At 37.4% G+C, this 72,089-nt stretch overlaps 2 protein-coding genes across 5 annotated transcripts; one reads left to right on the top strand and one right to left on the bottom strand.

Moving 5' to 3' along the window:
* The first annotated feature begins 9,512 nt into the window (after window positions 1–9,512).
* LOC131073636 (uncharacterized) lies at window positions 9,513–52,313 on the top strand. Of its 4 annotated transcripts, none has more exons than XM_058010133.2 (3): window positions 9,513–9,875; window positions 51,123–51,347; window positions 51,540–52,313. In XM_058010133.2, exons 1-3 carry the CDS (start codon window positions 9,657–9,659, stop codon window positions 51,945–51,947), a joined length of 852 nt encoding a protein of 283 aa, XP_057866116.2. In that variant the 5' UTR covers window positions 9,513–9,656; the 3' UTR covers window positions 51,948–52,313. The 4 variants fall into 4 exon arrangements, with proteins under 4 accessions (XP_057866116.2, XP_057866119.2, XP_057866118.2 ...); XM_058010136.2 differs by having other exon boundaries at window positions 9,733–9,875; window positions 51,116–51,347; XM_058010135.2 differs by lacking the exon at window positions 9,513–9,875 and adding an exon at window positions 10,123–10,166 and having other exon boundaries at window positions 51,116–51,347.
* Window positions 52,314–56,131: 3,818 nt separating this feature from the next.
* On the bottom strand, window positions 56,132–56,834 carry LOC131860229 (uncharacterized). Its single transcript, XM_059214613.1, has 2 exons — window positions 56,511–56,834; window positions 56,132–56,428 (listed from the first exon to the last, which is right to left on the bottom strand). Exons 1-2 carry the CDS (start codon window positions 56,832–56,834, stop codon window positions 56,132–56,134), a joined length of 621 nt encoding a protein of 206 aa, XP_059070596.1.
* Window positions 56,835–72,089: the final 15,255 nt, after the last annotated feature.

Here is a 72,089-nt window from a genome sequence, read left to right on the forward strand (position 1 = left end):
GCGAGTCGTGAGGCATAGTGTTAGGCTAATGATCCCGGTGCTACACATCAACTCCGGTTCGATTCTCACTAGTTACCATAAACCCTTTGAAGGGTGCATGAGTAGCCGAGTTGGTGTGAAGGCGAGTCGTGAGGCGTAGTGTTAGGCTAATGATCCCGATGCTACGCATCAACTTCGGTTCGATTCTCACTAGTTACCATAAACCCTTTTAAGGGTGCATGAGTAGCCGAGTTGGTGTGAAGGTGAGTCGTGAGGCGTAGTGTTAGGCTAATGATCCCGATGCTACGCATCAACTCCGGTTCGATTCTCACTGGTTACCATAAACCCTTTGAAGGGTGCATGAGTAGCCGAGTTGGTGTGAAAGCGAGTCGTGAGGCGTAGTGTTAGGCTAATGATCCCGGTGCTACGCATCAACTCCGGTTCGATTCTCATTGGTTACCATAAACCCTTTTAAGGGTGCATGAGTAGCCGAGTTGGTGTGAAGGCGAGTCGTGAGGCATAGTGTTAGGCTAATGATCCCGGTGCTACGCATCAACTCCGGTTCGATTCTCATTGGTTACCATAAACCCTTTTAAGGGTGCATGAGTAGCCGAGTTGGTGTGAAGGCAAGTCATGAGGCGTAGTGTTAGGCTAATGATCCCGGTGCTACGCATCAACTCCGGTTCGATTCTCATTGGTTACCATAAACCCTTTTCAACCCGTTGATGGGTCCTGGAGGGTTAGTCCCCTTTCAAAACCAACAAAAGACGAGGTTAAATGGGTATCGCCAACTAAGGAGTGGATTAAAATTAATTTTGACGGGGCCTCTAGGGGAAATCCAGGTATCTCAGGAGTGGGAGTAGTTGCAAGAGATGATAAAGGGCTTATCCTATTCAAGGGGGCTCGACGACTATAGAATGGGACAAATAATGAAGCGAAAGCACAGGCGGCACTAATGGCTACGGAATTGGCCATAAACATGAAAGTGTCAAAATTACATTTGGAAGGGGATTCCCAAGTGGTTATCAACGCAATAGTGAAAGGTAACACCCCTTCATGGAAACTATCTCATTGGGTAGAGATAATACACGAAAAACTCACCTCTTTTGAGGCTTTTTGGGTCTCCCATGTCAGGAGAAGTGCTAACGCAGTGGCGGACCTCCTCTCAAATGTTGGATGTGATATGACATGCCAAGTGGCCAAGTGGTGGAAGGGTAATGGTAGTGTATGGAAGTGGTATTAATGTAGTTCGTGAAGCTCCAAACCAGTAAGCATGCTAGACGACTCGCAAGGACAAGTACTCACTATCACTGGCATTGTAATTAATGTGGCAGTTCAAAAGCACAGAGTTTTGGTTCGAGACAATGGCAGTGGGCAGGAAATCTGTCGTGAAATCTCTTTCCATTTATTTCATAGATCATGCATTTATATCTAGTCGCAAACGACGACGGATTTATAACTAAATTGAAATTTGTGCAATGTATTCGCCAAAAACCAGATTAATGAAGGTTTTTTGTGTCTTTGTAGTTTAGTTTTTCTGGTTTAACAGGTTTCGAGCAGGTTCAATGGAGGCTAATTTCACACTCCGAACAAAGAAGAAATGGGTCCCTTTCCTGGGAACTGTTTCGAACAAACGTTTGCAAGGTCTTTTCAAATACAAGGAAGATAAGTTGTGGAGTGTTGCTCGGTTAATGCTGGGGGAGGAATTGGTGCATATCCATTTCTGGTACAAAACATATATGGAGGTCTACTCTTTGATAATGGCTTGGACTTGCGAATTCAAACCCGAAGTGGAGAATGTCAAGCTAACAATGAAAAAGCTTATTGATGGGGATTACTTAATCAATCTTGATTCCATCCCGGAATGGGTGATCCCCTAGACTAGAATTCGCATCTGGGAAGGAGAAGCAGAGGAGGAGATATTACCATTTGTTAGGGGACCAGAGAGTTGTTTAAAGGAGCAATGCAGGGAACGAGCTCGCATTGGCTGGGAAGCCATGAAGCTCTGTGTCAAGTTGATACGAACATATGAGGTTCTTAAGGCACTTAAGGTGGTGGCACGCATGGAGGTGGGAAGAGAGCTCCAGGACCAATTCAAGGAGGGGAGAGCGGTTTAGTTCCTAGCTAGCTTGGAAGGTGACCCAGACTTTGGGAACTTGGACTGTATTTCGAAGATGAAGTCTGAAGCGGCCAAAGGGAAAGCTTTGGCAGATATCGATGATGAGGAGATGAAGAAGCCGAACCAGAGCGACTCGGATTGAGCGGTCACGGTGCAAAAATCTATGTTTTTTTGCTTTCTGCCTTTGTTGGTTTTTAAAACAAAAAACTTTTAGGGATTACTGTAATATTTCGTGCATGAATGCACAGTACTATGATACTTCTTTTTCTGTTTTAGCTAGAACTCTGCATAGTAGGTTTGAACTGAATTTGGGTTGATGTTGAAATCCATTTGGCCCTTGTAGATTGTAGCTATTTTCTTGAAAATCAATATATCTAAAATTACCGATCAAAAAAAAATATATAAACTATTAAATATATTTTAAAATTATTTATACATTGGGTTGACCCCGCAGTGCAACAATAAGTTGCAACCCACTGTTGATAGTGGGTCTTGTGTTTGAATCCCCGCTTGCTTGCTTGGGTGAGCTTGTGCTGGAGGAGGTCGTCAGTTTGTGCTTCCGGTCTCGTCATGTAGCCTGTGGTTTGTGTTGTCTGCTGGAGGCGTTAATGCCTCTCCTTGTACAATTCTCGTACATTGAAGTGATGGTATGTCCTGTGGTCGACAATCCGACGAGGGTGTTAATGCCACTTTCAATGCTAACTGTGGTGATAAACAAATTCATTGAATGATGTGGTGTGATGAATAACACATGGATCGATAAGATGAGGGAGATATAAGGGGTTATGATGGAGTGATAAGGAGAGACCGTGGAGAGATAAGGAGAGGAGATTAGATAGATAATGACTACTGATGTTAGAACTAATGCTTAGAGGTGTTAATACCTCAGCCCCCCGGTTTGTGGCCTCACCTGGCGATTGGACCAGGCTAAAAATCCATGTCATCGATAAATTTTTTTTTAAAAATTATTTATACATTTATCTTTCTTTTTATCTCCATGTAAGAAAAGGAAAAAAAATGACTTTGTACTGGGCAATTAAAGTAACAGTTGTCGATAAGTAAGGAAATAGTTTGGTAAGCCATCAATTTAACTCAAATAATAATAATAATAAAATTATATTGACCAATTATATTTTATAAAATTTGAATTTATTTTAAAAATAATAATATTATTTAAAATAAATAAATAAATATAAATGTATAATTAGTATGTAATATTATTTTTTATAAGAATTATATGTAAGATAATTATATTAATCATCGTGTTAAATATTTGATATAGTATTTAATTATATCACTATTATATTTTATATAATGTAAATTATTAATTTTTTTAAAAAATAATTTATAATCATAATAATTACTATACATTATATTCTATTATAAAAATTATGAAATATATTAAACATATAATTAATCATTAATAATGATATTTTATATTTAATGTAAAAAAATTTAACAATACTATAATAATGATTACATTCTATGATGGGGAGTGCAATAATCATAATATTATATTAGTTTGCATATTAATTTTATAAATCATTAATATTATAATTATATTATTAAATTATGATATTGTTTTAAACTAATCTATTCAAATCTAGAAGAACTAATTAGAGAGAGGGTTATTCATATAAAAATTAATATAATTACCTATCTCTCCTATTTTTTTCACTATATTGACAGAATGTATGAGCAGACTGATTCAAAAGTTGAAAGTGAATAAAACCATCAAAGGGTTGCAACCCTCTTCTGCTAATGTTTCCTGTACTCACCAATAGTTTGTTGATGATACAATTTTGATGGGATTTTCTTCTGTTGGTGAGGTTGTTGCCTTCAAAGGTGCTCCCAGTTCTTATTCCTTGGCTACTGGACAACAAGTTAATTGGGAGAAATCTGCTATTTACTTCATAAAAACCCCAATATTGAGGCAGCAGAGGATTGTTAACATTATTGGATGTAAGGTGGAGCTGCTCCCCTCTACTTATTTGGGTCTCCCTCTTGGTTTGGTTCCTCCAAACTCTTTCTAGAACTCGTTAATTGACAAACTCAACAAGAAATTGGCAAGTTGGAAAGGATCTATGCTATCTTAGGCTGGTAAGCTTCAGCTTCTTCAAGCTACTCTCCAAAATCTTCTTGTTTACGCTCTTAGCTTGTTTAGTATACCGGTTAAATTTGCTGAAGCTTTAGAAAGAATTCAGAAAAGATTTCTTTGGTCAGGGGAAGAAGATAAGAAAATGATAGCTTTGGTTGCCTGGGATAAAGTTTGTAATCCTAAGTGCAATGGGGGATTAGGTATTAAAGTTCTCAAAACTTTTAACAAAGCCTTGCTTGCTAAACAGATTTGGAGGGCTTTTGGTATTAAGAAAGATTGGAGTAGGGTGTGGTTTGATAAATATATACATAACCAGCCAATTCATTCTTTTCTCTACTCTAAAGATATCCCTGCTGGTTCTTTCATATGGAATAGTATGATCAAATCTATAAAGTTGCTAAAGCTGGAGCAGGATGGGTCCTTGGCAAAGGTGATAAAATCAAGTTCTGGGAGGATGTTTGGATTAAAGATGAACCTCTTTTTAATCAGGATTGCAACCAATTCATTGATGAATGCAAAAAGAGGTATGGTTCTATGGTTTGTAATTATTGGAAGGAGAATAAATGAGTTAGACTTGATGTTATTTATGTTGGATTTTCGTTGCTCTAGCATGATTTGCTGTCCTTTTTTGTTAGTAAAGATTCTGATGATGTGTTCCTATGAAAGAGAAATACTAGGGGTAATTTCACTATTGCCTCTGCTTATAAAAAAACTATTACTCAGGCCTGCAACCCAATATGGACTAAAATCTGGAATAGATTCCTCGTTCCTAAAGTTAACATGTTTTTTTGGCTTGCAACTCACAAAGAGATTCTTACCATTGATAACTTGGCTCGTAGAGGATTCATGTTTCCTAATAGGTGTGAGTTATGTCAGAAAGAGGCAGAATCTGTGGATCATTTGTTTATCCATTGTTCTTTTACCTAGGAAATTTGGAGTAAAGTCTGGATGCAATGGAAAGTTGATTGGGTTATGCACAATAGTCTTAAGGAAGTCATCTTGCAATGGATCTTCCCTACCAAATTTCCTCTCATTAAGACCCTCTGGTCCTTTGTCCTACCTATGAACTGTTGGTACATTTGGAAGGAGAGAAATAATAGAATTTTTAGGGAGGCTAAGTGTTTGTCTCAGGTAGTTTTTGAAAAGATTTGCAGGGCAACTAAAGAAAACATAAATACTATTCATAAAAACAACAAGCAGTCTAGCTATTTTAATATGACTGATAATGAGAAAAGCATCCTCACTGAATGGAATTTGACTCACAAGGTCTGCAAATCTGATATAAAGAGTAGGAGAGATAATGTTGTTTGGAGATTTCCTTTTCGTGATTGGATTAAGGTGAATTTTGATGGTGTAGCTAAAGGCAATCCCGGGAAGGCTGGAGGGGGAGCAGTCATCAGAAATTCTTATGGTTTTTGTGTTGCTGCAATTGCCTCTCCCTTTGGAGTTCAAAACAATCATGTGGCAGAAGCTTAGGCAATGTTAAAATGCCTCCAGCTTGCTCAGAGTTTTAACTTTAAAAAAATATGGCTGGAAGGGGACTCTCTCAATATTATTCAAGCTATCAAAGGTATTAGCTCCCCTTCTTGGAACATTTATAATATCATTGAGAGTGCCAAAAAATTATTAGATGCCTATGCTAGTGTGTTTATTTCCCATACCCTAAGGGAAGGTAACAGGGTAGTTGATTTATTAGCTAATGAGGGGGTTTTTTTAGAGGAGGATACTAAATATATCAGAGAAGTTTCTTGTAAGAAGGGAGTCCGTGAGCAATTATTATTTGATAGAGTCCATGGTTCAAGTTAATTTCATTATTATTTTTCTAGGTTCAAATCTCAAAGACATATATTGGAGTAATGAGAAGTGTTAGTTGATTACCTGTTTAAGGCATTGTGATTATGATAACCGGTGTGACAGGACTAATCATATTAAGTGCTGGTTCATTTTGAATGTCTTAAAAGACTATTTGAATAATAAGGAAATAACCCTGTTTTTCGATTCCAACGTCTTGTTCCAGAGTCTGAGATTGATTCCAGTTATTGTGTTTCTTCAGCATTTGGGTATCTCATCATCTGTTGAGGGTTTTGACCCGAATAGCCATTACATTATGGGGGGTAATCTTAATCGCAATGAGCCTTCCAGCTGTGATAACTAGAAAAGCGAAAGGAAAATATGGCGAAGGTTGCACAGATATGGTTTCATTGATTACATGGAAAAACTGCACGGGAGTAAAAAGTCGGTGTCACATGGTTTCGCCAAGGGCTGGAGCAATAATAAAGTCACTCTGTTCGGACAGACATGGAAGCTGGACGAAGATTTGGTGGCGGAGGTTACAGGATTACAGAAGGAAGGCATCAAATTTTACAGAGATCGCAAGCTCTCGGTGGAAGCTACCAAGAATTTCCCTGTAAGTGATGAAGAAAGGGCTCGACTCACTAAGAAGGACAATGTGTCCTACTACCTCCCTCATCAGGTAAAATCTTTCTGGTAGAAAATGTTAAGAGTTTTAATGGAATACCTAACGGTTGATGGTAGGTTTTCGAACAATTACCATTTTGTCATCCTAAACCATTTTCGCCATGGCTCGAAGATTTCATTGCCCTTCTATTTAGCTTCTTCCCTTAACGATAGCCTGACCAACCATGCCAAAAAACCTAAATCCTATCCCATTGCTCACCAAGGCCTTATATTGTTAATTTATGAGCATTTGAAGGGTAAAGTTAAGGCTAATAGGGAAGATCCTTTGGTGGAAAATTCCCACATTTTTGAGGGTCATGATGGCTCTGATTCTGATGAAGATTCTTCTAATCTTCCTATACATAACAAATTGAGGGTTGGTGATGAAGCTGAAGAGAATGCTGGTTCAGAGGAGGAATAGGGGAAGGAGGTAGATGATGAGGCAGAGAGTAAGGAGAAGAAAGAGGCTGAGGACGAGGAAGAGAAGGTGCAGAGAAAAGAGTATGTTGAATAGCCTGAAGTAAAGACTAACCCTTATGTCTTAGATAGCAGGAATGATGCTCAACACAGTACAAAGGAGGGAAACCCTAGGTCCGTGGGCTCTGCTTCGGTTATGGAGAACACGGATTCCATTTTGAATGTTGCCATAAATAGTACTCTAGAAATGTTCAATTTCCAGAAATAGGTGATTGATAACATCTCCAGTATTAAGAATAAACAGAGAGATTTGAATTATAAAATTGAGAAATTGATTAAGGATACCAACACTAAAGGTAAAGAGGATGTTGCGGAGGATACCAGTGAGGCAGAGGACGAAGAAGAAATTCAGGATTGGCCGGAAAAAGATATGATTAAGGGATATTTGAAGCATCTTGAAGATGTGGTCAGAATCATCAAAGAAAAGGGAGAGGTTGATAATGAAATTATATTATCAACTGGATTACAAAAACTGAGAAGGCCTTGAAAAAATTTATGGAGCATAGTCTTGAGGTTTTGAAGGTGTTGTCTCAAAACATGAACGCTTTGGTTGCTTGTCTGGAGAAGAACAAGCATAACAAAGAGATGGTGATCATTGATGATGTGCTGGCCACCAATTCTGCTCCTCACTCCTCTAGACGCAGAACAAGGCAAACTACTAGTGAATTGGAGATGAAGAGTAAAGACACCCATCAGATGCAAGAAAACAAAGACTTGAAAGAGGCAGCTAATGCTATGATGATGCTAGTTAAGGATGCGAAAGAGTCTATAAAGATTTTCATCTGACATGTAATCTGGTTTTGGGTTGCCAGTCTCTCGTTGGCTTTTTGCTGTTCTTTTCCTTAGCTGTTGTTTTCTCTGCTGTTCTTTTGCAACCTTTCTTTCTATGTCATGTTCTTTCTAGTTTCTTTTATGCTTATCTTCTCGTTATGTAAGTGGGTTTTGGGTCCCTTAAAACCTGATTTTCCTTAATAATTTTTTTTTAATATAATTAAAGTATGATTAATATATAAAATAGATGTACATAACTAAATAACACACACACACACACACACACACACACACACACACACACACACACACATATTTTAAATGTTCACCTTAGTTCACTTTCTAGCACATTCATGATTTATCTTGTCTATATGAAGTTATTAACTCATGATAGAAACTAAGGGACACATCAATGATTATTAAAATAAAGAATTCTAAATAATCGATATGAGAAGATAAAATAGTTTCAATTGATTTCTATCTTTCCCCTTCTCTCTATCTCCTTACCTAACCCTACATTTCTATCTATTCGCCCTTCTATCTTTTCCCCTATATCTCTCTCTATCTCTCCCTCTTTCTATCCCTATCTCTTTATATATCTCACTACTTTTCCTTTGCCTTATCTTTATTTCTCTCCATCCCTTTCTATCTCTATCTCCATATCTTTCTTGCTCTCACACACATTCCATGTTTCTCCCTCCATATCTCTATCTCTATATCTCACTCACTCAATCACTTACACTTTGCATTTTTTCCTCCCTGTCTTTATTTCTATCTTTATCTTTCATTCAAATGCACCCTCCATCTCTACCTCCCCATCTCTCCATCTCCCTCTCTATTTATATATATCCATTTCTATTTCTTTTTCTATCTCTCTCTCTCTCTCCATTTATATCACTCTAACTCATACACATGCACACACACCTTGCTTCTCCCTCCCTATCTCTATCTCTCCATATTTCCCCATCTCTAGCTACCTCTCTCCCTCTCTACACCACTCTCTCAATGACTTACATGTCACCTTTCCCTCTCACTCTTGCCCACTCTATCTCTATCTCTATCTCCCTATCCCTATCCATGTTCCCCCCCCACCCCCCCTCTCTGTCTCTGTCTCTGTCTCTCTCTCCATTCTATTCCTTTCTCTCCCTATTGCAAACATAACATGATCCTATTCGTAATGGAGATTGATTATCTTCTTGAATTAGAGGTTTAATTTTAATTATGTTGGATCCCTTTAAGTGGATGAATAACTTTTTTGAATCTATCACTTCTCCATTGTGACCTTTGTTTCACAAATCACATCATCTATTATACAGTCCACAGTTTGACCTCATGCACTACATGCAAGTATCCCAAAAAATAGAACTATTGTTTTTTTTCAAATTGACCTTCCACACCTTTTCAGCATACCCATTACACACCAAGATGCAATAACTAATTATATACATTTATATTCTTATATAATTAATTATATAATATTAACATATATTAAGTCTTATCTTACTTTCCTATCGACGTACACCTTAAACCCCTACACCGTTAATACAAGTGCTAGTTAGATTATAAAGGTCATTTTTTTCCCTATAGAGCATGGCCCTTGGAAGTGAATCATTCAAATATTTATTTACATGGTACTCCTCCCCCTCTCTCTATATTTTCCGATAAATTGAGAATATTCATTGGAATAAGTTTCAGCATGCGATGTGCACGAAAACAAATTATCAGAACCCCCATCGAAACGAATCGTAGGGCGTCATGGAAAGAGCTTTGTTACCGAAAATTTATCCCGCAATCCTTGATAGTCGCCATTCTCTAGTGTTGGGTTCCCCTTCTTTGCCCATTCATCCCTACCCAATTCATCTTTCTCGAATCTTACATGCTCGTTTAGCAGATTCATGGAAGCATATAAACGCTATTTCCCATTCCAAGACGAAGATTGTGTGCCTGTTTGGGAATAAAGGAGGAAATGATAAGGTGTGTACACAATTTTGTTTATGATTGTTTTTCTGTTGCATTTAATCTGAATCATGTTTAGTTAACATGGGCTTGTAAACTATATTAATCTTCTGTCTTTGATCCGTCGGGACATTTTTGTTGTTGTTGCTAGAAACCTAACTTCATGCATTTCTTTGAGGTTTACATTTAGACAGAACTTGAAACTACATCACATATGACAATGCCAAGGAAGTTATGGATAACCACATAAATTGGGTTCGAACACTAAAAGCATGTCGCTATGGAATTCATGGGGTTTCTGCTTGCTGGGTGTGTCCTTTTTTTTCTTTTAAAGTTTTCTTTCCAATGGCTTATAATTTTATGTTTTATCTTGTAGTATATGTTTTGCGAGTTTAAGAATTCTTGACAAATTTCATTTCACAATATTCTTCTACATTTCAAAGATTTTTTTTTTTTTAAGGTCTTGCTCGTGCCAGGAGCTCTCAAATTGGCCTTTGTAACCACGCGCTAATTTCTTTCTAGTTATTCATTCTTCAATTTTTTCATTCCTTGGTTTTGACCTTCCTTCCAAGCTTGGGGATAAACAACACCGTTGTAATTGTATGCCGGCTGAATAATCCTAGTACCTAGAAGGTACTAGTTTTTTGCATTACACGTACTGAAAGCTTTGGCAATCTGGAGGTAGGCTTTGGAATTCAAGTCTTCGGGTTGATATTTTAGCGTTTTCTTCCTTACTGTACAGATATTGTCGATGGTTTTAGATTCTTTCTGTATGGTTATCTCAACCTTGCAGTTGTTATCTATATGATGCCTGCAATTTTCTAGTGGTTACTATGGTGGATAGTCCTGCAATAGGATTTTGTTCCGCATTAATATTCCTCCTATGGAAGAGTTTGGCCTTTTTATTGAAGCTTTATCTTCCCAGCATTTGCTCAATCCAATATACATAAATCTTAGCTATAATGCTGTAGGAAGATACAGAGGGGGCTAGATTCTAATAATCTTACCACACATGGATTCGTGGAAATCAATACTGTTAATTTCTTAGATTGCAATAGAACAGAGTATGAAACAGTGTGAATGAAAATGTTTCATTTTCAACAACAATTTAGGGGAGTGGATGGAAATGTCATTTTCAACAATATCAATAATGGAGTGTAATGTCCCTGCTAATATAATAGTGTAAATATTCCCTAATCCTCTGTAAATATATAATTTAAGTGGTTTGCTCTGATACCTTTTTAATATTCCGAGCTAAATTTAAGGCAAATATTTTGACAATTTAAAATTTGGGTTAACAGCATTAACAACTCCAAAATATGCTTAAGACTTCATTATAATTCCCTAAAAATAAAATACATCAATGTTTGCACAACAACATTTATGATTTATGGTTAAGAATTGAAACTTCAATATTTTACCATATGACACCCAAATTGATTCTACCAGAAACTAGTTAACCTAGAAAAATTCCTTTACATTTGCAAAAATAAAAATAAATCCTAATCTTAATGGCCGATTCCCAAATAGAAGATAGATTGTAGAATACATATTTTCCCCTAAACTACTAAACCCTGATTTCGAAACACTAATTTGGCATTAACAAAGAATACCCATTTTACATATTGGGTCCAAAGATTGCTAAACACATCGCAGAGCTTTCCCTCTAATTACACATGTCTACAAGTAGTTAAAAAAATATTGTAACAATGACAAATACTATGGCATAAATAGTTTGAACTGACAACACTTGCAATAATTTTGTTCACAAATGCATATGACACTTTAGAACATCTACTGAATAAAGGGTTTGTATAAACATTACATCATATTATCTAGCTGTTACAATAGCTATTATGAATTGGAACATGAAGGCTTACACCCATGCCCGAATCGATGGTGTGTAAACTAAAAGTTTGTGAGATTTGTAATCATGAAGTTTAAATATAAACTCCTGGTGAGCTCATTCTCCAACCATAAGGGTTTCGTCCTTTGCTGCACACAATTTTTAGGGGTTTTTGTCTGCAGATTGTTAATAGACTTGTGAGTTTTCATCCTCAAATCTAGGTGTATGAACAAAAGTCTTCATTGTGATTTCGGGTTAGGGTTTGTTGTGGTTTTCTAGGTCCCCCTTTGTTCCTTTTGGCTCTTTAACACCTAGATTGGGCATCAAACTTTGCAACAATGGTTGCTAAATCAAGATTGATATGCTATAGGGATTGCCCATATCGATTGAGCATCATTTCCCCCTTGATTTGTGCCTAGAATTGTGCTTACATGTGTATAAATGTGTTTGGGAGGCATGGAGGAATGTCCAATGCTAATTGATATTGTCCTCAACCATAATGGTGAGGGTCCCTTAGGGTTTGAAACACTAACTATCTCATTAATGGCAGCCAAAGATTGTGTCTTCGCAATGTTGGAAGTACCCATGGACCCATGTGCCCATTATTAAATGATTTCTTAATGTTCATAGGAAACTTTTTGGAAGATATGCCATACTAAGCATTTAAGGATAGATTGGTCGTGCAAGGAAGTAGGTGGATGAATAGTGCAAATAGATGGGAGTTTTTGAGTTCAGGGTCCTGTTGGTGTCTGTTTTATCATCTACCAAACATTAGAATAAAATACCCCAAGGATACTCTATCCTCTCCAGAAAAACCACCGCTTATGTTTAGATTGCGAGAAGATCATATGGTGATTCCAAGGTCTATATGTGCGAACAAGCGACTTGAGTGGGATAGCTTCTTGGGTAGTGTATGCTGAAAATCTCAAGGGGGACTTACGCTTATCAACTGGTGTCATTCACAATCCAGACCTAGGCGAATTGATCAATGACTGCTCTTTGTTTTTGGATTTTCTGATCTAGGACTTCAAAAAAGATAAAAAAAAAGATAAGGGTTTAGGATTTCTAACTATTGCTAGGCTATTCCTATGAACTCAAGAGACGGTAAAGACTGGGTGAAACTGGTAACTACACTTTGTTTCGCCACATTGGGACAACTACGCAAAGTGGGTGCAATCTTCTAGGGTTGTGCTTAAGATTTTCACACTTATGAATAATACCAACAATTGAACAATATTACTCAAAGTAGAAGTTAAGCATCCACATCAAGAGCTCAGGCTAACTTTACACATTGAATGAAAATCATCCATCCAACAAAAGTATGAGCAAAATTCACCAATCTAAACTTATCCATCCTTCATTCATCTAACAACTTCAAAGCAAATAACTTAAAGCAAATTTTTTCAAGTGTTGAAGGGAATATGCAACCATGCAACCATTTAGCAATAATAAGATTTCAAGACAATACTGATAATGAACTTTTATTACTCAAATAGCTCTAAGCAACAATTTCATAAATCTCTCCACACTGAAATGAAATGAGAGAATGAGTTTATATAGAGTTTTTGAAAACAAATGAATGTTCGAGATCAATCTAAGATCAACGGTCAAGATCAAGACAACCTAACACTAATTAGAGTTTCCCAAAATAAGATCCAAGATCAACTGCAAATGAGACAAGTGGCACAAGATGCTATCTTTTAAGATTGCACCCCCTTCTTCTGATATTCGATGAACTTGGACACAATCTGGTCAACTTCCTCCATTGTGACATGTGGCAACATGTTGATCCTAAATTCTAATCCTTCCAAGTCATCTGCACATAGAGCAAAAGTGATTTCCCAATCTAGTTCTTGTTTATGAAAAGCATCTATGATGGACAGGTGGTTCGATGCCTTAGCCAAATCACTCTTCAAGATTGGTCCTGTGATGGCAAAGAATATGTCTTGTGTTCCGACCTTCAGATTCTCCAATTGAATATCCCTTTCTCGGATAGTTTCTTTCCCAAGTATCTCTGCAACTATAAGGAAATTCTTGTCCTGAATTGCCTTTATCTGTACTTCTATTCTATCGGCATCAACCTTTACTTTTTCTAAGACTTCATTCCGTGCAACCAGCGTCCAGTGCCAACTGTTGAAGTCATAGGCAGCCCTTGCTTCAATTATCTTTCCATTCACCAATTCTTGTGATGGGACTCCTTTCAGCTCTCTAAGGCATGGGATAATTCTATTTTGAATATCTTGGAAGTCAACCCACACTTCTGCTGTGTTCTCAATCCTAGAAAGTAGAGAAGAGGTTTGTTCATATGCTGATGATATTCCTTCTATAAACGTGGCTGCTTTTTTTCTTGTACTTTCCATCCATTCTTTGGTCTCTCTGGCTGTCACTGCTTCTTCCTCAGAACCTTTGACTACCTGTTGTGAATTCAAGAGCGGGATAGCTTCTGAACTTGCTTGATCAAGTGGCTTAGTAGTCAAATGTTAATATATTCTCTTAAGCGCTCAACTTCTCTCTTATATTCTTTCTTCTGATCTGTTTCTTTGTCCAACTTTGCCTTCACGGAAGCAACTGAATTGTCCAGGTCTTCTTTTACTTGAGTCTTCATGCTTGGTCCCAAGTCATAGGTGGTAATCTCATACTCATGGGGACCAATATCTCCTTTTGCCTTGTCTACCTTTGGCACTGCAATCTGTACTGTCTTGCATCCTGTTTCATCTCTTTGGATGGTGGAAAATCTTCTGGTTGGCTTCTTTACTGTAGTTTGCTCTAACCTGGCTAAGAAATCAGCCATGTCATCTTCTTGTTGTTCTTCTACTACTTGTGTGTTTATTTTCAACCTTTCCTTCAACCAATCAAGAACAGTGGGCTGCTCAATGCCTTCCATTTCTTGATTGCCCTTTTCACACATGATATCTTGAAGGGTGGAAATCATTCCCTCTTGAAATTCACCTTCCTCAACATCTATTTCATTGTCCGACTCTAGGATCTTTGTGCCAGTAGGAGACGGTGGTTGTTCATCTTCTTGATGGATCGATTCTACATTCTCCTCATGGATTGGGGAGGGAATTTCCATTTCTGCCGATTGATCAATGGCCAATATATCTATGTTTGCGGATGCGGCAAAACGAGACGGTTCTATCCTTTTCTTCTTCAGAGTTGGTCCTTCATTCACAACTGCCTTCCCCTTCTTTTTAGCACCTTCAATTGATTTGGCACTTTGAGTTGCTTTCTCTTTCGAAGAATATCCTTCTGCTTCACCCATCAGGTCATAAGTTAAGTTTATATTTCCTTGTTTTAATTTGTGACATTGCTGATCAACCCACCATCTGGAATATTTTATAACTGGCCGCATCAAAGTGGTCAAGTTTGCATGCTTTGGCTCTGACCATTTGATAGGAGGCAGAGGTGCATGCTCATCAAAGCCAGGCTGAATATAGTTTGCATCATCTTCTAGCTGATCAGGCACAAAAAAGGCTCAGTCGTTCTGATCAAGCTTACTGGCAATCTGGAACATAGTCTTTTCCTGATGTCAAATTCATCTGCAACATCTGCCCAAAAATCTTCTATGTCTGCTCTATGTCTGAATCTTTTTCCATTCACTAATCCAATATTGCCGAGAAGATCGAAATTAGCTCTGGATCGGTAGAAGGTAAAGGGATACCATTGCATTTCTAGCCTGGCACTTTCTGCTGCTTGTGCGGTCGGACAAGATTCCTCCATATTTCCAACAAAGAATGGAAAGGTGATTGCTGCCTTTTGCCTTAATCTTTTGAAGCTTTGATATGTTTCAAGTTGTCTAAGAACTTCAAGCAAGACCATCCTGTTGGTTGGATAGATTGGAAGTCGGTAAGGATGATTGTCAAAACCTTGGACTCTTTTGTAGGTGAATCTTGGAAATTGGATGAACCAGAATCCATACTTGCTGATCAAACTTTTGGTTTCAGGAGATAACCTTTGATGAGTTCCTCCTTGTAATATTCTTGTGATGTACATTAGGAATGCATCATGCGCCCAATAGCTCTTCTCCTTAAGCTGTAGTTGCGGGTAACAATCATAAGATTTAAATTCACCTTCACCATTACCAACCTCGCCTCTACAGATCAGTCCGGAATATTTGTAAGTACTAGCCAATAGGTAGATAATGTAGGAGCTCATGTAGAATGACTTTGTCCTCTCCAAATTTATCAACTGTTCATGAAGGTTATTGCTGATTATGCGGGACCAATTGAACATCCAGACTCCTGAGGTAATTGCATCTATGAAGTAGTACATCCATGTCTCAAATGGTGCACCCTTAGGGCTGCCCATTACTCTATTCAGCAATAAGATAATGTCACCATATTCTTCCTTGAAGTATGGGTGCAGCAAGACCTTTGGTACTTTCCCTTGGGGTCTTTTCTTTTCCAACCATGATTTGTTAACATTTGCCGCACAGAGTTTAGACTGGGCATCATAAATCTTTTGGGTATCTTCTTTGGTCTTGTAAGAGGTTTTATTGTAGCTTGGAATTCCAAACTTTTCTTGAATAGACAGCTTTGAAAGATTAGCTAAAACCCTCCCATTAGGTGCAATGACCTTTCTTGACTGTGCATTGTAGTGTCTAGCACACTCAACCATCAACTCAGCACATTGTTTAGCCAGAGGAAATCCAGCTGCTTGGATGATGCCATTTCTCATCATCCGACAGGCAATGGGTGTCAACAGGTGTCCATCATGCTCGTACATTTTCTTTTTGAATTATTCTAAATCCACATGTCCAAGGTCAATGTCTGTGATATTCTTTCATTTAGATTTGATCTTGGATTCTTGCTAAACTCCTTTATTGGAGAACTTCATTGGTGCTTTTTTGGAAGGTGCTCCTTTGATGCTCATTAACCTTCATAACACACAAAAATTCAATATTATTTTCAAGATTCGAAGTCTGATTTTTGATCTTTTATCTGAAAATTTCACTTTCAGCTTGTAAGAAGGTTAAATTTTTGTGAAAAAGCAGATTGAAAGTGAAGGGTTTGGCCAAGAAATTGATAAAATTGAGAGAAATAAGACAAAATAATATAAGTATTCAGTCAATTTCAAATTTTATGTCTCAAAAATTGATCTTTGTGACTGAAATTCACCTTTAATTCTGAAAACATGTCTTTAAATCAGAAAAAAACACTTTTCTTGACTTCAACACTTAGAAAAAATTCACTTCTTCAAAATTCCTCTTCAAAAATCAATTTCCTCAAAAATCTGAGAGAAAATTTCTTCTCAATTGCTCTCCAAATTCTCAACTTGAATAATGAATTTGAAAGTGACTGGTTGAGAACATATAGAGTTTAAGGTTTTAAAACTTAGAAGCTTCTTCTTTGTGTTTTTTCTTTTTTTTAATTTTTTATTATTTTTTTGTGTTTTAATGTTTTAAATCTTTCCAAAATGGAAAATTTTATCTCTCTCAAATTCATCCTTAATTCAGGAATCTTCTAGAACTTTCTTTTAATTTCCAAAATTCTTGAAAACATTCTAAGTGTTGAAAAATAATTCTTGAAAAACAATCTTAATTTTGGAAAATAATTAAAAATTTTCATGTGTCAAATTTTTATTTTTCAACCTGTTCGTTGATGGACGCTTAATTTCATGTGCAATTTTTTGTCAAAATTATTTTTCCTGTAGCAATTTTTCATCTTTCACCTTGGCAAGTTGGTTTTAATGTCAAATCTCCAAGTCTTGGGGCGAATTTTTATGTTTGGCTTAGGCATCTTCACATATTCCATTTATACCTAGCCAACTTGTGTTTGATTGAACTTCCAAAGTGTTTGGACAATTCATTTTGGCCAAATTTTATTTTCTTCTTGGCAAATTTTCATGTCTTCTTGATCTTTGCTTTGGCAAACCTTTCTTTTCTTCTCCTTAGCCTAGGCGGACTTCATTTTTTAGCCAGTTTGTTCTTATTTTATTCCACCATGCCTAGGCGGACTTGGTCTCATCTTTGACAAGGCAGACTTTGAAGTGTGTTAGACATTCTCTTTTACTTGGTGAATTTTACATGCCTTTGGATATTACTTTGCTTTGTGTTTGCTTGACTTGTTCAATGTAGGGCGGACTTTGAATAGGCTTGGACATCTTTTGTTTTATTTGCTTTTTATCCTTCTTCTGGAGGATTTGGATGCCCTTCTTCCAAACTTGCTTTGCTTGTATTACTCAACCTAGGCGGACTTTGGTCATGTTCTAGCCAAGGGCGGACTTTGAAATTTGTTGGACAAGGCGGAGTTGGAAGGAGTTTTGCCAACTCTATTTAGCTTTTCTAGAGCCGAGTTGGAAGACTATGTGCCATCCTTGCTTGCTTTAATTCTCTCCTTGTCTTGGCGGACTTGGAAGAGTGTTTGCCAACCTTTACGTATGCCTAGGCGGACTTGAGATGTGCCTTGACAATCTTGCTTTATCTTGGCGGATTTTACCAACCTCTTGCCACTTCAACTTCCAAACTTCTTGGGCGGACTTTAGGTTGCTTGTGCCACACACTCAGTAGGGTAGACTTTCAAGGTCTTTGGACAAGTGTTTTGATTGTGCCTTCATGCTTTCTTCTCCCTAGGCGAGCTTTATTAATCCTTTGCCAAGTTCAACCTTGCTTAGGCGGATTTTGGAGGTGTCTAACCAAGGGCGGACTTTATGCCTTGTCAGCTACTTCAACTTTTCCTCTTGGGCGGACTTGGAAGGGTCTTGGACAAGTTTGCCTTGCGCCTTAGCACATCATGCTCTTCCAAGGGCGGACTTGGAAGAGTCTTTGCCATCTTCACCTTGTGCTAAGGTAGGGCGGACTTTGAAGGAGTCTTGCCAAGGCGAACTTGGCATAGCTTGGCCGTGTCTTTCATGTCTAGCTTATGCTTAACCATATGTAGGAGTTTGTTTGACCTTTGCCAGGAGTTAGTTAACAGATGGTAGGAGTTTGTCGATGCTTGGACATGTTGTCTTGGCTTGAGTTCATCTTTCCTTGCCAAGCCAACTTGGAAGACATTATACCAAGGCAAACTTTGAAGCTTGTTGGACATGTTTCAAGGCGGGATTGGAAGATCTCATGCCAAGGTGGACTTGGCTTACTTCATGCCATATCTTGCTTCCATGCTTGGCTTTGGTGGACTTTGAAGATATCCTGTCATTAACTATGTCTTGGGCGACTTTGTTCTGGATGCCAATTTTTTCTTCAAATTTGATCAGCCATGCTGCAGTCTGGACTTGCCATGTTCATAATTGATCTTCTGGAACAAAACCCTAGGTTCTTGCTTTTTACACTTAAAGACGCGATTTTTCAATTCTAAAGACATGGGTACTGATCATATGGCTGATTTTTTGGAACAAAACCCTAATTAGGGTTTCCACTTGCTTTTTACCCTTAGAGACCAAATTTTCAAATTCTGAGAACATGGGTAGCAATAATATGGCTTGAGGATCAAAACCCTAATCTCGAAAAAAAGTAAAAAAAAGCAAACCTTGCTTTTTATACTTAGAAGCAAAATTTCTCAAATCTGAAGATATGGGTAGGACTGAAATGATCTAAGGAACAAAACCCTAATCTAAAAAAAGCAAAAAATTTGAAGCCCTGCTTTTTATACCTAGAGACAAGATTTTCAAATTCTGACATGGGCAGAGATGAAATGACCCGAGGAACAAAACCCATATGCCACTTTCAAAAAAACAAAAAAAAACAAAAAAATTCTAAAAATAGAAAGTTGTCAGAAATGACCCATAGCAATTGCGATCCTTGTCCTTCTAAGCACTTTGACAACACTTATACATGATTCTGAACATGATTTCTCAACTTGGCTTGGGATGACTCTAGAAACTCAAACTCAAAACTCTCTCAGAAAATGGACTTATGAAACTGCAGAGCTAGGACAAAACCCCAAAAAGCGAAAAATTGGGGGTCCCCATCTCCGATGGGGCGATGTGTGAATTAGGTCACAACAGGTCCATAGATATCTTATGACACATACCACTAGTTAGGGACCAGAGTTTGAGTAGGAGGCATGTTGGCGAGGTCAAGTCTAAACTTCGATAAGGCAAAGAAAACAAGTGGGGGGGGGGGTGGATGAATGGTATGCTTGGATGAAGAAGTCCAATACTTTGATAGGGAGAGAAGAGAAAGCGAACTTGGCAAGAAAGTAATGTCGAGAAGGGAGACCCTGCAATATTGACGACTTGCGTAGACCTAAGATTGGCTATGCCTTCGTACTTAAGAAATTTTAGGGATCTTAAGCAAATGCATGGGGGATGAAGGGGAAGAACTCATACACAAGTTTGGATCAAGGAAGACGCTAGAGATAGGAAATGGGTGGTTTGGACTACAACATAGATTATGTAGAAGGGGGACATAATTATGATTGGTTTAAAATCACCTCCCTTCCTTCAAGTATCACCTCGTAGCTCATATTGTTGGTTGGGGAAGACCCCTTGGGTATAGGATAATAAGAGTTCACATTATTTGTTGATATGAGATTATTCAAAGTGATTGTGAGGTTCATACCGCTTCATACTTATGATAGAATTGAAAATTGCCTACCTTCCTTAAAGTGGCAATTGTTACCTACATATTTATTGGTTGGGGAAGATCCCTCAAACACAGGATAATGGGAGGTTACTTTATTTGTTGATATGAGATGATTCAAAGTGATTGTGAGTTTCATATTGCTTGGTAAACCTTAAAAACATTATTTACCTTGCTTGTCTTGGTATAGTAACTTTTATATTTGTAATATTGATGTTGTGGGATGATATTTGTTACCTCATTAGTTTTTTTGAAGGTTTTCAAATTCAAGAATTGTTGGGAAATCTATCATACATTACTTGTGTATGTTTTGTTAATTTTGTGGTTTGACGATCATTTTAAACTCCTAAAACATTCCATGATTGTAGGATTTTCCACGAAGCTTAATTCTATGGATGGTTCACCTTTTTGTTGTGTTACACCAATTTAGTTCAAAATCTAGCTTGATCTTGGACTAGTCTGTAAGGGGTGTGGACTTTAGTCCAAGTATAGGTCTGGTTCTTTGAGGGCTCTACTTGACGACTGTGAGTTCCTCCTAGGTACATGGATTGTATCGAGTAAGATCGCATTCTGCATATGAACTGTGTTCACTAAGGTTTTGCACGGGTTCTAATGAATCATTTGGAAAAATGTACGTCATTCCTTAAACCTATCCCTTTGAGCTTGTGTCCATCTATCCTCAAAGATTAGTGAAACACATCACAAAATTCGACTTATAAGTTACTAACTACACATAAAACCATAAGTAATCACTTGATATAAATCATGCTTTCATATTATGTCTATGGTTATCAATGTATCAACTGGATTATGCAATTGATAAGTTGTATTTTTCATGCATAAATTGAGGGTTCTATTGGGAACTTCACCCATTAAATTGAAGAGCTTAAACAATATATAATAAAAAATTGTAAGATCCAATATAGCTAAAACAACCCAAAAACATAACAAAAACACTCATAGCCAATATAATTGGAATAACATAAGACATATGTATCAACTTGTAAGGACACTGACACCTTTTTTAATTGGATTTGTGAATCATATGTGAGGAGGATTTCTTCTTTGCAAAAGATTTCCTATAAGATTTAAAATTCCAAACAATTAAACTAGGGGAACGACAAATGTTGTCCAAGATAGCCACAACTTGACCATTCACAAAAGTAAAGAGAAGATCCACCAACCAAAGGAGTTGGGAGTAGCCCATCTTTTTTGGAGGAAGGGGTTTCTTAAACTAGAGAAGAACCATGCTCAAAAAGAGTAGGTGACAAACTAGAGGGACAATCCTTTGAAGAAGTCTTCTTGTAGACGTCCAAATTTTTTCCAAAGGAATCAAGAATAGGTAGACCAGGGGAGCAATGGTCATTGAAAATCAATTGATGATGAGGCTTAGCTCCTCTCCACTAGGAAGCTTGGCCAAGGTCCTCAATCTTATGCTCTACACAAGCCTTTGCTAAATGACTAATGCTAAAGCAAGCTCTATACCAAATGCTACCCTTTCATAATCTACTAGTTGTTTCTGGAAACAACCTTTAATTTTGAGCCAACTCTTTTTCAAAAGGCCCTTAGATATATCCAATTCAATATGTAGATGAGTAAAATTGGGACGAGAGTGAGAATCCATCCTAGAAAGAGAGAGAGATGTTAGACTTGTGTGAATGTTGTCATTGATGTCAAACCCTGTGATCCGGTTAGGATTGGATGTAGCTTGTTGAGAAGCAATGGAAGATAGGTATGTATGTGATGATTAAGCAGTAGTGGAAGATAGGTATGCATGCGATGTTGAGCAGTGAGGTATGTATGGATTACATGAGTAATTTCTGAGAGATCCTTTGCTCCGGAATCTAGTGCTTTGCTAGTCATGGTTGAATTTTTCCTTTTGTATCAAGTGTTGGTATTAGTTGCGACAATTGAATTGGTATTTGGATGTTTGTATTGCAATACGATCTATGAGTTCTATGCTCCGGAATCTGTGGCATTCATTTCTTGAAGATGGAAGTTGGTATGCTTGGATCTTGTGTCTATGGGTCCAACAAACCCTTGTTTTGTTTCGATAATTGAAGCATGTGTTCTGGTAATTGAAAAGGAAGCATGTAGAAGATCATTGAAGGCCGACATGGTTATCTGTCTGGTCAAGCATGCTTTAGTAGTGTATTGATCCGAGCGATGCATTATTGTGTAAACCTTTTATGCTTGGCCGACATATTGTCATGTTGGTTACCGGTGATACATATATATGTAAGAAAAAGAGAGGACATGAGAAGAAGAAGCAAAGAGAGACAGATGCATGGAAGCGTGCAACAGTGTGTAATGAAATGTGCATGTGTAAGAGCGAAGGTGTGTGCGAGCACAGTTATATTAATGCAGAGAGACTGAAAAGAGTGTTGTAGAAATCCCTTATCAGATCTGCTGCAAGCAGTTGTATTGACAGATTGGGGAAGGTGTCGCAGAGATCCCTTACACGATCTGCTGTAAGGAGTTGTATTGTTATTTGAGCTTATCTTGGATTTGACCTCATGCATTTGGAGATGCAATTTCTTTTAGTTCATTTATTTCTATTGCAGTGAGCATTTCGACAGTAAACTGTGTTGTAATCAGGCAGTGAGCCATTTGGCAGTGAGCCACCCTTTTTGTAAACACCATATAACTAGTTATATTACCTTGAGAGTTAACCCTCTCCATGGTTTTTCCCATTTGGGTTTTACACGTATAAAAATCTGGTGTCTATCTTGTGATTATGTCTTTCTTTTATTTTGCATTTGCTGATTCATGTTGATGAGATTAATTACTAAGGTTAATATCAAAGGAAAGTTTTTATTACTGTAGGAATACTGATTCACCCCCCCTCTGAGTATTCTGAACCATTCAACCATTCAACAAGAGAGAGTTACCCAAGGCATTGCCTATCATGTATAAGCTAGAAGGGATAAAAAATTGTAGAGGAAAGTCTAGCAACTTGTTGTGAAGTATTCACACATCGCCCCATTGCAAATGGGTACCCCTGTTCTTTTTGCTTTTTTACGGTTAGCTCAGTTTGCTTGGTTGCCTGGTCTTGGCTATTAGCCTTTGCATTGGAGAGTTGCCAGAGAGATCATTAGGATAGGGGGGTCTGCTTGAGTTGAGGTGGGTCAGTAGGTGGTCCAGGTCAGGGTCTCTTTGAAAGCCTTCTCTAGGTCAGGCCTTGCTCTTGTTTTTAGGTTAAGTCTTGATTGAGTTTGAGGAAGTCCTTATATCCTGCTAGGAGTCTTGCCTTTTGAGACCTATGTCTTTGAGTTAAGGAAGTGAATGGAGGTATCTGAGCAGGTGTTCTCAAGAATTCTTCCCTTTGAGGGTTTGAGATTGGTCTAGTTGATGAATGATGAAGTTCTAGGCATTGATTGATTTGAAACTGAACTATTTATCCTTGGAAAACGCCTAATGATCAAGTCTAGACTTGAAAATTTGAAGAAAGGTGACAAATTTGAGCGTTAAAAACAAATTTCGCTCCTGACCCTTCCAAAGGGTCGAGAGCGAAATCCTTAGAAAGGCCTAATTTGTCATCAAAAGGCATTGAGTTGACATCACCTTGAAGGCAAATGGACTTGATTAAGGTGAAGGAAGGACCCAAAGGCCAAGTCTAAGAACAAAGTTGAAATTAATGTTAGGAATTTGACCAAAAAAGCAAATTTTACTCATGACCCTTCCAAAGGGGTCTAGAGCGAAATTCCTTATAGGTCCTGTCCTTCAAAGGGTACCTAAGCGAAATGGTTAAGATGCACTTTTGATCCAACATTTTGGGCTAGATGCCTCCTTAAGGTGATTTGTTGACGTGTCCTAAGGTGAGAACAATGTGATTGAGGGAGGAGTTTGAGTGTTTGGAAGGTATCTAAGGTTAATTCTTCAATTTCGCTCCTGACCCTTCCAAAGGGTCTAGAGCGAATTCCCTTATATCTCCCTTCTTTGTCTTAATTTGCCTCATAAACCTTGTCCTTATGGCGTAGTTGAGAGAGTATTGAGGTGTGAAACAAAGTGAAGTGATGAAAAGTAAGGAATTTGAGCCTACAATGCAAATTTCGCTCCTGACCCTTCCAAAGGGTCCAGAGCGAAATTCCTAGCAAGACTCTCTATTTTGCCTAATGTACTAAATTAACCTTGTTTTGATGGCGAATTGACTTGATTATGGTAAGAGAAGATTTGATAAGTCAAGTTTGAGGTGAGTTGAGAGGAAAAGAAGTGTGATTTGAGCCTACAATGCAAATTTCGCTCTTGACCCTTCCAAAGGGTTCAGAGCGAAATTTCTTAAAACATTATTTTTCTCCTTGTTCAAACCAGGCGCTTTGGTAACATAAATAGACCCTTCTCCCTTAAAATTGAAGTAGTAGCAGGGTCTGATATCTATATTAAAAACTATGAATAATAAAATTAATCATCTAATGAGGAAAATAAATAAGAACTTGTTAATAACTAATTGAAGAATATCAATCAACTTTAGTATATTGAAATAGATTAAGTAAGGGACATTACAAATGGTATCAAAGCTATGATTTTGCCATCCTATAGGGTAAAGATGAATCAATGAACCATTCTACTTAATAAGAAGAAATCTAACAATACGTGTATTCACGTGTATGCTCCGTGTTTGCATATATCCATTTGTATGCTTCGTGTATGCTCTGTGTTTTTTATTCATATTGGTGGATGACTTAGTTTGAGAAAATTAAAATTTACATTGCTTGAGGACAAGCAAATTTGGGAAGGGCGGACTGTAATGTCCCTACTTTGAAATATAATTTAATAATAAATAATAATAAAATTAAAATACACGAGTAAATATAAAAAAAATAAAAAAAATATAAAAGAATATAATCAAAATATGATTAAAGTTAATGAAAGGTCAAAAGGCATGAAATGATAAGTTGTGACTTACTCTAACGTGAGATATAAAAGGGAGAAGAGAAATTCATTTGAGGGGGGGGAGAATTTGAAAAATGAGAAGTGCACATCTGATTTAAATAAGAATTGCAGACCTGATTATGAAAGGTTATGTCCCTTTCAAAGGGCAGAAATAATGAAGAGCTGCACTCTTTCAAAAGGTGCTAATGGTGAAAGGGTGCGTCTCTTGCCAAAGGGCATGCATGATGAAGAGGTGTGACCTCTCCCTCATATTGAGAGATATAAAGGAAAGGAATCAAAGCATCCAATAGCATCACCATTGATCAGATCAGATCAGAATTGTTATCAAGTTATAGGCAGTAACATCCTTGTTCTTGGTGGTATGCATGGGGATGTGCTTAATATGTATGCTTAGTATATGAAGCCTGATAAAGTTGTTATGCAGAATCTAGTAATAATATTGTTATAAACTGCAATATGTATGACAGTCATACTTAATATCATATATATTCATAATACATGAGAATTTAGTGTACTTATGGTCTAAATCATGTTAGTACTGTCAGTATGTAAGAAGACGGGGATGAGATGTTCCAAAGAGGGGCAGTCTAAATCCAAGAATAGGTTAAGTCCCAAGATAGGGTGGGGATCAGCGACCCATAAGCCTTGAGGGTATAGACCCAAGATAGGTAAGGGCTTGGATCTGTAAACTTTGAGGGAACCTATAGTATTTGGTCTCTAAGCGCTTTGGTAACATACGTAAACCTTTCTCCCTTAAAACTGAAGTAGTAGTAGGGTCTAATATCTATATTAATAATGATATTAATCATTTAATGAGGAAAATAGATAAGCACCTACTAATAACTTACTGAAGAAAATCTATCAATTTTATTATATTTAAAGATTAGGTAGGGGACATTACAGTTCCTAGGACATGGTTGAGGGAGGATGGATATATACTTGCCTTAGGAACCGAATGGAAGTGAAGGCAATGATGGATTTGAGGGTAAAAGACAAAATCTCTCCTAACCCTTCCAAAGGGTCCTAAGCGAAATTTCCTAAAAACTATATTTTGCTCGTTGTTGAGATCAAGATCTTGATTCCTAAGGCACTATTGGGAGAGAATTGATATATTCTTGCCTTGAGAAGAGATTTGAGGCAAAGAGATGATGAAATTTGAGCTAAATTACAAATTTCGCTCCTGACCCTTCCAAAGGGTCTAGAGCGAATTTTCTTGAAACCTCTTTTGCTCCCATTTGAGTGAGTTGTGGTCACAAAATGTTAAGAATTTGTCCAAAAATGTCAATTTCGCTCCTGACCCTTCCAGAGGGTCCAGAGCGAATTTCTTTATTGGGCCTGTCCTTCTAGAGGGTCCAACGTGATATTGATTCTAATGCCTTCCTGTTGATGATTTAAGATAAGAAATGCTATGTTAGAATGAATATGTTATGTATACTTAATCATCTTTTGTTTGTTTTGTAGATCAACAAAATCAAGATGAAGGAAGAACAGACAAGGAGGACCTATTCAAGTTTCATCATCACTAAGGACGCTTTGGATGCATGAGAAGGTTCTCAAGGTGCTACTAAATTGAAGGACTTTGAATGATCAACAATTGCAAGCAATGTGCCAGAACTATCCTCAAAGAGATCACAGGATGACAGAGAAGAAGGATCTTGTAAACATTTCAAGGCAAGATGGGCTACTAGAGAAGGAGTGACTTGACCGTGAAGAGACCTCATCAAACACAGGAGGGTCAAGGAGAGGTACGTCATCCATCAAGTACATCAAGGACAAAAGAAGATCAACCAAAGTCAGTGCAAGGGTACGTTAAAGAAGCAGATAGTTTCAGAAGAGTTAATCAAAGTTAGCTTTTCAGCATCACCAAATTGAGTATCAAAAGAGATATGAGCAGGTACCAGACAAGGTGGCGTCCCAGTCACTATTCCTTCAGTCAGATAGCTCCACCTCAGCATGTCCAGATTCAATGTACTTGACTCGCCAGTGATGGCACAAACTTCGAGACACCTACCCCTGTTTCTTATTGGTTCTCAAATTTTGAATGTAATTTTTTCATTGGTTAAAGGAGTTTGTTGTAACAAACCCTAATTAGGGTTTTCATCTTGTAATCCTAGTCATTGATTGTAAATCAATTAGAGCCATTGAATTGTAAAGAGCTCCCTATATTAAGCTCTAGCTCTTCATTTGTAAAGGTTAATAGTGGGTTAATAGTTAAGAGTTAGCTAATAAGAGTTAGTGAATAGTCAGTAAAATAGAATAGCAAATAGAATAGCAATAGAGTAGATTAGGAAGAGAACGCAATAAATTGTTGCCTTGATTGTAAATGAACTCCATTTTCATTGAAGCTATGGTGAAGGATGTTGTTTCTTAGCAATACGCATGGTCTCTTGTTGAATCTTCATTTTAGATGGTAAATAATTAGATTGAATGAAGGAAGCTATTGAATGCACTCGCGTGGAATCCACCTAGTCCAAACCACTAGCCTTTTGTTCATTGTAAGTGTGCCCTGCGTGGTCAACTGGCATAGAACGAGCTTAATCTCAAGTTGTTACACGCCCATTGTTCATGCATTATCTTGAATGGTGATCAGTGTTTGATGGTGAACGATTTGAACATATTCGAAGCATCCCTTAGAAGATCGCACTGAGTTGGTGTTGAATTATTCAACCTGATGGTGAGACCCAACCCAGTAGGACTCCACCTAGTTGTTCATCCATCTTCTCGCATTCTAGGTCTTAGAGTAGACTTTTTGAGCCCTTCATCTTTTGCTATTTCTTTATTATCCCGGTAAGTAGATAGGACTTGAGTTCCAACAAATCAAACGCTCAGGCATTCGAATGTAAGTCCCCTTGAGATTCCAGCAAAATCACATCACACCAACAGAGCTTATCCACACGTAGAGAACCTACATATAAGAACCTTGGAGTTGCCTTGATTGATCCTTAGGTGAAATCTTCAGCATTCAGGGAAACTTTGTTCAAGAGAGGATAAGATACCTTGGTATTTTATTTTGTGTTCGCATGTGCATAAAAAACACATCAACACAACCTAACTTGAATTGGAATCTTTGAGAAAGTTTGAGTGAAGGGGTTAAATGTAGGATACGAAGATTTCATACCAAGAGAAGCTTTGCTCCAAAACCAATAACCACAAATGCTATAGAAAACCTTGTGCACACGAGTAAATGATTAAATCATCAAGGAGGAAGGGTTTCCGCATCTTAGAAATCTCAAAGTGCAAATTTGCATAATGAGGCCACAACTTGTGTAATCTACAAATTAGCTCTATTTAGAAAACTGCTCTTCTTTTTAAACTTTTGGCCCCATCCAAGTAGGGAAACCCTATTAGATTAATCAATCACATTCAAACCCTTAACATTGTAATTTTTGTGCCCTAGATTAGTAATCAGAATTATATCCTATAATTATGCCCTAGTTTGTAATTAGATTTGTAACATTTTAGTAAATCATAATTCAGTAAACTCAGAAATAGAGGAAGTAAACAAGAGACAAACACAAATGCCCTGGGAAAACCTCCAAGGAGGAAAAACCCAACATTAAAGACCCACAGGTCAGATTATATATTCTCCCTTAACAACACAAGTACAATACTTAGCTTCCTTGACAAATCTGAATCCTTCTTGTATGACAGATCTGCACTTCTAAGCTCTTCAAGTCTGCACCAAAGATTGCCTTTGTCCTCTAGAACAAGTTCGCATAAGTCCAGACAATTTCGCACCCTCCTAGTGTAAGTTCGCACTTTTCATGCAGAGCTGATTCGCTTAATACTTGATGATATTGTCTTTGCAAAGTATCTTTATTTATATGCGTCTTAACCTTTATTGTTGCAAGTCGGCCTCCTTTCTTTTTGGTGCCAATATTGTTATTGTGGCGTGGGGTTTTAGGATGGCGTGCAAGCATAGGGCTGGGCTTTATCTTGGGGGCACGTTACCCTTTAGGATAGGGCCCAGTCCTAAATGGGTTCGGATGTTGCCTTAAGGCAATCCGAACCCATATATTAACCTAGTTACAAACAACACTTCCTCTTATCTAGGGAAGAAGAGAATACATAATCTGAACCTTTAGAGTTCCATCTAGCACACAAGCATAGAATGGATCTAGCACACAAGCATAGAATTACATCTTCCACCTAGCACACAAGCATAGGATGGTTCTAGCACACAAGCATAGAAAGTGTAATACACAAGTGGGTCTTTACATAATTACAATTATCCATCTAGTACGCAAGCATAGATTGGACACAATTCATTCTTGCACACAAGCAAAGAATGATACAAAGTATTGCAGATAGAGTCACTGAGATTGGAGCTCCCTCTCAATCAGGGTTCCGTTTTCCACAACACCAAGTTTGTCTCTGGAGGATGTCCGCAATCTGTTCATTCGTGCTAATGTGCTTTAGATGAATGGCGCCTCTTTGCACCATGTCCCGAATGAAATGATAGTGTGTTTCCACATGTTTGGACCGGTCATGAAATACGGGATTTACTGACATCTTTATATAGCTTTGATTATCACAATGAATGGTGGTAGGACCACTAGCTTGACCAAATAATCCAACAAGGAGCTTGCGAAGCCACACTGCTTCTCTGGATGCAACAGATGCGGCAATGTACTTGGCTTCTGCAGTGCTTAATGCTACCGAAGATTGCTTTCTACATGCCCAAAAGATCATTGTAGAGCCCAAGTTGAAGCAGATACCTGAAGTACTTTTCCTGTCCTTGACACTTCCTGCCCAATCTGAATCTGAGTAGCCTTCCAAGAGGATTGAGATATTAAGTGAATACTTCAGCCCATAACCAATAGTGCCACGCAGGTATCTTAGAATGTGCTTGGCAGCAACCAAGTGAACAAGTTTAGGCAAGCTCATGAACCGACTGAGGGCATTCACAACATAATAGATATCTGACCTAGTATTGACTAGGTACATCAAGGAACCAATCAACTGCCTGTACTCAGATGGATCTGCAAAATCAGAGTTAGCTGCAGAAACACTTAACTTCTTTAAGTTAGATTCCATAGGAGTATGCATAGGTTTACAATCCATCATTCTAATGTTGATATTAATTAGGGAAAGGGCAGATTCAAATTGCTTTAGGCAACATTGGAATCCGCCTGGCCCCTCTTCCCCCTAACGTGGCCCTATCCCCCACGCTATGACAAACAAACACTCAACGCACTATCCAATAGGGCCGACCCTATTAACAAGGCAGATAAAGGAAATAATTAAAAGTTTAATTATTTAAAAGGCCGACCTAGTTGAGGAGTTCGCTCCATATAAATAAGAGATCAAGATTCATTTGTAAATCAATTAATTTCATTTGCTTCTTCATGCGAAACCTATATGCCTAAAGCGATCTCCAAGAAGTCATAAGAGATCTGCACTTAAAACAATATGCATAGTGAAGGTGGTGCGAAATACATGATAGCTACAACAACATACATAGAAGAAGGTGCGAAATCATGACAGCAACAGCAACAGCAACATACTTCTGCCATTAGAAGAAGGTGCGAAATCCATCAAAAGGAATTAGTTAACTCCAAAAGGTCTGCAATTTAGGTTAAGACAACCTCATCATCCATCAAGTAAATGTTGAAGGCAGCCACCGTGATCTACCATACCTGCAGTGACAGCAAAATCTGAACCTACAAAAGCACATGAGATAAGTGTTGTATTGTTTGCATAACTATAATCCATAATCAGATCTGAGGATCTTTTTTGGCTGGGTTTTTCCTCCTAGGAGGTTTTCCCAGGGCAATTGTGTCTTGTCTCTATTTTCTTATTTTCCTTGCTGTGTTAAATCTGAAACTATAAATCTCTAAATCTAAATGAATCTAATTAGTAAGTAAATTCTGATTTTCTGAGTCTTAGTTAATCTGAAAGTGCTAAAATTAATATCTAAATCTTTTCAAAATATCAATAGTATATTTTCCTTGACTTAGAAAAATTTCATTGGATTTTTGCCATACTTCTGACCCTAGGAAGTAATGCATTAGACCTAAATCCTTCATTTCAAATTCTGAGGCTAATTCCTTCTTACATCTTATGATTAATTTATTTTCACCAGTGAGAAATAAATCATCCACATACAAAACTAAGATAAGCATCTCATCATTATAAACTTTGAAGTAAATGTTAGCATCAGCATCATTCTTGCAAAAACCTAAGCTTAGTAAGTACTTATCAATTCTTTCATACCAAGCACGAGGAGCCTGTTTGAGTCCATATAAAGCTTTCTTCAACTAGCAAACATGAGAATTTTTTTTATGGATTACATAACCTTCTGGTTGCTCAATATAGACTTCCTCCTCAATGACACCATTGAGGAAGGCTGTCTTAACGTCCATTTGATGCAGCTCCCAACCTTTGGCTGCAACAATAGCTGTTATAGATCTAATAGAAGTATATCTAGCAATAGGGGCAAAAGTTTCTTCATAATCTATTCCTTCCTTTTGAGAAAAACCACGAGCTACAAACCTAGCTTTATATTTTTCAATACTACCATTAGCATTATGTTTAATTTTAAACAACCATTTAGAGGAAACAACAGACTTACCTTTGGGTCTGGGTACAATGTCCCAGACATCATTCTTGATGATAGACCCATACTCTTCATCCATGGCTAATTTCCAAGCATGATGGGACATAGCTTCTTCGACATTGTGAGGTTCAGACTCAATGATATTACACATCACAGAAATGTAGTTGGCGTGATTTTGGGATCTCTTGCTATCTCTAAAGGTTCCTCTGGGAGCAGCAAATCCTTCAGCATCTTGAATCGTGTTTCTAACTCAAAGTGGTCTCTTCTTGTAGATCACAATATCCTGAGGTATATCGGTAGAGTGCATAGGTTCTGTTGGGTCATTCTAAACTTCCTGATCCAGAAGGTCAGTAGACTCCTCCTGTATCTCAGGGTTAGCATCAACTATTGAATCTTGATTTTCAATCACCCTATCATTATTGTTGGATGATGAACCTTTAGATCTTTTGAAAGCAATATCTTCTTCAAAAGTTACATCTCTACTTACCTCAACATACCTTTGACCTGAAATGTAGATCCTGAAGGCTTTGGAAGATTCGTTGTATCCCACTAAGATGCCTTTCTTTCCAGATGGATCCAACTGGGTTCATTTTTCTTTAGGCACATGAACATACACCGGGCTCCCGAATATCCTTAGGTGGCTGATGTTAGGTTTGATTCCTGTAAAGGCTTCTTCAGGAGTCACATCCTTTAGGGCGCGATGAGGACATCTATTCTGAATATAGACTGTTGTTTTGGATGCTTCTGCTCATAGAAAAGGTTGCAGGTTTTGATCATGGATCATGGCTCTTGCAGCTTCAACAATAGTCCCGTTCTTTCTTTCAACAACTCCATTTTGCTGAGGATTGTAGGGAACACAGAACTCCCTCTTAATTCCCACTTTAACACAAAAGTCATAGAAACTACCTAAGGTGTATTCACCTCCATTGTTAGACCTCAAACATTTAATTCGATTTCCTGTAGTATTTTCAACTAAGGCTTTGAATTCTTTAAATCTGTTTAGGACTTCTTCAGACTCTTTAGATTTAAGAAAGTAGATCCATGTTTTCTTAGAGAAATCATCTATGAAGATAATATAATATAGGAAACCGCTAGGAGATGCTATAGACATATGACCACATAAATCTGAATGAATAAGTTCTAACTTTTCTTTAGCCCTACTATCGCTTTTATTGAAAGGATTCTTTACATTCTTACCCATTGCACAACCTTTACAAGCATCATCATGAGATAAACTGAGTTTAGGCATACCTTTAACCATTTTACGGAGAGTGGGAAGAGCTTGAAAGTGTAGATGTCTAAGTCTTCTATGCCCGCTCGCATGATTCAGGGGCCTTAGAATGAGAGCTTGAATTGGATTAGCTGCAAGCTTATATAAATTATCACATCTATTTCCAATAATACGAGCAGTTTTGAAATTAGATTTCTTAGACCAAGCGAGTACTTTCCCTTCAGAAAATGCTATTTGCAAACCCTTATCTTCTAAGGCAGAAATGGAAATACAGTTTCTTTTAATACCAGGTACAAAGAGAATATCACAGAGTTGTACGGAAATACCAGAATCTAGTTTTAAAGAGGTACCAGAACCTTTTACCGAGTATCGAGCATCATCACCGATTACCACATGAAGGTTGGTGTCCTTTTCAATTAGATTTGAGAGATGCTCATGAAAACCTAAGATGTGTCTGGAGGCACCACTGTCAAGTATCCATGTATCACTGTTCGTAGGAACATTGCTGGATAAAGCAGAGATAAGAAGATAATCTTCACTTTGTTCGACAACTTCATTTAAATTGACTTCCCTTTCCTTTGGATCATTCTGACAATCTCTGGCATAGTGACCATACTTATCACATCTGAAGCAACGAATGTGAGAGGAATCTCTTGACTTCTTCCTTGGATCATAGGAGGAGGATCTAAAATCTTTGCTTCTCTTTTCTTTCTTCCAATGTCCACCTTTCCTAGATTTAACTAAGAGAACATGATTATCTTTGTGAGAGTTCTTGAGTTTTCCTCTTACCTCAATTCAAGATTCCTCTTTGATGCAATCAGATTGAAGACGCTCAAAGTTGGGACGATCGGCTCTTCCAACAATGCTACGAATGAATGGTTCCCTTTCATCAGGTAGACCATTTAATGCAATCATAACAAGATCTTTATCCGAGATTTTGCAATCAAGAGTACTTAGCTTGTCCTTTAGTTCATTGATCTTCATGAAGTAGGCTATGATTGAGTCTTCTTCTTTCATTTTCATGTGAAGAAGCTGCTGTCTTAGAGCAAGAGCCCTGCTGAGGTTGTTGACTTCATACATCCCTTCCAAGTGTTTGATCATTTCCCTGGCAGACACAAACTTTGATATGACAGTGACAAGATGATTCTTGACGGACTCAATTATGATCTTCCTAGCCTTGAGGGAATCTTTCTTGAACTGTTTCAGCTCTTCAGCATCTTCTGGAGGAGACAACCTTTCTTCTTCTACAAATTTCAGCAGATCATTCTCTTCAAGGATCAATAGAATACGGACTTTCCAAGCAGCAAAATCAAGGGCTCCATCAAGTCTATCTTCAGCCCTCAAACTTGACATTTTAATCTGAAAACAAACAACAGCTATATGCAACAAATGATTTACTAAAATCAGAAGTTAGTGACACCTTAGCTCTGATACCATGTAATTTTTGTGCCCTAGATTAGTAATCAGAATTATATCCTTTAATTATGCCCTAGTTTGTAATCAGATTTGTAACATTTTAGTAAATCATAATTTAATAAACTCAGAAATGGAGGAAGTAAACAAGAGACAAACACAAATATCCTGGGAAAACCTCCAAGGAGGAAAAACCCAGCATTAAAGACCCACAAGTCAGATTATATATTCTTCCTTAATAACACAAGTACAATACTTAGCTTCCTTGACAAATCTGAATCCTTCTTGTATGACAGATCTATACTGCTAAGCTCTTCAAGTCTACACCAAAGATTGCCTTTGTCCTCTAGAACAAGTTCGCATAAGTCCAGACAATTTCGCACCCTCCTAGTGTAAGTTCTCACTTTTCATGCAGAGCTGATTCGCTTAATACTTGATGATATTGTCTTTGCAAAGTATCTTTATTTATATGCGTCTTAACCTTTATTGTTGCAAGTCGGCCTCCTTCCTTTTTGGCGCCAATATTGTTATTGTGGCGTGGGGTTTTAGGATGGCGTGCAAGCATAGGGCTGGGCTTTATCTTGGGGGCACGTTACCCTTTAGGATAGGGCCCAGTCCTAAATGGGTTCGGATGTTGCGTTAAGGCAATCCGAACCCCTATATTAACCTAGTTACAAACAACAAACATCACAAGCCAATTGATTTGGTTTATTTTCAACATCATACATGTCATGAAACTTTTCCCCAAAGTGAAAATAAAGTTATTAAAGCATTAAAGGGAGAGAAAAATAAGGGATAATACGATCCATTTGTTAAAATGGAGATTAATGAGGAATATTTATGATAACTCTTTTAAAAAATAGGAACACTTGTATTCATTAATTAATGGTAAATGCAACCTTTGTGAAAGGGTGTGATGGTTTAGACAACATCCCTTGAAGGTTATATAAAACAATTATGTGAAATTTGGAAAGGGCATGGAGATCACTCAAGGAAGGAGTGGTTTGGTGAGCAATGGACGTTGGAGAATGGGGTAGACAAAGTGTGTCCAAGTCAGGGTACAAAATACACTTTGGATTGTCTTCTCTAGGGTTATAGTGCATAAGCATGGTGCATGTAGGCATGTTTTGTATTTTTACATAGGTTCTCTAGAGTGTGCCAATGCTATGAAGGCCAAGACCATTGAAATAGTCCTAGGGTGAGAGTGGCCTCTCCAAGTGCTTTGATTTAGATAAGTATTCAAAACCATTGATGTTAAAAGATTTTGGGAATATTATACATATGTTTTTGACATTAATTTGATTGAATTAAGTGATTGTGCTATTCAATTTACTTAGTTAATTATTTACGTTTATATTTGCTATATTATCACATGTTTATAGTGGTTATTTATATCTATTTTGATACCATTACATAGTCCATATTATCCTAACTCTAATATTTACTATATTAAATCCATTGCTAATACTTAAGCAACTTTGGGAAAACAAGTGATATTACAATACAAGGTCAATACATCCTTCCTACTACACCCAACTTGGACATAGAAAGAGGATGAACAAAGTTAGATTGAATAAATTGATTACCCACATAAGCTTTTGATCATACACTCGTAGATTGATCTAACATCAAAGCCCCACCACAACAGGGTTAATGTTGAGAAAAACACCAAAACTCAACCTTGAGACAACTACATTCAACTGAACAAAACCTTTTTAGGATTAGCGGTGATATTCACCATGCAATTCTTTTAGACTATTGTAGTTTGTTTATTTAATAGTTGGTTAATTGTGTGTACATCTCCAAGCATCATGGTAAGGGCTAACTTGGATGTCCACATATGGCTGGGGGTGTTTATAATTAATTATTCTTCTCTAGGTGACTTGGAATATGTGCGAATGGGGCATAGTTTGGGCCTCCCATTGTAAGGCATCATTGGACACTTGGCATGAAGTGAAAGAGAATTAATGAAAATTTATGATGTTAGAAAATGTGTAGGAAGTATCTCTGATGATGTGGAAGAAGCTGGTTGTATTTTTTGGATTTGTATGGTTGTTATTTTGTCCTTTAGTGTGTTGTTTTTTCTCTAGTGAAGTTGAATGATAGAGTCCAAGAGAAAAGTCCTAAAGCTTTTAGGAAGATGCGTGTAACTCCTAGGCACATGTTATGTGGTCTCTTTTGCATGTTGACTACTTGGCTCATGGTTTGAGTCTATTGTATTGATTATGGCTCCATGAATTATATATGCCTATATATCGAGGCCTTGGATTAGTGGTTGTATGGTTAAATAGGTGATGTTATGTTGTTGGATTGAAGGGGGAAGTATTGAGATTAATACAAAACTTGAACTCTCTTTGGTGGTGGGGCTTTTTATTTCAAACTATTTTTCCACATATATCAATGTTCTTTGGCATTGCATGTTCTATCTTTGTTAAATGGTTTGTGTGCATTAAGGACAAATAGTTGTTACTGTATTTTTATCCAGGTTATCAACATTTAGAATTAGAGCTTGGTTGGCTTGATCAGAAAGAGGGATGCTTCTTTTGGAGTGATGCGTGTTTTTAGTTGCATTGGGAGCTTTTGTGCAGTTCAAATTTAGGTGATAGAGATCATGGCTAACACATCTTGTATGGAGATGAAAAAGTTCAATGGCATAGGCTATGAACTTTACAAGTTGAAGATGAAGTATCTCTTGGAAGAAAAGGATCAACAAATAGCAATGAAAAATGAGAACTTGATGATACATCAAATGTAGGCTAGATAAGGCAAGACAAAAAGGCCAAAGTTACTATAAGTGTTTTTTTAATGTTTTATTCAATGCTTTTAGTGATATTGCATGTCAATTTTGGAAGAGAATAGGTAAAATTTATTAAACTAAGAGGCTTGTTAACAAATTATATTTTAAAAGGAAATTATATTCATTAAAAAGGAAGGAGTCTTTTACAAAATACTTGAATGCTTTCAATTTAATCTTAAGATAGTTATACTTTATTGATGTTAAGAATGAGGAAGAGGATAGATGTATTTTGCTACTATGTTTATTATTTGATTCTTGAGGAGGCAATGTATACGACCCAAGGAAAAAGGTGGTGGCAAGCAAAAGGGGGTTAAGGGTAAGTCTAAAAGATATATAGGGTACGAGGGTAGATCCCAACCCCTTGGTAAGAGTAGGTTGAGATGTTGGGATTGCAATAAGTAGCACCATCTTAAGAAGGAATGCGGAAATGAAAAAGAATGACGATTCCTATATCGATAAATTATTGGATGATGAAGGTGGTGATGTATTGTTTATTTTAGTTAAATCCCCTTATGATGATGCTTGGTTAATAGATTTAGGTGCATCCTACCATATGATTTTTCATCATGGGTGATTCTTGGCATACAAAGCATATGATGGTGGGAAGGTTTTCCTTGGGGATAACAATACACATAAGATTGTTAGTCGGGAAGAGGTAAACTGGTTTCTAGTGACAGTGAGTGAAAACTCTCATCAATGTATTGAGCAAGAAATTTGATTTTTGCTTCCAAAATGAATGATTTTGGGGTGCATGTGACTTCTGAGAAGAGTGGATACAGGTTGACTAGAGGAAATTGGTTAGCTAGGGGCACATGATGTGAAACTTTGTTTAGGATGGAGGCATTAACATTTTGTAAGTTTGTGAATGTAACTTAAAACTTTGATTCTTGTTAACTATAGCATGATAGACTTGGTCATAATGGTGAAGAGGGTTTTAAAACTTTCATTAATAAAAAGATGGTTGATGGTTTGTTTGGGTATATTTGTTAATTTTAACTTCTGCTGAACATTATGAGTTTTGTAAACAACATAAAATATCTTTCAAATTTGGTAAGTCTAGAGAAAATCAAGTTTCTGAAGTGATTCATTGTGATGTGTTTGGTCCTATTAATGTTTTTTCCATTGGTATATCTTGCTATTGTGTTACTTTTATTGGTGACTTCTCAAGCTACACTTGGATTTATTTTTTTAAGCATAAATTTGTTGTGTTCTATAGGTTCAAAGAATTTAAGGCACTTGTAGAGAAACAAACAAATAGGAACAAAAAGGTTTTAAGATTAGGCGATGGTAGCATTGCTCTAGGAATTTGATGATTATTTTAGATATACACGTATATTGGGTAGAAGACTTCTCCATACACTCCACAACAAAATGAAGTTGCAAAATGGATGAATAGAACTTCGATGAGTAGAGTTAAAAACATGCTAAATCGTGCTAAGTTGGAACAACGTTTTTGAGCTAAGATTGTACACATTTCTTGTTATCTGGTAAATAGAACTCCTACATTTGCTGTAGTTGACAAAACACCTCACGAGGTATGGATGGGTAAAAGCCCAATAGTTTCACTTTTCAAAATATTTGGTAGTGAAACTTATGTTCATGTTCCAAATGAGAAACGTTCTAAGCTAGATGTCAAGGCTAACAAGTGTGTGTTTAAAGGTTATGACAAGAATATAGAAGGTTGTAAGCTTTGGGATTTTGTAGCACTGAAAATGGTTTATTTTAAGGATATGATTTTCAAAGAGCTTAGAGTATTCCTAGATGTTGAATAGCCTCAAGAAAAATCAAAGAAGACAATCCATTTTGAAACTAACAATGAAGAGAAGAAAGATGCACGTGTAGGACAACAAGATGGATAAGGAGAGGAGGAAGAAGGGTTAGAGAAGAGTTTTAATAAGGAACAATAGGAACCTCTTGTTACACCTCTAAGAAGGTCCACTAGACAATGGAGACCCATTTAAAAGGTATAGCCCATTTGGTTTCGATTGTGTCTCTGTATTATAATGTACTGGCAATGAACCTAGGTTTTTGAAGGAAGCTCTACCTTAAAAGGAGCATGAATCTTGGTTAGAGGCCATGAGAGATAAAATTAAGGCCTTGGATAGATGTGAGATTAAGACCTAGTTGAGTTGTTTGAGGGGAGGAAGTCCATTAGTTGCAAGTTGAAGTGGGTACTCAAAAGATTTTTATAGAAGATGGAAAGTTGGATTGTTACAAGGCTCAATTAGTGGCTTGGGTAGATGTGAGATTGAAACCTAGTTGAGTTGTTTGAGGGAGGAAGCCCATAGGTTGCGAGTTGAAGTGAGTATTCAAAAAGATATATGGAGAAGATGGCAATTTGGATTGTTATAAGGCTCAATTCGTGGCTAAAGGTTACTATTAGGTTGAGGAAGTAGATTTTCATGAGACTTTTTGGTTGTGGCTAAGTTAACCTCTATTCAATTCCTATTATCTATTGTTGTTGTTTATGACTTAGAGGTAGAGCAAATGGATGTCAAAACTGCATTCTTGCATGGGGATCTTTATGAAAAGATTTATATGAAATTTTGGTTAAGGGAAATGAGCATTTAGTTTGTAGGTTAAAGCAGTCTTTGTGTGGGCTGAAGTAATTTTCATGTATGTGGTATCAAAGATTTGATGCATTTACATTGGAGTTTGGTTTTGTTAGAAGCGAAGTAGATTGCCATGCATCTTTTGAATTAATTGATGATTGGTTGTTAATCATTGTCTTGTATGTGCATGTTATGTTATTTGTCGGGAACAAATGGATGAACAAATGGATGATTAAAGAGCTTAAAAATAGGCTATTTGGTACTTTTGATATGAAAGCTTTAGGGGTTGCTAAATATATTTCGGCTATGGAAATTTGTAGGGATTGAGTTAACATGAAGCTTTGGTTGAATTGAAGGAAGTATGTTGACAATATTTCCCAACATTTTTCAATGCAAGATTACAAACTTGCAAAAATTTCCTATTATAAGCACTAGGCTTTCTTTGGAACAATATTCTAAGTTGGATGATGATCTTGAAGAGATGCATAATTCCTCTAGTGCAATCAGGAGTCATGTGTGCAATTGTATGTACAAGACCAAACATTGCCCAAGCAGTGGGAGTTATAAGAATGTGTAAGGAACACTAGACCTATGTTAAGAGGGTTTTCAAATATTTGCTAGGAACTTTAGATTACCACATTTGTTATCACAGGACTAATGATGTGGACAAGGTACTTGATTTACAAGGCTTCATTTTGGTTGGATTGGAGATCTAGATACTAGGTCTACAAATGGTTATGTGTTCACTCTATTGGCAAAGCAGTTTTGGATGAGTAAGAGATAGTCTATGATTGCTCTTTTGACTATAGAATAATGTGGCTATAGAGACTGTGCTTAGATATTGGTTTTATTTGTATAAATGTGAATATTAGATGTTATAATTCGAGTGCAAGTTTTTTTACTAGAAACTTGGTATATTATGCTTGTGTTGAACACATTGATGTGCAATATAATTTTGTTCGCAAGATGTTAGAGGGTGGAGCGATCATAGTTCAAAAGGTTGACATTTTAGAGAATGTTGTGGATTCATTCACCAAGTCAATGAGTATAGAGAAACTCTATTTAGTGTAGGGAGTTTATGGGCCTCGCTTATGCTAACACAATTCTTTTTCTTATGTTCCCTATTGTGCTATAACAATGTAAAAATCAAATGGAATAATGTTAGAACTATGGGTGATATTAACCTTGCAATTCCTTTGAATTATTTAACTTAGATGTCCATGTGAGCTTGGGTGTGTTTATAACTAATTATTATTCTCTAGGTGACTTGGAATAAATAAGGGGCATAATGTGGGAGGAAGCATTGTAAGACATCATTAGGCATTTGGCATGAAATGGAAGAGAATTTATGACAATTTATTATGTTATAAGATGTTATGATGTGTAAGAAGTTGATTGTTTTTTTTTGGACTTGGGTGGTTGTTATCTTGTTCTTTAGTAGATTGTTTTGGTCCTCTAGTGAAGTTAGAAGATCAAGTTCACATGTAAGGTCTTGAAGTTTCTAGAAAGATGCTTGTAACTCCTAGACATATCTTACAGTCTCTTTGTATGTTGACTATTTGGCTCATGGTTTGAGTCTACTGTATTGGAAAACATTTATGGTTTCTTGGATTACATATGTCTATAGATTGAGGCCTTAGGGTAGCAAAATGTATGGTTTTACAAGTTATGTTGTTATGCTATTGGAACGTTGTTGATTTGAAGGAGGAAGTTGTGTTGATGTACTTTACATGTGAGATTAATACGAACTTGTGTTTTTTTGGTGGTGAGATTTTTTACTTGAAAGAGTTTTTGCTTATGTATTGCAAGTTCTTTGCTTAAGTGTTATTTCCATTTCCCTACATGTTGTATCATTGTTAAATGAATTTGTAAGTACTAAGGAACAATAGTTTTTGTTGTATTTTACCTAGATATTAAAAAAATAGGAGAAAGCACGGGGAAGGAGTAGATTGGGGCAAAATGATTTGCCTATAAACAAATTGATGCAACACTCCGACAACAATCGAAGAGACAACAATAGAAGGTGATCCCATAAGGAGGATCAAGTTAATTTAGATGGGAGATCTATGAGTACACATTAGAGCAATAGAAGTTCCATTTGAGTATTTTATCCATTTGAAATTATTGAGTTGTTATTTTACTATTGAAAATTTTAGCATCTTTTGGTTTGTATGTTATTTTTAGCTATATTTGATTTACTTGTATTTTAATATTCAAATATTAATATATGAATTATTTTAATAGTTGTTTTCTTGTAGTCCCAAAAATTTGGAAATGTTTTTGGCATACTTGAAACTTGTCCCCTTATCTTTGCATCCATGTATCTCTCAAAACTATGAGAAACACAACACAAAAGTGTTTGTAATTGCTTCTGGATGATGCAAAAACTCTCACACAATCGAATCTAGAAGCAATTACAGAACAATATGGGTTGTGGAAATCTAATATCATTAACACAAAAGTGATTTGTTGTAATGTCCCCTTTTGGTATTGCTCTAAATCTTACCCTAAAATCACAAATTCCATTAAAATAAGAATTGTAAGATAGTTAGAGGTATAATTTTTACCATTTAAAATGCCTTTTAATAAGATAAACCCTGATTTTAGTCCTGCAAACATATTAAACAATATATATATATATATATATATATATATATATATTATAATTCCATTATGGTTAGTAATCACACATAGAAGTACAAATACATATAAATATCATAATTCATTAGATAGGTTATATCACATCTATATTCATTTTTAGTATCCAATCACAATAGAGTTTGAATGGTGGAGTGTGATAGAATTGGTCCAAAGCAATCTTCACACTAAGCCCAAGAAAGGACACTCACACTCTTGGCCCCTAGTGGCAGGCACATTGGACATCCAGCATCGGGTGGTCTATCTAGTGGGATGCTTGTATCTGCACTCCCTATCCATGTTTCCTTATTCATCCTCTTATGACTGAGAGCATGATAGGTTGGCCCGCAGCAATCCTCACACTAAGCTCAAGAGCGGACACTCACCCTCTTGGCCCTAGGTGGCAGGCACATTGGACATCTAGCATGGGGTGTTCTACCTAGTGGGGTGCTTGTATCTGCACTCCCTATTCATATCTCCTTTGCCATCTTCCAACAATCAACCATCATAGAGGTTGGAAAGGAAATCGCAATAGGGTGCCCATAAATCCTCCTATCTAAGCCCAAGAGCGGACACTCACCCTCTTGACCCCAAGTGGCAGGCTCATTGAACATTTATCATCAGGTGGTCTGCTTAGATGGTGATCTCATATCTGCTCGCCTTTCTTGCATTTCCTTCCATTCCTTATATGATTGTTTATTTGATTGATTAGCATTTCATATTGTTTATTTGATTGATTAGCATTTCATGTCATTAACTGTACCAAACACATTAGACAATATCTTCATCATGCATACACTAAGCTAATGTCTCATGCATACCAAATACTTGTTAATGCATAGGTCTGCTGTTTATATCAATGTGATCTGCTGCTTATACTCAGATATATTTGTGTATGGGAATCCTCTCCTATTTGTTCATTCTATTCTTTTGTATTATATATTCAGAATGAGACTTGATTTCTTATCCCTATACTCATACCATATTTTACAAATGTACTTACTAATTCCAGGCTGATGTAAATAACTCAGATTTCTGCTGAGATTATTGTGTTTTTGAGGTTTATTTATTAAAAAATACATGAAACAAGTTTAAAATCGTTAAAAATCTTTGAATTTCTTGGGTTTTTCTATTTGCCGAGTCTTGGCCGAGTCTTTGCAAGTCCGGGCACCGAGTCCGAGTCCGGGTCAAAAATCAGCTTGCTGAGTTCAAGCCGAGTCCGGGTCAAAAATCAGCTTGCCGAGTTCAAGCCGAGTCCAAGTCTTGTAACTATGGTTACTATATTTAAGCCCAAATCCTTACTTCTTTCCTAATCATCAACCCTAATGGAGGATGGGGAATTACTATGTTAGGGTGCTAGAAAACTAACCTCCACAAATAGGCCCAAGGGCTTCAGGACACCCGTCCATACCACCTCTTGGGGCTCACCTACCTTGTGAGATATTAATACTGCCTTTACCTAACAAAACCAACCGAATGCTTAAGGATTAGGCTATGAATATACTAATCTCTCATGTATTATGAATATATATAAAATTAAGCATAACTGTCATGTAAATCTGATTTCACTATTATTAACAAATCTAAATCTGATTGACATTATTTCTGCTATATGTATAAATAAAGATTAAATGAAACAGCTTATATTATAGGCCATATATTTTCTTCTTATGCCTAATAGAATTCAAATATAATATTACTATAAATAAGCATTTAGTTCATAAATAAGTTACAGCATACCAATCTGCTGTCCCAACGATGATTGCCAGTAATAATCTGATCTGCCAGTAAATTAATATAATCTGTTCCTTCCATGATCCTTCAGTGCTGGCGTGTTCCTCTTATATCCTCCATCGGGCTTTAAAGGTGGCAACTTCCCTTTAGGGCTGTAACCTTTGGGGTGAAATATATTTTTGGCTTCAATCTCACCTCTTAGTCGCTAATGGCTCCTTCTAATTCATGATTTTTATTAATCTTAATTAACCTTAATTCAATTGAAGGAAAGAATCGCTGCTAGTTAATTTGATTAGTTATTAATATTCACCAATTGCTGATTACAAGTGGAATACTTGATCAACTAATGAAATATTTATTGTTTTTGTTATCGCTGACTATGTATTGATTACTATTGCCGCCTAAGGTAATTGTTTCCTTGTTGCTGATCGCCCAAGTCTTTGGCTGCAATTTGTATCCTATGTTTTTGCCATCAGTCCATCTGTCCACGAAGGATATCTCAGACTGCTGATAACGTATGTCGTGCTGGTGTTTAATATTGAAGTCTTAATCGATGAATGTGGTGATTATATTCCTCATGATATGATCGGGATCACGGCATTTTACTCCCTCAGTCATCTTCAGATTACTACAACTTATGAAATTGTGAAGTCTTTCTGTGCAAGACAATTTCATATACAGATTCGTTGGGAAGTCCAATTGGGGATTTGACAGATAATTACAAGAAAGATGCTCATTTGTGCTGGTGCCTCAATGGCAAGGTTTTTTTTTAGTTGTAGACTCCTCACAACGGTGACTTTGTAATTTCATAACTCTTTACTTTTCTTTGGCAACTGTAGTTTTAAATTTTCTACCAAATTTGTGATCTGTAAAGAGCTGAAGTTATGTCTAAGTCTCTCACCAATGTATGGATTATTAACTCTTCACAAATATACAAACTCAATTGCATTGAACAACTAAACATATTCAAGTTGCCAAACACAAATACTATGCTCGTGAAACTGAAGCAGATAACACTCAATAATGGAGAGCATGCATGGAAATGAGACGCATACACCAATTTCCAGCTGGAAAAACACTTTTAAAGAATGTGATCTTGGCTCATGCCACTAAATCATTGATTTACAAGCATTACATTGCCCAAAATGGGTTCATTGGAACAACCAAATCAACACATAGCTGCTCGTTCATGCCTACCTTGCCTCCATTCTAGCATAATCCCACTTCATATTCATAAGTGAATTGTTGTAAGAAGAGCCAACCTTAAAAAAATTGCCCAAATCTGTGAAATAAGCTTCCCCTTATTTGATGGTCAGTGAAAGATCAAGACTTTCCCAATTGAAGCACATAAATGTCGTTGTTCACATTCTGGTCTTCTCATGCACATTGAAGCTCAAACATAACTGTGTTGGTTTCCATCATTTGTGCACTGCTCCGTATTGTTTGTTTGCTGGAGCATATTATGTGTTTGCCACTTATAGGAAGGGGTAAACCTGCCAATAAGTGCCCTGTTTGAAGCCTTTGGGAGTGTTTCAGACCACCCCTTGTGCCTTCACCTACCTCATGCCAACTGTTCTTCACACCTAATTGCCTAAAAACAAATTAAACTTACATACTCAAATTGAGAAGTGATCTCTGATGATGTCCTTAGCGGTCATTAACAATCTATTTCATGGATCTTACCTTCCACACCAAGAGGGTTTTGGTCCCCATAAGCTTAGGAACTTATTAAACTTGGGGAACTTTGTCCTCGCTTGACCTAAAGAAATCTACTTTTCCTTGCTTGGAATTTTCCCTTTTGACCAATCAATCATAACTCTTGCTCACTTTGTTGAGTATGTCTTTACCTTCTTATCAAGGACAACATCATGTTCCAACATATCTTGTTCTTAAGGTTCAAATCATCCATGCTTGCCATAACAACATCCTTCTTGTCGTCAAGTAGGGAAGGCTTTACAATCTCAACCAATCCACATTAATTATGGGGAAGATCTTTATGTATTTCAGACCATATCTTAGTTGCTTGAGTTTCTGTAAGTGCCTTGCCACCTTTCTTTGCCCAAATAAACTTATACCTTGTTGCCCACCTGCAATTTGTGTCCAACTCTGTGCTGACATGATGACTTTTATACTGTCTCCTTGAGTTTCTCTTGAACGTTAAGGTGAGTTTGCCTCACCTGCTCAATGAAATTATCTACAGTACTCATCTCAACATCCCTGTTTTACAGCTCTTCCTTTGACTGTCTGAGGCAAACATCAAGAGGGCTTGGTGTTAAATATCTAAAATGTGCTTCAAATGGGGATAAACTAGTAAGAATGAATTTCTCTATCATACAATTGCTGGATATATACCAAATGCTTGCCACAGCTCTTCAAAAACTGCTGATTATACTTATGCAACAGCTGTACCAGTTTTCTGTTTACTACTTTGGTTTGCCCGTTGGACCCCTCCTTGCACCTTCACGTACCTCATGCCAACTGTTCTTCACACCTAATCACTTAAAAACACAGCAAACTTACATAGTCATCTTGATTAGTGACCTCCAATTATTACCTTAAGGCCCAACTTTAACAATCCATTTCATGGATCATACCATCCCCACTACAAGGTTTTTGGTCCCCTAAAACTCAGGAGTTCATTAAAGTAGGGGATTTATTCCCCACTTTACCTTTGAAACCTACTATGCCTTGCTTGGAACTTCCCCTTTCTGAATAATCAATCATAACTCTTGCTCGCTCTGTTGAGTATGGTGCAAAATTATCCATGCTTGGCATAAGATCATTCTCCTTATCAAGTAAGGAGGCTCAAACAATCTCAACCGATCCGCATTAATGGAGAAGATCTTCATGTATTTCTGCAAGTCCAGCCCAACAGCATTAATTCCCACCCCTTATGTGATCTGAATTACCTCACCGTCTCAGTGAATTTATCTACTTTACACACCTCAACATCCCCCTTTTCTAGTCCTTCCTTTGGCCGTCCAAGGCAAACTTCAAGAGGGCTCTGTGGTAAATAGCCAAAATGTGCTTCAAACGGGGATAACCTAGTAGAGTGAATTGCCCAATTATATGAGTGCTGGATGTATGCCAAACGCTTGCCCCAGTCCTTTGGAAACCACTGATTATACCAATGTAACAGATGCACCGATGTTCTCGTCACTGCCTCAGTTCATCCATCCGAGGATGAAAAGCTATAGATCACTTCATTTTGGTATCTAATCTACTCCACAATGTATACCAAAGTCTACTTAAAAGGATTGTGTCTCTATTTGAAACAATGCATTCTGGAACTTCTAATTGAATCTGTATATTCTTGAAGAATAATTCAGCCACATCACTTCCAGTCAACATCTTCTTACAATACACATCTTAGAAAAACTGTCCACAATAACAAAAATCTAATCATTAACCTGTGTAGTCCTTCACAAACTACCTATGAAATCCATGGAGATACTCTCCCATGACCTTCTAGGTACTGGCAATAGTTGGTACAGCCCAAGTTTCCTGTTGTTGGGCTTACACACAATGTAGTTGGCAACTTCTTATATACCTGGACACATTCACCTGCATATACACCAAAAGAGATACTGTTGATAATATGCTACAGTCTTTGTCACTCCAAAGCGACCGTCTGCTTGTGAGGTATGTGCCTCTAATACGCATGGGTCGAGGCCCCTTAGGCACACAACTTCCATGCTTTATACACAAGACTTTCTAAGAGATAAAAAAAGCCTTCCATTGATTTGCTGATTTATAAATCTCGTTGAAATCTTCGTCTCCACATAATCATCCACATTTACGTCTTCTACAAATGGTCTAGTCATGGACATTGTGCCAACTGCGGATAGAAGTGGTGGTCTAGAATGCATATCTGCCATTTTATTAGTTAATCCACACTTTGGCAGACCCAAAGTGTTGCAAAACCCATCAATTTCTACTTCTGCTGAAACCAAAACATACAACTCTTATCATAGGTGTTGTAATTTAGACAACTCCTTTAAACATTTCTGAATGGTAACAAAATAAGTCAACCTCCCATGGCAAATCAGCCTCCATGGCATAATCACTAGCAACTGTCCCACCTTCTAATGACTGCCAAAGATTAGGCAATGCCAAAATTGGTGCCATGCTAATTTTCTTTTTCAACTCAAAAGCATGCTGCTACTTGCTAACCCAATGATTTTTTTTCCATTCCAATGATAAAATGTAATGGGGTAGTGATATATGAAAAAGACTTAACAAACTTCTGAAGGTATTGAGCTGCTCCCACAAAATTCCTCCTTCCAACATGTGCGTTGGTTTGGGCCAATTCACTATGGCCTCAATTTTGGAAGGATCAATTCTTACCTCATCATTTTTAATCATGTGACAATAATACACCAATGAAATTTTTGTAAAATCACATTTTTATATATTCAGAGTAACCAATTCTACTTTAAAATTGCAAAATCTTGCTTTAAATGCAAGATATGTTCCTTATGTTTTGATAAAAATCAAAATATCATTAAGGTATACAAAGACAAGAATCTAGCAAAAGTTATAATAACTCATTTGTCAGCTGCGTAAGGGTAGCTGGAGCATTGCATACACTGAATGGTAAGACCAATTACTCATAAAGCCCTTGCTTGGTCTTGAATGTCATGTATCCTCCTGTTTTATTGGTCTTGATGATAGCTTGAGTTTATATCCAATTTAGTGAAAAACTTGTTGAAGCTCATCCAGAAGTCATCAATACATGGTAGTGGTTGCAATTTTTGATGGTAATTTTATTTAAGCTCAAATTATCCTTGCATGTGTGCCAAGTCTAGTCCTTCTTTGGAACTATCACAACAGGAGAACTGCAAGGGGATATAGTTGGATGCCCAAACAGCTCTCCAAGGTACCTGGTCAACATCTCCTTGTCCATGGCATCTTTCCTCCATTGAATTCCTGCTTTTGGAATTTACTACTGTATTCTTGTACACTTTGTCCTTGCCTTCACCAAAAATAATGCCGCTGCACAATGTGCAGATGGGGTAAAATTGTTTTTACATCAAAGATTTGAAATCTTATCATTTGTGTACAGGCACAACTTTCATGCACTCCAAGGATAATTTATATCAACTGTTCCTTTTTTACTGTTTGTGCTAGAGATAAAGGCTGTCAAGAAGTTAAAAATGGTTCTTTAGATTGTTGGGTTTTGTTTATGTCTGTATATGGTTTAGAAATGTTTGGTAAGCTCAAGTATGCTAGTATTTAGATACAAGTCTTGTATAGTATGAGTAACACTAATCATCCTAGGATTCTAGGAAGTCTTCCCTATGGTAAGAGATTTAATGTTGATGGTCAATTACAGAAAGGACATATTAATACTATTGACATACCAGATGGGTGGAAAATTGACTGGCTAAAAAATTTTGCACCTAGACTAAATTCTAACAAATCAATCCATAGAATCAAAGGCAACTCTATTCATGTTTACCTACAAGTCTGACAAGTGATTACTCTAGTCTGTCCTCTCCTCCTAGCTTTGCATCAGCCTGTTATTCTTTCATAAGACTAGATTCAGGAGAAAGTCAAGAAGAAAAGCTGAACTTTATGTTGAAGTGAAGATGAACATCCTATTAACAAAGGACCAGATCCTTCTATTAAAGGGAAAGAGAAAGAGGATGAATCTTTACTTCTTACTAATGTCTATGCCTCTACCTAGAGATAGTTCTCTAGTATTCTATGAAGAAAATAATATATCTCTGTACAATGGTGGAAGATGGCTTCCCTTGAAAGGATCATGCAAAATTTCAAATGGATCAATAAATCATTTAGTATGCTTTCAGCCTTCCAAGCTAGAAGACAGAGCCCAGCCTGGATTTTAAGCATAGGATTATTTGGTTAGATTTTCACAACATTTTCAGGAAAATTTTGATGACTTATGCAGAGATGTACTATATATTAGAAATATTGTTGATTTAATAAATTTGAAGGTTAATAAAACTATACAGTTTGGATTAAAAAATAGCAGTCAAGTTGCAGAAATTAGGCTGTATAATATTGTTGAGTGCAAAGACTGATCAATCTTTGAATAATTTGCATACACTTGGCGATAATGTAACCAAGATTGTTGATAAATTACAAGAAATAGATGGAAAGCTTGCTGCTGTAGAAGCTAGTTTAGATTGGTTAGAAAATGAAGAAAAGAAAAAAAAAGAGCTTTAATAATCCCTGAGCAATGTTTCTCTTATAAGAAAAAGAGCTATGGAAAAAAGAAAAAGAAATCTCAAATTGGAAAATTTATCAGCTGAACATGGGAAAAAATTGGAAATTATAAGATTTGTACATGTGTATATAAATAAAGATATTGGGATTTGGGTTTGAGGGTTTGCTTATTTCTTTAACACGTTCAGTACAGCTAGGTTCAGCTGATAATTTACCAATCCACACACATGCACTTGTGCACACACACACAAGGCACAGCAGAATGCAATCTTAAACGGGAACTCAACCTTTTTGATTTGTGGTTAATATTGTGTGCAAGTGGCGTTATTTTCAGCTTGCTAGAATTTGACTGAGCTCAGGTGCTGAAGTTTTTTCCTTTCAGAGAAAATATCAATGTATTTTTAAATGCATGATCGAGTGAAATATTGCCATGAACAATTTCCTCTGCCCATCAGGGAATTATATTTATGTGCAGAGAATCTAGTGTTACTTTGTAATCAATTTTGTAACCAATGACCGGGTATTTGACAAATGATATATATTTATATTCCTGCTTTCTGGGTAAAATCTCTTAGATAGCATCTGTTACTTAGCTTCTTGGTTAAAGGTAAACTCGTGGCGTTGATTCTTAATTTGCCTGTGGAAGCAGTGTGGCTGAAGGCTGAGACAAGTTTACGGCTAGTTTGAGAGAAAGACCGTCTCCCCTGGGAGCAAATGTATCTTGTTTGAATTATATATAGCTGGTGGCTTACCTTGATTGAAATAAAAACTTGAACTAAACTTTTTGGATTATGTATGTAGTCGTTAAGAAATGACCAGAGCAGAGAGATTAAGTGGGTTTCCCACAGATCAAACATTTATGTACTTGTTTAATGTGTTTTAGCATGCAGGAGGCTGCCATCAGAGCTCTACAAAGTGCCCTTGGAGGGAAGAAGGATGCATTTAATAGATGGGATGAAGAAATTAAGAAGAGGGAGGAGGCAGCTGGAGGCAGAGGTGGAAACAGTGGGGGAGGATGGTTCGGGGGTGGAGGTTGGTTTGGTGGCTTTGGAAATGAGGATTCCTGGAAGGAAATTCAGCAAGCAATCTATGCAGTGGGTGGGTTGGTTCTTATGGTGAGTGCCTCATTTCTTTTTAGTACTTATCAAATTCAACGCCCTAAAGGCACTATTATAGCATTTGCCTACATATCTCTATTTAACATGGCAATTCTTTTCAATATCTAATAATTAATTCTTGTGAAGCAATAGTGCCACTCTGTGTGTATGTGTTCATTTGTCTTGACCTGTGATCTGTTGTCTGGGCAGTATCTTCTGCTTGTCAAAGGAGAGGCCATGATCTCAGTTGTATTGAATGCCATGGTGTTTCTGTTACGTGGACCTAGAGATGTTTTCAGGTCCATTACTACGGGTGAATTCAAATTGGAACCTGCACCAAACTCTGATGATGAATCTAGCTTCAAAGGTGTAGATGCCACACCTAGTTCTGCACAAGCTGATGTGATCAGGAAGTCAGGGCGAGATATACTCTCAGTTGTATTGAACTCCATAGTGTTACTGTTACGTAGACCTAGAAATGTTTTCAGGTCCATTACTACAGGTAAATTCAAAATGGCACCTGCACCAAACTCTGGTGATGAATCTCGATTAAAAGGTGTAAATGATACACCTGGTTCTGCACAAGCTAATGTGATCAAAAAGTGGGGGCGAGATTGATATTAGCAGCTGATGATTGTCTGTTATTAATTCAAGGAAGATTGCTATGTATAGAAGTATTCTGTTTGGAGCTCATTTACCTCTACTGTGCTCAGCCTTCAAACTTATCATAGTAATTTATAGTAGGATATAACAGGCATGCTGTAATTTAGGCGATGCATTTTTTTTATTGCTCCTAAATTACGAAAAGGATGAGTGAATGGAAATCAACAAAAGAATGGTTGAACCTCTAGCACTGCAGAAGTTCATAGTTTTCCTTGTATGTGAAGAGGGATGATTTATGTCTGAGAAGTCTCTATCTGTATTCTTGCGCAAGGCAGATAGTTTTGCTATATAAAATGGAATATTAAAGTGCCCTTTACAAAATTTCTTTTATTTTCGTTCTCTTTTTAATTTTTATACTTTATATCACAGTTTAAATTTCAAACGAGGTGGGTAGTCCAATGGACTTCAGACTCCAAACAAAGGAACATAGTTATTGATTATGTCTGTCATCCATGTAATTTAAATGCTTTATTAGACAAATATTAAAAAGCTCCTGCCATCAGTATGAATTTATTCTAAATAGAAGATTTGCTCACCCTTGCACATATGATTCTATCAGGCTTTTCCTTTTCTCTCATCTAGGTGACGTCTTATTGATTTGGCATGATTCTCAAATCACTAGGATTTTCTTGTCAATGGTCTGTGCCTTATTTTCAAGATGCCCTTAGAAGAGGAGAATCTTTTGAGCCCTCAGATCAGCCAGCTCAAAGTTAAATGCGAACTTGAAAACCAGTCAATTTTTTTTTTCTCAGATCACTTGATAAAGACTCCTTGAATCATTTGGATTTTAGTCTTAGAATTTGGGAACTCAATTTATTTACAAGTGGCCTTGATGATATGCTATAATAATCTGGATAATCTCTGTATGGTGTTATTTTAGAATATTGTTCCTTGTGATTATGGTTCTGCCCTTCAAATCTTATTTATTTAGATTTGGGATACAAAATGTGAAGAATTCTTTAAATTAAGAAATAAAAGATAACTTTGTCACCTAGCAAATGCATACCTAAATGCTAGGTACCCTCATACACATGAAGGGCTTAATTTTTAATCCCCAATGTCACTGAGATTAATTATTTTGGGTTAGATTCTAGGGTTATTTACTTTCTATTATGTGGGGTTATCTCTGAAGGAGGAATCGATCTATTTATTTATTTCTTGAATAATTAGTGTTTTGGAATTTTTACCCCTACTATTTTTTAATTAGCAAGGCTACAATCATGAATAATGATTGATGTTTTACATTAAAATATATGATAACATAGAGAGGACTGCATTTAAAGTTAAAAAGTTTTTCTGTTTGGATTTTTACCTTTTAACCTAGTTTTTAATTAGCCTATAATATAATTATTAGCGTATAACAAAATATGTCAAACTTGGGATAACTATAGACAGTTATCCCATAGACATTTGACTGTTTATTTGTAGTTAAACTTAGCATAGCAATGCCTGCGTATGCTCCAATAGCTTTAGTGTATTTTTAGTGTTATTTCATGTTCCTTGCTCTTCCATGTAGAGAAGTTGGTGACATTTGACTGTTTATTTGTAGTAAAACTTAGTATAGCAATGCCTGCGTATGCTCCAATAGCTTTAGTGTATTTTTAGTTTTATTTCATGTTTCTTGCTCTTCCATGTAGAGAAGTTGGTGGCAATGCTTATATCCACGGTGCTTAAGCATGATGAATTAGGGTTCGCTTCCTAACTCCACCTTATCTACATGGGGTGTTTTATTCATCCATCATAATACACACTCCGTCAGCCCCTTTGTTGATGAGCTTAATCTCCCCAAATTTCAGTGCTCTTCCCACACCAATGTTTATAACATTTGACAACTTCACAAAGCCCAAGACATGGAGGTATAAAATCGTTCTCCATTATGCTTTCAATGTCAAAAATACCTACTTTTGATTGACTACAACTTGCACTAACAATGAATATAGTAGTGGAATTTATGGGTGAACAGGAATTGAGCCAAGAATTTTGGGCTGAATTTCAAGATAATTGGCTAGTATTGGGGTTATATCAACGTGACCCCTCCCACAAATCAGAAACAACAAACCATACACCAAAACTACAATAGCACCCTTATACATGGCATAACTGAAAATATGCATTTATAAAAGATACAAAACCTTAAGACTCTTACCAAGTGGGAACACATTCTAACCTAAAGAGCAAAACACATAGCCGTAACAAAACAATGCAACTTGAACAAGAAAACATAGGGAATCTAAGATACTACATATTGATCAATAAAATTGTTTCTATGAAAACAGTCTTATGGGAAACTCAGTGATGGGGGACCTACGCTTGTTCACTGAGTGACCTCTGGGATTTTAGAAGCTGACTTTTCATACATGGAGGGAGAAAAGGGAAAGAAGGAAAACTTAAAGCAAAACTACTCTATAGCGATGCGCTTAAATGTTTTTAGTAACTCTTTAAGCACAAAGAAACTTCCCATATGTGCAACTCTAAGGTCCATTCAACAATCTACATGCCTAGAAAATCAAGATTGAAATATAAACAACAATTCATTTAACATAAAGCAACATATGCCATTCATCCACTAGATGACAAGTTCAAAAGACATAGTTTAATCTACAAAGTCTTACAACATATATTTCTGAAGTTGTACAGAATTACAAGATGCACAAAAATATATTCATGCACACTAAAAATAGTAATCATATAGGCCCCAAACATAATATGATTATCACAGTTTCAGGAGTACAATCACAAGTTAAAGGTGTAATTCCACAACTATTGTCTATATTTTCTTCTCAAAATTCTCCATCCCTACAAAAGCAAAAAGAAACACTTATATAATCATGAGCCAATGACCTGATGGAGAAAATAGAGAGAAAAACCATATGCACCGTTGGCAGCATCGTTAGCAACCGTGAAACCACTTGATGAGGGGTTGGACAACAACTTCGACTTTTAGCCCAACTGCCATCGAATCTTGTAACGATCGGATCAAAATGGGGAACTTGTGACCGTTGCTAAACCGCATATTGTTGGTGACAAATGCCCCATCACAAAACGCACGCCAAGGCCACCTAGAGATCTTTATAAGCAAAATGTGGTAGCAGGAGGGAGCAGTCTGGGAATTTAACAAAACAACACAAATTGCTTCGCGAGGAATTGCCACATTGCAAAACACGAAAACACCTTTTAAAACGCGGACCCACCGAAATAGAGCAAAAAAGCGACCCGCCACGCATTAGTCTCTCGCAACTTCTTGACAAAGGGAAAAGAGAAGCTTAGACAACTCAAGCCATGTCGCCACATGCAAAACGTGAGGAAGCAAAATTAAAACCTCAGCCGAGGAAAAACAAAAACCAACTCCCAGAAAGGGGCACTGTGGACGAAAGTCTACATTTCTTGGCGACTTTTGGGAAAATCTCGCCCACGGGATGCCCATACTCAAAATCCTGGTTCGCGGACCAGAACTATGCCTCTGGCTTGAAAAGCTTGTCGAAAAGCTGTTGTAGGGGAGACCAATCATCTTCGGACGGGATCGCCTGAGCCTTGAGAGCTTGAAAACTCTGATCTAGCTAACTAAGATCCTTGAAAGGAATCAACTCTGACCCTTTATGAGTTAACTCGAGCATGGTGAGGAGTTTGGCCAAAGGATGAAATAAAGCCACAAACTCATCCACCCCAGGAGGGTTGCTCAGAGCTTGTAGGGACGACTGATCTTGTTGCTTATGCACAATCAACCTTGAGAGCTGCTCAGCTTCCATGACTGAACCATTTGGAAGAAAAGGGGAGGGCAGGCCGAGCTTTACGAAACCTTCAAGACGTTCTGTAACAAAGTTGATGGAGTCCTTTAAAGCTGACAGACTTGAAGCACCTTTCCTAGCCATCTTGCTGCAGTTGATGAAACGGTTGACCTTCTATATTACTTCTTTAGAATTTGTGATTCCCGCTGCAATTAAGTCTAGGGAAGAATGGTGTAAAGCCAATTGACTAACTTATGAGCCTCAAAGACTTTAGGGGCCGATGCATGGCGTGCTCAATGAAAGGGTCAACCTTAGCACATAAACCACAGGAAACTATTAAGAACCTCAGAGTCGGTTCCAGGATGGAAATGAATTGTTTTATCTTTTCCCTATACACATGATGAAGCCCCTGCACTAGATAGGTGAAGTCTGCGGGGGAACAGGCTGGGAATCCGGTGGTTTTGAAAGTAGCTCCACCTCATCTTCTTTGGATTCCAACCTCTCGTGCATTTCTTTCAAATCCTTTGCTTGTTTTGCTACCTGATGCTGCAACACTATTGCTTTAGTCTGTTTATCTTGTGCTACTTCCTGTAGTCGCTTGTTTTCTGCTTGCTGATTCTCAACGACTGCTTTAGACTCATGAAGCTCCTGAGCGGATTGAGTCTTCAAAATATGGAGATCCTGCAAAGCTATGTTTTGCGGCTTTTTTTGCTGCGAGAAGGTTTTGGATGCTAATCAATTCTCGATGTTCTTTTTCTTTCTCTGCGATGGCTTCCTACAATTGAGCTTGAACCTGAGCCATATCTGAAGAAGCAGCTTGTACGCGAAATAAATCCTGTGTTTTATCATATAATTCTTTGATTACTGTGTTTCTAGCAGACTGCTCCGCTCGTAGTTGACCCTCAAAGATCTTTAATTTATTATGGAGCTTGTTTGTCTCACTCTTTTCCTGGAGTATCGTAGATTGTAGACGAGTCATCTCTGTTTCTCTAGCTTTTCCTTCTTTCAGTAGTTGCTCATTTGTAGCTTTTATTCTTTCTAGCTCAACTGTGATCTTCTCCAGGCGACAGGTTCGCTTTAGATAGTCCGAGGACACCACCTTCTGTGACTCCTCCATAATTTCCACCCTATCTTTTGGTCAGGCTCTACTTAGATTGATGCCAATGACATGCATAGAATAATCCTCGGGCCACATTTGATTGGCTGGCTTGACAACATTGGGTGTCATGGCCGCAAACAACAAATTCTACTGATCTTCCCTGAAGACGGTCTAGATGCAGGACTCTGCGGGCTTCTATGAATCTTTAACCTTCCTTCTCTGTGCCCTCTGAGCTCGGGCGAGCTTGGCCGAATCCGCATACTGTAGAAATTCTAATGGGGAAGGGATCACTTGTTTTGCGAAAGGAGCTCTCGGAGGTGGGATGAAAGGAACAAGAGTCATGCTAGTTTGAAACTGGGTTGGAGTGGTCAAAGAAAGGGTGCTTGGAGAAAAGGGAGGGATCCTGGGGATAATACTAGTAGATGAGGAGAACAAAGACCAAATGCTGGATGAGGCAACAGGTGTATGACTTGCAAACCCGAGGGCACGCGATACAAAAGATATCTTAGTGGACTGAATTGGGGTTTGAGCATAGTGGGTCTGGCTAACTGTAGTGTCGTAAGTGGCGATGCTAAGCGGGGAAGACATAGATGGACTAGTGGAGACTGAGATTGATTGGGTCTGTGAGGATGACGCGGATAACGTAGTTGTCTCAGGATTACTCAATGCAATAGGAGTCTGGGCTGAAGACGACGCCGATACAAAAACTAGAGAATGAGAAGAAAGAAGAGGGGGAGAAAAAAGTACCTGCACTGGAGATGTTGTCGATGCAAGCAGGGCTTGCGTTGATATAGGAACTTGAGCCTAAGAACTCTCGGGAACACTAGAAGTGTTCTTCTGCTTCTTCTTAGAGGCCGCGACTTCTTTTGGAGAAACTTGTTGCATTGGGGTTTGACTTGCTTTCTTTCTCGATGCCTAAGATCGAGGCCCTCTGACAGGCTTCTTTATAGAGTGAAAAGTGGTATCAAGCACGAGGCTTGGGGAAATGATCTTGATTTGCTTTCCCTTTCCTCCAGACGCCTCAACTGCCTCTGGAACAACTCCTTCATCAGTGCCGCTTGGAGGAGGATCATAATCTTCCTCAGTGTTGCTATTATATTTCCGCCATTCTTCTTCAAAAGTCTCATCACTAGGGAGATTTCCCAATCCAACTTTGAGCTCTTTGATTTATTGCCTATATACCCAAAAGGCATGCCTCTTGTACTTAGACCAACTTTCTTCCTCCATTTTTCTATATAAATGGAGCGACAATTTCTTGGCCAGGTCATACTTTTCTTTCACCCTATATAAAGATAACCAAGGTGGTCTTTCTTCCATGGGGATGAGATGCAAATTTACGTATAACACCAGATTATCCTCCAGAGGATTTCTCCATGAATCCCACACAATACATGTGTTATAGGATTCTTCCTTGAGGTGAGACATCTGTCTGGGTCGTAACTCCATTTATCATCAATAACAACGAGGCCTAGCTGCACCAGCTTTGAAGTGAGCACACCTTTTGCACTAAGTCTTTTAGAGACAAAAATGGGTCCAATTATCCTAATGTCTTTGAATATGGAAACCCCATGCCTCCTTGCACCTATGCGTTGCTCAATAATGACCAGCAACCTGAACGTCTCTAGGGGCAAGGTGCTATCCATAATGGATTGCGGGAGGCGAAAAGGCTCCTTAGTGAACCCATGAGTTTTGATGAAAGAAAAGTTTGTTCCTAGATACCAATCACACGAGAGAAAATTGGATGTCATCCAGGCAATTTGCATGTTTGAAAAACAGGTGATTGAATCTGTATCTGCCCTACTCAAATCTTGCATTGTAGGGGCTAAAAAGGCATTTGAAAATGCAGGCATCATATGTGGTAGACAACAAATGGGTCCATACTATTATAGGATTCGTTCTATTCTGGCCGTCATAGACTGACAACTCCATGGATTCCTTAAAAAAGTCAGGATTTTGGTGCAGAAATATGTGGACGAGGAAATAAGTGTACTTGAACCTGTGTTGCTTTTTGAAATTCATTAGCCGCTCCACCATCTCATGAACCAAGACGTCCGCGAAGTCAAAACGGAAAGCTTCTTTCTTCTTGTGGAACTTAAACAAGAAACCCATCTGAAATGGGTGAATATCTTGATCATCATCCAGACCAAAAACATACGTCAGCATTGATGCAATGTCTTTCACATCTTGCGGTTTGAGAGCACCGTAAGCTAAAGGGAATCGAGGAAGCTCAACGGTCTGCGGGTCCCTTTGCATCATGTCATTACATAAACCAACAATGGTGTCTTTGTTCCTCCAATAACCCTCTAGGGCCTTTTTCTTGAAAACTGTCGTATTGTTATCAACTTGAGGGATACACAACATATCCCTGATAGTTTCTACACTAATCACTACTCTTAGTGATTCTCCTTCAATTATTGCAAGGTTTGGGGTAAAATTATCAACACATGCATCAATGAAATCACGACAATGAGGGACCATAGGAACCATATACTGTCGAGGACCAGAGTGCCAAAGCTGAAAGGAAAACTTATTCGAACTACTCTTTTTCCATCTCCGATAGGCGACCTCTCGAAGGGTGTTCGATTGAACATGGAGGTCTGGATCAAAAACATCTTCGAACCTGTCCGCAACCACAACATCGTCTTTGACAGGACGTTTCACCTTCGCCTTAGTGTATGGACGCTCAGGATTTGGAGGCATGGCATGTGCAACAAAAGACGCATCTAAGAAAATATCCACATATTGGCTATCGAAAGAGGTACCAGAAACTCCTGCGGATGATGCCATTCTACCGTGCTTTCTCAAAACTTAACACTTAGATGCTGGAAAACTTTGTTCTTGTTTTATCTTACTGCTGCATGCATGTTTTATCCTTGATAAAACCTATTTATGAGGAAGGGGTCCTTGAAAATTGCTGAATGGTACGTTAAGCAAGAGTTAACTTGGTGAAGTGGCCAACTTGTACATACGTGCGAAATTAATTCGCGTGCTATGCACACTGTTGCCAGCTCATTGGATAGTGAGGCGATCATGTCCTTTACCGTCGTCATTTGAAAGCTTTTGCACTGGACAATACAACATCCTTGCTAGAAAGGCTCCTCATCCTATGCATATTTATGAAGGCTTGCTGAACATATATACGCAAGAGATTACAAAAGATCTGCCACAAAAGGAAAATTACAAATAGACACGTGGCGGTAACTCGTGGTTTGCACATCCTTCGAAATGGCAACGCAGGAGGGATGATTAAAGGCTAATCTGTGTGAAAATAAACACCATTAACGCCAACTTGCGTTAATGGATGAGCCATTGATACTGCTTTAGGCATAATCTTTCTATAAATACCGCTTGAGGAAGCCATTGTGATCACACTGCAAATCAGGCCTTAGTGGTATAGAATAGGAGTAAGTCGTCACATAGGATAGAAGTAATGGATACTCCTATTAGACTAGTGAGCATAGCCAGTCAAGTTGCCTTCTTAGGAAATATTTGAGACCACCGTCTACAATTAATGACGACCCATAGTAACCCTGTAGTTATAGCTTCCATCAAATGGGTCTTAGGAGAAGATTTTGTAGGCTCCGAGGACCGATACTGTGTAAACACAGATATCACCTCCCATTTTGTTGCCTCCCTACTGGACACTGGCTTGTCGAAACACCTTACTGTGCAACTTACTTACCTACTTTTTCATGAGAAATATTTGGGTGGATTGGAGGAGATGGTTGCCTTTGAAGACCCTATCTGGGGTATCCCTGCGGCCTCAGACCCGAGGCGTTATATAGATCATGACAAGGTAGTTCCACGGTTGCCTTTGATCTTTGGTTTTAAAACCACGTTGATCATGACACACCGCTACTGAGCAACTGATTTCTTGCTGAAGATCCACATCTTGTTCAAAACAGAAGGGGTAACATGGTATTCAGACTTCTGGGACTACATCTTCTCGGGAATCCTGACCCCGGAGGATCCTCCCATCGTTCAAGTGATTTTGCAATTCTCGGACTTGGACTTAGATTTTGAAAAGGAGTTTGAAGAAGAAGAGGATGACGACGATGATGATGACGAAGAGCTTGAAGAGGAGGAAGATGACAATGAATAATAATCAAGCCCTTCTTCTGCAACAACTTTCCTTCTCTTTTGTATTTTGTTCAGATGATACAATGGCCTAAGAACCTTTTTGAATGTAGATATGTAAAGAAACCATATATATATATAATATAAAAGACATTTTGTTTTTGGCTTACATGGCTTCTTTGACTCAGAATGTTTGTCATTTCTTGCTTTTTCATTTAAGGGGTTAAAATGACTAAGAACTAAAGCTTAAAAAACTAGGACAAAAAGGGGCCTCTGAAAAATAGAAAGCAACACTATTTACAATATTTACACACAAAAACAAGGATGAGCCTAGTAAAAAGCTTTGAGATGGATCCCATAAATTGGGATCTCCAATAGCTCACCTTGTGAGTCCTCCAACACGAAAGAGTTGAAACCTTTGCATTAAAAAGTGCAAAATGAACCTTCCTGCAAGCTGTCGAACTTGGCATGGCGTCCTGACTTGGCCCTACGTTCGTTATATTTCAGGACGAGATCCCTTTGTTTAAAACTAGGGTCTGAGCTCTTTCGGTCAAACCATTTCTTTATGATTTGTTGGTGGCTTTGGAGGGACTCAAAAGCTGCCTCTCTTTCTTCTTGCAATTCTAAAAGCTCCGCCAAGCTTACCTCCATAGGGTCATTTTCCGCTAGCTCTAAGAATTTAAGGAGTTGTAAAGACAGAATCTCCGACGAAATTGGAAAATTCGCTTCTTTCTTGTAGATGAGCGTATAGGGGGAGTTCTTCAACACTTGCTTGGGAGTCACTCTATCCGCCCAGAGTGCGCTTTTCAAATGGCAATGCCACTCCCTTTTATATTTTGCCCCAATCCTTTTAATAAGATGGATCAAATTTTTATTGGTGGATTCAGCCAAACCATTCTCTTGCGGGTAGTAGTTTGAGGAAGTCTTTAGGTAGATACCATGGCTAAGGGTGAACTGGGTAACCCTGGACCCTGTGAAAGCTCTGGCATTATTTGATATTATGGTCCTCCGCGAACCAAACCTTGTAACTAGCTCCTCTAAGAAGCTCAAAATCTTAGTTTCAGTTGCATTCTTCAGCAGCACTGCTTCTGTCCATCATGTGAAATAGTTTGTAGCCGCGAGAATCCATTTTTGGCCAGCGAAAGATGGTGGATTGACCATTCCTATGAAGTCCAGCCCCCACTAAGCGAAAGGCTCATCAACCATTATAGGCCTAAGCGACATAGCTGCATTTTTGTGCTTTCCAACTTAGAACTGACATTCTTTGCATTTTCGGACAAGGGCGTGCACGTCTTTAAACAACGAGGGCCAATAATAGCCTATGCAAGTGATTTTCATTACTGTTGTTTGTGCTCAGAATTGACCCCTCGTGGGGCCACAATGAAACTCATGTAGAATCTTTTCGGCTTGTTGCCTATCCACACAACGAAGTAGAACTCCATAGAAGTTTTGCTTGAATAAGACACCTTCTAGCAACCGATAGCCGCTATTTTGTAGCCTGTAGAAACTTTTCTTTTCCGCGATGAGGTCTGGAGGAAAATTTTCGGTTTGCATGAAGAGTTTTTGATCAATGATCTAGGTCCTCTCCTCCGGTTCTGTATGCATCAAAACCGTCTCATATTGAGTTTCTCCCAGGTCCTCAGGTTTCCGAGCTAAGTTTCACAAAGATCTTTGCCTCAGATTACCTTGGTAGGCCTGACATCAATGTCATACTCAAGGATCTTGATAATCCAATTAGCCCTTTTTTCAGTGATTTCTCCTTCCATGATGTATTCACAGACCGTAGGATGAGCCAAGTAGACAGAGGTCTTATCAAGCAATGAGATGCCTAAACTTCTCTAAGCCTTTTGCAATGGCAAATGCTTGTTTTTCAACAGTTGTACTTGACTTCATACACTTCTAGCGTTTTTGAATGGAAAACAATTGGATGCTCCCCTATACCTCCTGCGTCTTTCTGTGTTAATACAACAACAATACTGAAATTATTGGCATAAACATAGATGTAGAAATCCTTGGACATATCCGGATTAGCCAGGACCGAGGTAGATGAGAATCTCCCTTGGCCTCCGGTGTCCATTTGAAATGTGCATCCTTCTTAAGCATAAGGGTGATCGGTCTTACCATTCCAGCAAAATCTAAAATGAATCGCCTGATGAAATTCTTTCCGAAAAAAGACTGGACACCCTTCTTGTTCATCGGCAAGGGGAGCTCTTTGATAACTTTCACCTGGTCTGGGTCAATTAACACTCCTTTGGACACCACATGTCCTAGCAAATTCCCTTGAGGAACCCCGAAGATACATTTCTTAGGGTTCAGAGAGATGCCAAACTCCTCGCACTTCTAAAAAACTAGCTCCAAATGGTCGAAGTGATCTTCTTTGTGCTTCGGAAATACTGTCAAGTCATCCAGGTAAATAAGAATTATCTTGTTAATCAACTCCTGGAAGGCTATATCCATAGCCCTCTAAAAAGTAGCACCAACATTAGACAACCCAAAAGGCATCTTCTGATAGGCGAATGCTCCCCATTTGGTGGTGAACTTGGTTTTATGCTGATCCTCCGGTTTGACAAGGACTTGGTTGTACCTGGAGAAGCCATCAAGCATCGAGAACATTTCAGACCCGAACACTGTATGTAGGATCTGATCCATTGGAGGTAAAGGATAGTGGTCCTTCAAGGACACCCTATTTAGGTCCCAAAAATCCACACAGAGGCGGATGTCTCCATTCTTTTTTCGGACTGGCACCAAGTTAGAAACCTAGGTGCCATGCTTAATGAGATAGATAAGTAGAGAATCGATTAACTTCCACAACTCTTGAGACATCAAGGACTCTATCTTGGGATTGATCGGACGTTGCTTGTACCAGATAGACTTTGCTCTTTCAGAAAGATCAATGGTATGCTGGATTACCTCTGGAGTGGATCATACAACCATGCGATTACCCCGATATATTCGTCACAGAAGTAAATTAACTTGTCTCTATCATGTTGGGGAACATCTTTACCTACCTTGAGATTCCGACCATCCCCAACATGGAGTTCGGTATAATTCTCTATACTACTGTGAATTTTGTAGTGCCCCTCCCTCTTTTGGCTTGTCAGACTTTGTGATTTGTGTATTGTGTGGCTCGACTCTGATTCTGGTGTTGGTTGGTTTTGGTTTTGGAGTGTGATTCTTGTTTTTGCTACCTGGATTTCTATATGACTATGATGTCTCATGTTATGTTTTGGTCATAATAGTGATGTTATTGGATGTATTGAGCATGTGATGTTATACAATGTATCTTCACTCTGTGTGTTTGATGATTATAGATTTTTAGTAATAATAGAATTTTATCCTAATGCTCTTAGATGTGTATCTTCTTATCTCTGATGTAATATGGTTGTGACTGATAATGTCTTCGATGGAAATATATGATGCAGTTGATGATGTGACTATTAGATGTTATTCATAGATGACATTTCATTAGTTTACCTATGAGTTCTTAATATTTATTGATGAATACTGACTTGATGTGCTCTGTTTCCATGTTTGATGTGCTTGGGTGAGGGGGGAAAGTGTCGCATTGCTCTCTACAGGCAAGCTACGTTGGTTCCATTCCCTACTCACGGTATGATATTTTGTGGTTCATATATATATGTATGTTCGACAATTTGTTTATACAACTATAGGTATCAAGGATCAAATCGAGTTGAATTTGCAGGTTTGAGCATGCTCTCCAACCCAATGATAAAGTGGACAAGGAGATATCAGTCAGACTGCTGTCAAGCACTCTAGTTCCCTATTGTCAGGTCTTGTTAGTCGTCACCCTTTTTGTTAGTACTCAGTGTTTTGAGTTGTCGTAAAATGTCGCTCTTGCTTATAATTGATAATTTTGAGAAATGGTTATTGTTTTAACCCCTCTCAGTATTGGGGATGTAGTTAATTAAATTATTTAATTAATTAATATGTTGGAATTGGTAGAAATTTAAGATTTAAATTATTTAACTAATTCGAAGATAATATTTGTGTATAAAGATTAATTTATTATAATTAATTAGGGTCTCTACATTTAACTTATTTAATTGAGTGACTTGAGGGCTTGGATTATTTTATAAATCGGAAGGATTGATTGAATAGGAAATTATAAATATTCGATTAAGTGTTTTAATTATTCTTGTAATAAACTATTATTTCTTAGTTGTTTGAAAAAAAATCAATTTAAAAAAAAAGAAAATAATTATTATTTATTTTAAATTAGATTTTTGCATGTGTGTGGGAGTTACAAATGAATTAATAAAATAATTAATGTTTTTAATAATGTTGGAATTTGCATGTGGGGACTTTCATATAATTTTTGAAAAGTTGTTTTATGGGTTTTTGGTTTTTTAGGGGAGAGAAAGCTCGGCTGTGAATATTTTTGTGCATAATTTGTTCTGGGTTTTTGGAGATTTTGGAAGAAAATTTGGGGGTTTTTCTCTATCAATATTGGGGAAGAATCTGGTTTTGAAGATATTGGCAAAGGAATTGGATGGCTCTTGAGGAAGTTTTTCTGAATTTGAGAGTCTTGGCGTGAATCTTTCAGGAGAATCTCCTCTTCTTTCATCTCTGTGTGCCTACCAGATGAAGAGAAGAGGTAACACTCGTCTCTTATTCTTTTGCATGTTGATTTTCCAGAATGATGAATTGAGGAAAATATTAGGTTTAGATTGTTGGAAAGATTTTTGAATTATGTTTCCTTTACAAATCCGATATCTGAAAGTAAATGTATTCATAGCTTTTGATCTTGCAAGTTTTATATTCCATGTTATTTGGATTCTTCAGAGATATATAGTAAGATTGTATTAATTGTAAATCTGGGGATTACTAAAATATTTATTTCCTCAATCTCGATATATGAAACTATGAATTTTATCTTGGGAATCTACTGTCTCTTGTCTGTAAATTCCTTTGCTTTTCAAAAATTTGGGGATTGGATTATATCATATTTGGAAAAATTTGTCATTCTTGAGTCTGGTATTTGATTTGATAGATTTGATAATACATGTGTACTATTCTATTAATTATACTTGTATCACTGTAGTTTTCATATTTAATTATACCTGTAATAATATTTTTTTTTAAGCATTTCCCTATATATATATATATTCGATTATCGCTTTGAGTTATTTCATTGGCAATGCAACTTATACTGTGTACATTTTTTTAACCGTAGCCTGTGTTTTTTTTGGGAGCAAGGGGAATACCAGCTCCCTGGCGTGGGTGGCTCTACCCACAAAAAGGGATTTCCCTCGCTGTGGGGAGCCATCTCCACGGCCGTGGAGATGGGGAAACCCCATGGCGTCGAACCTGTCGTGCTCTCCGCCTTCCTTCTGTTTTGTGTGTCGTGTTCAATGTGCGCTGTTAACAGTTCCTTTGTCCCCGTATTTTAATATGGTTTAAAGTATGATTATGTGTGTGTATATCTATATATATATATATACTAAAAGATTATTCATGTCTCTCAGATCATTTGGTCTATCTCTGGGTTTTATGGCAGTCATCAGTTTAGATGTAATTACACACTTTAAAGCAAAAATACATTATTGTGTTCAGTTTTATTTGAGATATTATATGAGAATAGAAATGAATATACATTTTAATTTTAAATTCTTGATTCATTGTTGTTATTAATCATTCTTTAGTTAGTCGTAAATGTGTATATGATTCAAATGAACTATTGATATTTTGGATTTAAAAGAATTGAAATAAAAGTAATAAATGAATTAGCCTGATAATTAGAGTGAATGATTAGGATATGATTTTGGATTTGATTCAAAATTTAATTTATGGATGTAATCTGGGTATAGGAATAAAGTCGGTCCTTTTGGTTTTAATGTAAGACTAGAAGTTCTTGACTTATTGTGGCTTCGTGATTTCTTGGAACATGTTCTAATATGTGGAATTGTATAGTAATGTTGTGTAATGTTTTTTTTTTTTACTTATGAGTTAGGAATATATATGTTTTCTATTTGTGCCTTTCATAGTCCCTTGTTGTTATGCAAGACTTCTATGAAAGTCAAGTCCCTTGTAGAGAAATGTTGTACATCAATCCTTGATGATTTGGATCAGTGGACCTTAGTGTGCTAGATGTTACCTTCCTAGCCCTCTTGCTGAACTCCTTGGAAACCTTTCTAGCATGTGAAATTGAGTTGTGCTATGGTTGGAGACTTGTCATCTTGTATCTTGTTAACATGACCATGAGTTTATTTTGAATCCTAGGTGCAAGTAGGGAGAGTGGCTTCTATTGGGGGCCGGGACCCAAAGTGGTCGCTAGGGTAACCCAGTAGAAGTTTGGTAAACAAGTGATAACCTAATTAATAAACTTGGGTGGGTAGTTAGATCACACTAATCAAGATAAATTCTTTGATGCCTCCTTGCCCGCAAACGCTTGGGTGGGTAGTTAGATCACACTAATCAAGATAAATTCTTTGATGCCTCCTTGCCCGCAAACGCTTGTATAGGTTTGTGGGTAAGTGGAGAAGGGTCTGGAATGGCTTCCACCGACCTTTTCTCCTCGAGAAGTTGGTGTGGTCCACTAGTGTATGTATGGGAACCGGGGGTTGGGAGAGGTCACCAAGGTAACCCAGGATGGGGGCTGAGACCTAGTGAAGACCTGCCAGGGTAACCCATGACATCCTAGTGATGCCACTCTTCCCCTTTGCAACCTAGTGGTATCCCGTATCTCTTCCTTCAGTGTATTGTTGAGTTTTTGGAAGTGGATGTTTTCTCTTGCTTGTTGCTTTTGTGATTGTGCTCGAGCCTCCGGTGTATTGTAGTTAATTCTTGTGCTTCTGATGTTCTCTTGTGAGCCTCTTGCTTGTTAAGTTTAATTGATTCCTTGATTGTATTGATATGTGACTTCTCCTTTAAGTCATGTTGGTACCCTTGTGTATTTTGCTTCCGCCTGATGGATCTGATTGGTACCTCCTAGCACAGGGGGTGGACCTATTTTGGTGCCACATGGTTGGGTGGAATGCTTTTCGCACCCATTGGGTTTGGCTCCTATAGCTTCATGTTCACGGTGGCTCGGAGATGAATTGAAGACTCTATGATGTATTAGATTTATGTATATTTTCCTATATGGGACTTTTGGAGATTTGTATAATGTGGATCAATTATTTTGTATATGCAATTTTCATGTAAATTCTTGAGCATTGTAACGAGAATCTTGTATCCATGTACTATTCTGTAATGTAATGTTCAACAGTTCCTTGTAATTATTTCTGATTGTGTACATCTTTGTATAGTATCGTTATGGGGCCTTGAGGAGATTTGGTTTCTATTGTACAATTTTCTTTATGTATCTAGTTTATCTATGTTTTAGCATTTTCTATGTTATATTATTTGTTTTAAAAAAATAAAAAAATAAAAATTATTCGCATTTTCACGTTCTTGGTTGTTTTGTCCTTTGGGCCTAATGGCGGGGCATGACAATTGGTATCAGAGCCCATGTTCAAACACTGGGATCCTTTGGGCTTACTTTGGTCTTTTGTTGTTGGTGTTAGTGTTTTGTGTGCGGTTTTGATTCTAGCCCTAAGCTTGTCCCTTACGTGTTGTGTTGTCTAGAAGGATACTGAGAGCTCGTGGAAGAGGCCGAGGTAGGGGACATGGTAGAGGGGTAGAAACTAATAACACCCCCTCACAGATTTCGCAAGGGGATATTGGTAGTCGGGAACATGAATTGTCTGGGGAAGCGGGGAATCAGTTGCAGGCGTTGCTTGAGCAGCTTCTTGACCGCTTGGGTCCCCGCCAGGAGAATGGGGCTCGTGAAAGGTCACCAGTCAGGACAATTAATGATCTACCAGAACGGGAGGCATCATTCATGAGAGACTTGATGAGAACCAACCCTCCTAAGTTATATGGTGCCGAAATTGGTTTAGAGGCTGAAAATTGGTTGATTGAGTTGGAACGATGCTTTGCTATGCACCCCTTCAACACCAATACAAAAGCTAGATGTGCAATCTTGCATTTGAGGAATTTTGCACCCACATGGTGGCAGTTGGAAGAACAAAAGCTTTGCCTGGACATTAATACTATCTCTTGGGAGTTGTTTGTCGAACATTTTCGGACTCAGTTCCTATCAGATCATTGGAGGCAGCGCAAAGTAGATGAATTCCATGATTTGTGTTAGCTATCCATGTCAGTAGAACAATATGAGCGTCATTTTTACGAGCTCAAGAGATATGACGAGATAGGTGATGATGAGACTATGCTACTACAACATTTTGTTTGGGGTCTCAATGATCGGATCAGTGGTGATGTTCAGGGTCATATAGTGCCCCTCCCTCTTTTGGCTTGTCAGACTTTGTGATTTGTGTACTATGTGGCTCAACCCCGATTCTGGTGTTGGTCGGTTTTGGTTTTGGAGTGTGATTCTTGTTTTTGCTACTGGATTTCTATATGACTATGATGTCTCATGTTATGTGTTGTTCAGAACAGTGATGCTATTGAATGTATTGAGGATGTGATGTTATACGATGTATCTTCACTCTGTGTGTTTGATGATTATAGATGAGAGATTTTATTAATAATAGAATTTGATCCCAATGCTCTTAGATGTGTATCTGGTTATCTCTGATGTAATATGGTTGTGATTGATAATGTCTTCGATGGAAACATATGATGTAGTTGATGATGTGACTATTAGATGTTATTCATACATGATATTTCATTAGTTTATCTATGAGTTCTTTATATTTATCGATGAATACTGACTTGATGTGCTCTGTTTCTATGTTTGATGTGCTTGGGTGAGGGGGAAAAGCGTCGCACTGCTCTCTACGGGCAAGCTATGTCGCTTCCATTCGCTACTCACGGTATGATATTTTGTGGTTCATATATATATGCATGTTCGACAGTTTGTTTATGCAGCTGCAAGTACCGAGCATCAACTCCACTTGAACTTGCAGGTCTGAGCGTGCTCTCCAACCCCATGGTAAAGTGGACAAGGAGATATCAGTCAGACCCTTGTCAGGCACTCTAGTTCCCTATTGTTAGGTCTTGTTAGTCATCACCCTTTTTGTTAGTACTCAGTATTTTGAGTTGTCGTAAAACGTCGCTCTTTCTTATAATTGATAATTTTGACAAATAATTATTGTTTTAACCCCTCTCAGTATTGGGGATGTAGTTAATTAAATTATTTAATTAATTAATATGTTGGAATTGGTAGAAATTTAAGATTTAAATTATTTAACTAATTCGAAGATAATATTTGAGTTATAAAGATTAATTTATTATAATTAATTATGGTCTCTACATTTAACTTATTTAATTGAGTGACTTGAGGGCTTGGATTATTTTATAAATTGGAAGGATTGATTGAATAGGAAATTATAAATATTTGATTAAGTGTTTTAATTATTCTTGTAAATAAACTATTATTTCTTAGTTGTTTAAAAAAAAAAAAATTAAAGAAAAGAAAATAATTATTATTTATTTTAAATTAGATTTTTGCATGTGTGTGGAGTTACAAATGAATTAATAAACTAATTAATGTTTTTAATTAATGGAGGAATCTGCATGTGGGGACTTGCATTTTTTTTTGAAAAGTTATTTTATGGGGTTTTTTGGTTTTTTTTTGGGAGAGAAAGCTCGGCCATGAATATTTTTCCTGCATAATTTGTTTTGGGTTTTTAAGGATTTTGGAAGAAAATTTGGGGGTTTTTCTCTATGAATATTGGGGAAGAATATAGTTTTGAAGATATTGGCGAAGGAATTGGATTGCTCTTGGAGAAGTTTTTTTGAATTTGAGTCTTCGCGTGAATCTTTCAGGAGAATCTCCTTTTCTTTCATCTCTTTGTACCTACCAGATAAAGAGAAGAGGTAAGACTCTATCTCTTATTCTTTTGCATGTTGATTTTCCAGAATGATGAATTGAGGAAAATATTAGGTTTAGATTGTTGGAAAGATTTTTGAATTCTGTTTCCTTTACAAATCCGGAAAGTAAATGTATTCATCGCTTTTGATCTTGCAAGTTTTATATTTCATGTTATTTGGATTCTTCAGAGATCTATAGTAAGATTGTATTAGTTGTAAATCTGAGGATTACTAAAATATTTAATTCCTCAATCTGGGTATATGAAACTATGAATTTATCTCGGAAATCTATTGTCTTTTGTCTGTAAATTCCTTTTCTTTTCAAAAAATTTGAGGATTGGATTATATCATATTTGGAAAAAATGTCATTCTTGAGTCTGGTATTTGATTTAATAGATTTGATAATACCTGTGTACTATTCTGTTAATTATGCCTGTATCTCTATAGTTTTCATATTTAATTATACCTGTAATGATATTTTTTAATTTATTTTAAGCATTTCCCTGTGTATATATATATATTCGATTATCGCATATATATACATATTCGATTATCGCTTTGACTCGATGCCGCAGCATTTCATTGGCAATGCAGCTTTTTTTTACCGTAGCTTGTGTTTGTTTTTTTGAGGAGGGGGGGGTGTGGTGAGGGGAATACCAGTTCCCCGACGTGGGTGGCGCTACCCACAACAAGGGATTTCCCTCGCTGTGGGGAGCCATCTCCACGACCGTGGAAGTGGGGAAACCCCATGACGCCGAACCTGTCATGCTCTCCGCCTTCCTTCTGCGTTGTGTTGTGTTGAATGCGCGTTGTTAACAGTTCCTTTGTCCCCATATTTTTAAATGGTTTAAAGTATGGTTATGTATATATATACTAAAAGATTATTCATGTCTCTCAGATCTTTTGGTCTATCTCTGGGTTTTATGGCAGTCATAAGTTTAGATGTAATTGCATATATATATATATTTATTTATTTATATTTGAAAGTTCTTTTATTTATTTACGTTTCTAATTTGGAATAAAGAAAAAATACATTATTGTGTTCAGTTTTATTTGGGATATTATATGAGAATATAAATGAATATATATTTTAATTTTAAATTCTTGATTCATTGTTGTTATTAATCATTCTCTAGTTAGTCGTAAATGTGTATATGAATCAAATGAACTATTGAATTTTGGATTCAAAAGAATTGAACTAAAAGTAATAAATGAATTAGCTTGATAATTAGAGTGAATGATTACGATATGATTTTGGATTTGATTCAAAAGTTAATTTATGGACGTAATCTGGGTATAGGAATAAAGTTGGTCCTTCTGGTTTTAATGTAAGACTAGAAGTTCTTGACTTATTGTGGC

The sequence above is a fragment of the Cryptomeria japonica genome, chromosome 11 (assembly GCF_030272615.1).
Source record: "Cryptomeria japonica chromosome 11, Sugi_1.0, whole genome shotgun sequence".
NCBI classification, from domain to species: domain Eukaryota; kingdom Viridiplantae; phylum Streptophyta; class Pinopsida; order Cupressales; family Cupressaceae; genus Cryptomeria; species Cryptomeria japonica.

What these genes read in the sequence shown, in the direction of transcription:
- LOC131073636 (XM_058010133.2), top strand. Translation starts at nt 9,657, where the DNA reads ATGGAAAGAGCTTTGTTACCGAAAATTTATCCCGCAATCCTTGATAGT. An exon ending in ATAAAGGAGGAAATGATAAG is followed by an intron (nt 9,876 to 51,122) that starts GTGTGTACACAA and finishes TTTAGCATGCAG; the next exon opens with GAGGCTGCCATCAGAGCTCT. An exon ending in TGGGTGGGTTGGTTCTTATG is followed by an intron (nt 51,348 to 51,539) that starts GTGAGTGCCTCA and finishes TTGTCTGGGCAG; the next exon opens with TATCTTCTGCTTGTCAAAGG.
- LOC131860229 (XM_059214613.1), bottom strand. Translation starts at nt 56,834, where the DNA reads ATGGAGGAGTCACAGAAGGTGGTGTCCTCGGACTATCTAAAGCGAACC. An exon ending in CTTCTTCAGATATGGCTCAG is followed by an intron (nt 56,429 to 56,510) that starts GTTCAAGCTCAA and finishes ACCTTCTCGCAG; the next exon opens with CAAAAAAAGCCGCAAAACAT.